Here is a 72,089-nt window from a genome sequence, read left to right as displayed (position 1 = left end):
TCGATATTAGGTTTAAGATCAATAATAAAAGGCAACACAAAATCATTATAGTTCTTAAAATCGTTATAGTTCTTAAATGTTGGCTTTTAATCATCAATATTAAGTTTACCATCGATAATACATAACTCTTAACTTTTATTATTGATTTGATTATTATAATTTGTGAATATAAGAAAAATTGAATTAGGATGTTATTTTTCATAATATTATATTGATTAAAGTTTTTTACATCAATTTTTCATGTTTTGACTTGATTGTTTGTAATTTGTGAATATATGAAAAAATGAATTAAGATGTTATTGGTCATAATTATATATGTATATGTAGGTGGCCTATGCTATGTGAGCATGGTTGAATGTAATAGTAGTATTTTGATTTTTAATGTAATAATAATATTTTGAGTGTAATTATGTAAATGTATGATTTTTTTGTTTATACAATATAATTGTATACATTTTGAAATACAAAATTAAAAATAAATATGATATAGTTAATTAAAAAAATCTCAATATTATATAATAATCATTACAGTTTTTAAAAGTTGGCTCTTAATTATCAATATTAAATTTAAAATCAATAATAATTAACTAATAGTTTTAGTTTTAAGAGATGCTGTTGATCTAATATATTAAGAGGCAATGCAAAATCATTATAGTTCTTAAAAATTGGCTCTTAATCATTAATATTAAGTTTAACATCAATAATAACTAGCTTTTAACTTTTATTATTATTAATAGTTTTAAGAGATGCCGTTGATCTAATATATTAAGAGGGCAACACAAAAAACTTGTAGTTATGTTGGAATGCAAATGGAGATGAATTATGCCTATGTTTTCATCTTTATTTAACCATATGTGTACACAATGGTGAGAATAATTCGAGCATTCAACCTAATGAGCAAGGGAGACCCCAAAGTTTAGAGTCTCAAAAAAGCTAAGTTTTTCACCTAGATTTCAATGCCCATATCTTATGTTTTCTTCTTTCCAATATGGCTTATGTGACAAAGCCACTCAAAACCTTTGGAAAAAATTATATTTAGTGTATTACACAAATAGGAAAATATCCTAGATCTACTATGCTAAATGATGAAGAGGGTAAAGATCAATAACCATTTAATTTCTCATGAGCATGCATCATCACTTCATTAACCTCCTCCAAATATCTAACAATATGTGACAACAAGTGATGGAGAGAGCAAAGATCAATAACCATTTAATTTCTCAGGAGCATGCATCATCACTTCATTAACCTTCTCCAAATATATGGCCACAAGTTTCTAAGAGTCTTCATACATATAAGGTCATTTGGATTCTATACTAGTGAATGGATGATGGATATCAAGACTGACGTAAGATATACTTTTAAATAATGAGAATATCACTTTACTTAATGGAGATAGGATAAATAAAAATTCAGATACTTAAAAATCTTATTTTAAATAACAATAATTGCATAAAATTTACAAATTACTATTATAAATTCAAAATACATTACTACATGCATTTCATTAAGAAAAACTTCCTTATCAAGATGTAACATTATACCATTATTTTTATTGTGGAAGATTTCTTATTTCAACTTAAGGTGGATGGGTATCTGTTGACTTTTATTTTTTATTTTTTCAATTTACTACCTAGATTGATTCTAAGGGAATATGCTCAACATATGCTTAGTTTGAATGCTTATGGTTGTAGTGTGTTATAAAGTTTGTTAGGTTGCATTGGCTTTTAATAAATTAAAAAAATCATATTACTCTCAAGTGGCTCCCGCCCACAAATTTCCTAGGGATTTGAGATTTTTCCAATTCTAATAAATTCCTCCATGATAAGCTTGTCATTATTATTTATAACATTCATTTATATATAAGAAAAAATTATTTAACAAAAAGATCTATTACTTTTAATAAATTTAAAAAATTATATTCATGCCAAGTGGCTCCCTGCACACCAATTTGCTAGGGATTTGAGATTATTCCAATTCTATTAAGTTCCTTCATGATGACTATTATTTATAACATTTTATATATAAGCAAATTTTATTTATAAAAATGGTCTATTTTACAATAAGAAGTATAATTTTTTTTCTCAAGTTAAAGTTGACGCATAATTTTTTTTATACATAGTTAAATATGTGTACTCTTAAATCATTTTTAGTGTTGCATTAGTTTTTCTTGTTATATTTATGAAGCCTTCGGCTATATCAACAACATTAATATTTTTATTGTAGTTATACTAGTTTACACTATTTCATCAATATCTCATGAGAAAATAAATTTAAGAAACAAATTCTCTCTTACACTTTACACTTAATTTACTTGTATTGATTTTAGTAATTCACTAATGCTGGTTTTAATAATTCCATTTTAATAATATGCATGTTATTATAGAGAATCCAACCTTAATAAAAAAAATTAACAGAAAATGGCTTTATCAAATCCCCTTTGATAAGCTTCATTATTCAATATCTCAATAATTTGTTTTTTTTTCCTTTGTGGCCAACAAACTTAAAGAGAATTACAACAAGGTTAGCTTATCGGGAGATTGTTAGTTCGAATGGCTTCTATATAAAGTGATGGTGGGTGAAATCTATCTAGAAGTGGTCAATTCCTTTGAATTTTTTTTGGTTTGGATCGTTGATATTAGAAGTTAATATTTTAACGTGTATAATCTATTAAAAATGGGTTTTGGTGCTCTTAGTATATGTTTTTTTATTAAAAATGGGTTTTGGTGCTCTTAGTATATGTTTTTTATGTAGACAAAATCAGGAAACAATCACACATCTATTTTTCTAATGTTAATTTACTTACATGGTATGTTATATTGGTGAATCTTGAATGTCATTGATGTAGGTCGATGGGAAGTTGACAAACCTATTTACATTAGTGGAAAAAATTTAATGCTTTGTGGAAATCTCTTCCTTTCTTCGTTGCATGGGGAATTTGGAAATTTAGAAATAAGATGGTTTTTGAAGATAAAGTTATTCTCTTGTCTTTGTTGTGTGGTCATATTATTGGTTTTTTGTTTTGTTTTGTTTTTGTTTTTTGTTTTTTGTTTTTTTTTTTCCGAATATTAAAAGATGAAAGGAGTAAAATTTGGAAAAATTCTCCCTTGTTTCTTATTTCCATGAGAAATGTAGTAGGATGTTTTTATGGAGCTCAACAACATGGGTCTGGGGCTAGAGTGATGACCAGATTCATTCATAAAGTCTAGTACTCTATTTGGATAAACAATGGTCAGCGATATAAAGCCAAAGCTGAAGTTTTAGGATGTTGGATACTTCTTTTGCTGGCAACATCTTTGAAGATTGGTGATATGCAGGTATATGGTGATTCTCAAGTAGTAATTGAATGACTAATCGGTAAAAATAGATTGCAGGGGATTGATCTTAAGGGCTGGATGATGAGGATTAATAGGTTGAAGGATAATTTCTAGGTTTTGAGATTTAATCATATCTATAGACAATGGAATGGAAGTGCTGATAAACTCTCAAATAAGGTACTTTCTGAAGCTAATGACTTCATATTTTTAAAAAAATGAGTAAAATTCTGTCACATTTATGTTAAAAAATTTGGGATTCCCTTTGGTTATTGCCTCCTTCCTAAGGTAAATTAATTTCTTTATATTAATGAGAACCTGTTGCGGTCTCAAAAATTTACTCTCGAATAGATGATTTTTGATGTATTATCTAACCAGTCTATGTTGGTAAGGGTGGTCTTAGTTTTTTTAGTACTCTAGTTTTAAAATTATTTTGATAAAAAAAAAAACTATCAATATCCTTGCTTTCTCAGTAACTATATTCTTTTTCATATTTTCAATGAAAAGTGTTTTTTTTCCTAATAAACAAATAAACTTAAAAGGCGTTTCAAATTTATTTACTAGATTTGATTCATAAAGGATTGACCTAATTGTATTTTGTCGTGCTATATTTTTATTTATGTCCTAAGATTTGAACCAAAAATTAGATAGAGAGTGCATACATGTGGAAGTAATATTATGTTAAATGGAAATTCAAAATTTAAACTCTTTTATAAGGATTAGATTGGAAATATGTGAGTGTGAAGATGTTGTAATTATTTAAAAAAGGTGTTATCTATGGAGGCTTCAATTTGATCGAACGACCAATGTATTCAAAAAATCTCATAGTAGGAGCACGTGAAGCATGTGTTTGATGGTGGTGCCATATTGGCTCTGGAAAAAAACAATATGGAGGTGAACATCTAGATTTGGGTTTCTAGGATATTATATTAATTTCTCTTTGAGATAAGTGGTACATATTTTAAGATAATTTATTTGAATAATATTTTAGATTTTATTATAAAAATTAATATTTTAAATATTTAGTTAAATTTTAAATTTTTATATTGAAAATAAATCAATTTTACTCTAACCTTAAAATGATTAAAGTTGAATTATTGTAAATGTTCTTTATTTTTCTTAGAGATAAGTGGTACATATTTTAAGATAATTTATTTAAATAGTATTTTAGATGTTATTATAAGAATTAATATTTTTAAATTTTTGTATTTGAAAAAAATGATTTTGTTTTAACCTTAAAATAATTAAAGTTAAAGTATTATTATTTTATGCGCTCCATTTTAATGTCAAAATTCTTTTTAATAATGTTCCTCCCATTAATACACTCATTTTTTAGGAAAACAATAACGTGTCTATATTCCATAAATATCCTAATTAACTTGTACAAACTCTCCAACTAGTAAAGATGATATGCATCTCCCTAGAGTCAACCTACTCATGCTTAATAGGTGGAGACTCCATTCTTATGTCACATATAGAAGGATTCATGCAAAAATAAGTAGTCTCCTCAAGAAGTGCACCATAGGTAGTTATCAATAGTAATGTCTTCCAAAAAAATTGGTGAATCTTAAGCTAGATTACATGAATGGAATTCTAAATATAGTAGGATTATCTGAAAGGGAGTGCACACTATAAAAATAGAAAGAACATATCATAGAAATAAAATTGATGAAAGACATCAAGTATAATGAATAAGCTCTCCCCTTCCGTTCATCAAGGCTACAAGTCAAGTGAATCAAAGATGAACTCATAGTGTTTTGTACACTAGGTCTTCAAAAATAATAATTTCCTCTAAAAATAGATTAAAAAATTAACAAAGTCTAATTTCCACCAAATCACCAGCGTATTATACTTGAGAGAAATATGATTAATTTTGAACACTGATTTTTTTTTTGTATATCTATGTTTGAATGGGTTTGATCCTCACCCAAACAAAACCCCATTTTGATATCTCCCATGAGTATCAAAATTCATTTCCATATTTCAAGAAAGATAAAATTATGAAGTGGTGGTTTCTATTTAAATAACCAATATTGGGTCTCCAAAACTATCATCCATTGCTCTAAATGGAAATTGTTAAAAATAACATAGTCAAGAATCTTAAGTGTCCATCTCATTCCCTTCATAACCCATGCATATGCTAAAGTCCCAATCTAAATGTGATGCATGGGAAAAGTTTCTAAAAATAGATCTATGGGAATTTGAATTGGAAACTTGCAAAAAAAAATAAATCTCCAAAATCCTAAATTGTATTCTAAACTCTATGTAATGCAAAACCTAGTTCTCATGATTTTTCAACCTTTAATTCTTGGTTTAGCACTACTTCTTGACCTATTGGAAAATCAAGTGTAGGGAATGAAGAATTTTGATCTTCTCTTGATAATTAGAGGAAAAGTAATAGAGATTCAAATTTTGTGATATTGTCCACAAATTTATAGGCTGTGCTAGGTAGAGTGACAGGTCTCTAATTGAAACAAATATGGGTTCCCTCTCATCAATAATAAATCTTATAAACCCTTTGATTAATTTATGAGCCTCAAAATTGTTGGTGAAGGGATTCACGATATACATTCAACAAATTTGACATGGAGACCTCCCATGTATCCTTGTAAAATTTATAAGGTGACCCATTATGCTAAGGGGTCATCATCCATCTGATCTAAGCATGTAGATCGGTCATCTACTTTGTTCTCTACTCTTTTATAGGATTTCATCGAAGTTAGGCCAATTTGGGTGTCCTATTTTCTCTAGATAGAGTGGATTTGGGTTTGAAAGATTATTATATAATAGACTAGAACTTATCTCTCAATTTATTCTTGGTTTGAAGGTTTGAGGGAGGATTTTAGTGTCAAAACATTCTCACCATATTTCTTGGCATCTTAAGCCTTAAATAAAGCTTTTTTTTGATTAGTTCCCAATTTTTAAGTGATGCAACTATGTTACCCATGCTAATGCATGTAGTTGAATACATATTGTGGTGTATTTCAAACCCTAGTCTTCCATGATGTAACTTTCATTAAAAACCTAGAACATATCACATCTCTACTTCAATGCCCTAACAACCTTGGAGAGCATGGAAGGAATTAGTTGAAGGGGTTTGATCAACCAATAATCACCATGAGTCTCTTAATTTCAACCACTAATCAACAAGATTCTCTTCCTTTTTCTAAGTATAGCATTTTCATCTAAGGATTTTTTCAATTTATCTTCTCAAATGTAAAATAAATATACCGAAATACGTTATCACGTGAATTATGTTTCTTAATGAATTGTGTCATCTATATGACGGGGATTGTTCATTTGTTATTTGGATCAGATATTGCAAAATGGACAACTAAGAGAACTAAGAAAGGAAAAAATACATTTCTTGTGATTAATTTGGTCAATGCCCTCGACACATGTTTTTGGACTTTGAGTAAAAAATAAAATATTACAAAATAGAGTGTTGGGAAAGGAAAATATGCATTTTCTATAATGGATTTTGGTTAATGATAAAAAAAATAAAATAAAATAAAATATGTAATTTAAGATTTGGGTAAAAGATTACAAAATGGAGTAGTGGAAAAGGAATATGTAAATTTCCTATCATCAATTTTGGTCAATGAAGTCAAGAAACCTTCTTTGAGACTTAAGTGCATAGTATGATTTTACTATATTTTTAACATTAAACTTGCCTTGTCACGGTGAATGATTTATCGAAAATGAATTACTACCATAATTCAACATTAAACTTTCTTGAATGGTCATGGTTAATGAATTATTGAAATTGAATTATTACTATCCATTTGAAATTGAGTTCTTGAATATCGTACATTTCTTTGATCAATTTTTGTCTAATAACATTAGAAATTGTCTTTAAGATTGACCATAAAAACAATGTTCAAAATAGTTTTAATATTTTTAACATTAATGTGCTTTTCATAAAATATGAATGTTAAGTAAATGGTTTATTAAAATTGAATATTTCAATATATCTATTTTATTTTAATATTATAATGTTATTTGTAAATTATATTATTATAAAGGATATTATATTTTATGGCATGTTTTTAAAATCAAGTTTTGTCTATATATAGGGCGTTCTCTTAAGATATTTTTTGGTCACTTCATGGGAATTAATCGATCGATGCTAAGGGTTGGTGTGGTCTAAGCCAAGTGTGATCGTGGGTGAATTTTATGGCTTAAATGCCCCTAAGTCATGGGTACTCAAGCCACAACTTAGATAAGCCAATCATCTCAGGACTCCCAACTAGAATAATGGGAGTCCTAAGATGATTGACTTGCCTAGGTCGTGGCTTGAGTAGCCATGACTTAGGGTCATATAAGCCATCAAATATATACTCACAAATATTAGATATGTTATTTATTGAAATTGAATGATTGTAATTACTTCTAATATTATTTTATAAACGTATATTATTATGTAGAGGTTATTAGAAATTAAATTAATCTAGTCCATTTCAATAAATAATATACCCCTCGATGGGGGTGTAACTAATGGAAATTGGGAGTCTAGGCGTTCATGCACACTAATCCACATCTAATGAAAATCATGGTCATTAAATTTAGGGGGTGGTAGGGCCACCCACATGCATGCCTCTACACGTGAAACCGTAATTGGCATGATATGAACAAGGAAAATGTTTTATGGACTCTACTACACATTTGGGTTTTACCTTAACTTAGGGGAACTAGTATCCATCATTTTCGGTGACAAGTGAGAGCCAAATGCGATTATTAATTGCTATTAGATTAAGTACTTCCCCACTAGTTAGTTCATTCTTCTCATGAATGGTAGCTTCTGGAGTAGGGAAATGTCCAGGCTGAAAACAAATGCACTAACATTAGAGCTAGGTTTCTTTTCCATGTCGATTTTCGAAAGGCCATTAGACAACCTTTGCATGCAAAATTTGGCCTTTCTCCAGCTCAAGGTAACACTTATACTTCTGAGTTCTCTTCATTGTTATTATTTTATAGTTTAATGTCTAGCATATAATATGGATGCATATTTCCAGTGAAGATAGATTTAATTGATTGGTCACTTGAGATTTCTAGTACTATAGAAGTTTTTGATCTTTGATACATATTTTCATTGTAATTAAGGGGAGGTCTTTATCTTCTGTCGGTGAAGTCAACGAGCAAGTGGGCCCTTTCGTTTAAGGTTACAATATCTTTTGGGACTCATGTAAAGTCGGTCTTTCCTCACTGTTGGTCTCAATATTTCTTTATGGGAGATGTTCTAATTCCTAAGACTTTACCATTGGATTTTCAATTTCTATTCAACCTGTGACACGTGTTATGAACGTGGGATGCAACCAAGTTGTAAAAAATTACGATATACAAATATGTTTATCTAGAGTTATTAATCCTTGTCCCATACAGAGCTAGAAGAATGTGTATGCATTTGGGCCTATAATTCTTAAATAATTTTAGAGGCTTCTGCAATACAACCCCTTCTCTTGCTTTTTATGTCTTGCTGAGAATTAGGTTGATGGGTTCATAGGGCTATTGAAATGCAACATCAGAGGATGCAAAGTCAGAGGTGGGGGAGTTTGATGTGGCCCTAAGGGGTGTAACCAAGACTACTCACAAGCCTAAAAGGAAATGAACCTTTCAAGAGACCACCGTATGGATGTTAGAAATGAACTGTAAAACTTGGAGAACTTGGCTACCAAAGATTACCATGCTATGTTAGAATCATAGCTCCTAGAGGAATTTAGGAGTTTAGTTTTGATCCTTTTTCATACCAAGGGCTGTAGGAAGCAATATTTGCAGAATTTTTTCCTTTACATGAAAATGAAGACTTTAATGGGTAGAATCCTTATGGAGTGACAAGTATACCAATATAACATTTTCTCTAACTTAACAGAGATTAAGAGGGAACACATAATATGAGATTTCACATAGAATAGATGGAACACCGACTAGCCCAGATAAAGCACCACATTCCATCTATTTCTAAGTCATTATCCCCTTCAGGCTCCTGTGTAAGAGATCCAGCTCTAGTTAACTCTTCAGACTCTTAGTTGATTAATGTTCTCTACTGTTCTGTTTTAGTTTGATGTTTTTTTAGAATATCTAGTTAGATTGTATATGGTGCCACTACCATAGTTTTGGACTTGTTACTCAACTAATATATGGTCAAAATACTTGGTTTCCTATTAGGCAAGTTGAGATCATCAAGCGAACAATCTCAATGGAAGAAATGGGTTGAACGATGTACTTTTTTATTTATTTATTATTTATTTTTTTTCCGGTAATGAAACGTAACACACATTAGCTTATTGTGTGTGTGTGTGTGTGTGTGTGTGTGTGTGTGTGTGTGTGTGTGTGTGTCCATCTATTTCATTCTTTTTAATTAGATATATGAAAATAACTGCATGATTATAAATAGATAGAAAATTTCAAATATTACATAGTTGCATGGTATCTATAATTTTAAATCATAAAAAACAGAATTAAAGAAAAATCAATTATGTAATGAATAAATGTACATTTTCATTGACTTTCTAATGAAACTCCTACTATGGCTATAGATGTTATTGAAAACAAAACAAAAATAAGTTGATTTCTAATTTTTAAAAATCAATTATAGTAATACTTTAATGGTTTGTTTTCTAAATTTTTATTACTTTTCCAAACTTTCCCCACATACAAACATAAACCAACTTATATCCATCTTAACTCCGGATCTATCAAGCGCAGAGAGGGATCAAATATCTTGAGGTGTAAACCTCTTTTTTGAGTGCAAAATTATAAGAAAGGTTTGCACCTCGAGAGATCTGATCCCTCTCGGTGCTTGATAGATCCAGAGTTAAGAGGGATGTAGGATGGTTTCAGTGGTGTGCGACCAAGGAAAATCTATTGAAGATATGATTAATTTTATCAATAATATGTAAATACATCTAATATTAATATGATCATTTTAAATATGCTAAATCTATCTATGATTAATCTGTTCATTTTAATTTTAAATTTTCTTAGCTACTTGAGTTTGTTGAGATGATAAATATTGTTAATAAATTTAATGATGAAAAATGATGAAATCAAAATATTAAATGAAAAGTGATAATGTAAACGTTGAATACTAGAAAATGTGAATAATAAGAAATTCTTCATTGTGATCAATCTCAAACTATTTTCTTCTACTATTCTTAGTGTCACCCTTGTTAGTTTTTCCATCTTTTCATATCGATTATATGAAAATGACAATTGAAATCGTAAACCATTTAAATCCTTAGCTTCATACATTGTCTCTTTTGCTCTCCAATATTAATAAGTTGAATTACTATAACACAACAATCAATATACATCGCTAATAATTTTTTGTGCTTATACTGAAATCAATGTACATTGTTAACCCAATCACTTTAAAGTTAATGTACCATCATACATCCAATCACATAAAATCATAAATCAACATCTACATTGAAATCAATGCATCTAATGCAAGAAATCAAATAAGATTAGAAATCAACGTCTACACTCAAATCAATGCATCTAGTGCAAGTAAGAAAATAGGATTAGAAGCCAACATCTACACTGAAATTAATGTATTTAGTGCAAGAAATCAAATAGGATTAGAAATCAACATCTACACTCAAATCAATGCATTTAGTGCAAGCAATATAATAGAATTAGAAAGCATATACATTGAAATTAATGCATCTAGTGCAAGAAATCAGATATAATTAGAAATCAACATCTACATTTAAAACAATGCATCTAGTGAAAGTAATAAAATAGGATTAGAAATCCCCATATACACTGAAATCTATGCATTTAGCGCAAGCAATCAAATATGATTAGAAATCATCTACATTGAAATCAATGCATCTAGTCCAAGAAATCAAATATCATTAGAAATAAAAATCTACAATAAAATCAACGCATCTAGTGCAAGCAATTAGTAGGATTAGAAATCACCATCTACACTATAATCAATGCATCGAGTGCAAGAAATCTTCTTCCCTCTCTCCCGCCTCCATCTATATCTATATCTCCATCCATCTCTCCTTCTTTGTCTCTCTATCTCATCACCCCAAACACACAGCTCACTCCATATTTATCAATCTCTCTGTCCCTCCCTCCCTCTCTCCATCTCTCTCTTCTTCCCTCTCTTCACCTTCCATCATATCTCTATCCCTCTTTGTCTCTCTATATCACCCCCAAAACATACACTCTCTTTCTCCAATATATCTATCTATTCCTCCCTCCTTCTCTCCCTCCCTCTCTCTCTTCCTCTTCTCTCCCTCCCCCCTGCTTCTCTCTCTTTCCTCTTGCTAGCCTCTCTCCCTCTCTCTCTCTCCACCTTTCTCTCCCTATGTCTTTCTTCTTACCTCCCTCTCCCCCCCATACAACTTCATCTCCCTTTCCCTCCCTCTCTCCACTCCCTCACGTCCTCTCTCTTCCTTCCTCTATCTCCCACCTCTCTCTCTCTCTCTCCAACTATGTTACTATATCCATCTTTCTCTCCTTATCTCCCCATCTCTCCTTATTTTCCTCTTTATCTCACCCTCAAACATACACACTCTCCATCTCTCCCTTGTCACTCCCTCTCTCCCTCCACTTCTCACTATCTATGTCTTTCTTCTTCCCTCCCTCCCCCCCCCCCTCCAACTCCATCTCTCTATCCCTCCCTGTCTCCTCCTCTCTTTCGTCGTTCCTCACTCTCACTTTCTCTCTTACCTCCCTCTCTCCTCACCCATCACTTTCTCCCTCTCTCTCTCTCTTTCTTTTCCCTCCAATCCTCTCTCTTCCCTCATCACTCTCCTCCTATCTCTCATCCTTCCTCTCTCTCCGTTTCTCTCCTACCTCCCTCTCTCTCCCCCCATCACTCTCTTACTCCCTCTCTCTCTCTCTCTCCAATTATGTTACTATATCCCTCCCTCTCCCCTTCTCTCCCCCTGTTCTCTCCATCTCTCCTTCTTTGTCTCTTTATCTCACCCCTAAACATACACATTCTTTATATCTCCCTTGTCACTTCCTCTCTCCCTGTTCTGTCCCCATCTCTCCTTCTTTGTCTCTTTATCTCACCCTCAAATATACACATTATCCATCTCTCCCTTCTCACTCCCTCTCTATCTCCACTTCTCACTCTCTATGTTTTTCTTATTCCCTCCCTCTGCCCCCCTCCAACTCCATCTCTCTATACCTCCCTCCATCCTCCTCCCTCTCGTCCTTCCTCTCTCTCACTTTCTCTCTTACCTCCATCTATCCTCACTCATCACTTTCTCCCTCTCTCTCTCTATTTGACCTCCAATCCTCTCTCTTCCACCATCACTCTCCTCCTATCTCTCATTCTTCTTCTCTCTCCCTTTCACTCCTACATCCCTCTCTCTTCCCCCATCACTCTCTATCTCTCTCTACCCTCCAATCCTCTTTCTCTCTCTCTCTCTCTCTCTCTCTCTCTCTCTCTCTCTCTCTCTCTCTCTCTCTCTCTCTCTCTCTCTCTCTCTCTCTCTTCCCTCCAATCCTCTCTCTCCCCCACAGGGGCTTCACTGGGGGAGCAATATCATACCGCTTGGGTTCATATCGGGGGATATATATTGAGGAAAAAACGACATAATATATTGGGGGATATAGAATGGGTAAAGGGTTTCTATATTGGAAAATCTAAAAAATGGAGCTCAAATTTAATGAAAAAATATAAAGGGGTGTAGAAAATGTTAATGAAAACATGGATACCTACAATATCTAGTGAAAGTAGGGGTTTTTAAATTTGGAAACTATATTGGGTTTATATTGGTAGGAGGTTAAATAATGAGATTTTTAGAGGGATTTTATAATATGTAGTCAAATTAAGGGTATTGTTTAATATGCCACAAACACACGTGATATGTGAGAGGTTCACTAAGTGAATCCTCCATGCTCTCCCCCCATCACTCTCTCACTCATTCTCTCTCTCTTTCTCTATGTTACTATATCCCTCCCTATCTCGTTCTCTCCATCTCTCCTTCTTTCCTTGTTTATCTCACCCCTAAAAATACACATTCTCTCTCTCTCTCTCTCCCTTGTCACTTCCTCTCTCCTCCTCCTCTCTCAAGTCGTCTCTCTCGTCCTTCCTCTCAATCTCTCTACCCTCCAATCGTCTCACTAACTCTCTCTCTCTCTCCCCCCTCCATCTTTGTGTCTCCCTCTCCCTACCTTACCCTTCTCTACCTCTCCCTCCCCCTATCTCTCCACCTCTATCAGTCTATGTCTTTGTTCTTCCCTCCCGTATATATCCAGAGTTAATATATATATCATGATGTGTTAATATATATTATAATATAACAAATTTAATATTGTATTCATCCAAAGTTATTAAATTTAATAATATTAATATGGATATTAGATTTAATAATAATATTAATCTTTTAATATTAATATTATGGTTAATAATGTTTCTTTGCATGGAATTAATAATAATTTGGCCCATGGTATTTTTGGTCTAGGTTGGATCTAGGAGTTTAGATGTTGATTTCTAATCCTATTTGATATATTTTTATTAATTTACCATACCTCTTTTATATTTATTTATTTACCATACATCTTTTATAAATATGGTAGTTGGCCCATGGTGTTAAAATGGTATTTGACCCATAGGCTTCACCTAAATAAAACCTTTCATTTACCATACCTCCTCTAGTTTATTTATATTTTTATTTATTTACCATACCTTGAATTTCTTTATATTTTTATTTATTTACCATACCTCTTTTTTTAGTGTTGATAAACCTATTTATATTATAATTTATATTATGTTTATACATGATAATAATAATAATTAGATTAACTTTTAAATAGGTCCAACATTAAATTAAAAATGTTAAAGGTTAAATATTACTTATTAAATATTTAAATTTACATTTATGTTTATATAAATAAACATAATTTTTTACCTACTTTATAATTTTTTTACAAACATTTTATTTAAAGTTAAAACATATATTAAAATGGTTTTTGATTCTATTTATTATAATAATAAAGCATGCTAAAAATTAAAAACCATTTTTTAATTATAAAATATTTTATTTATTTATTTGTATTAATCAAATTTAATTTAATTTAATCTATAATTTTTTTAATATAATTTTTATTTAATATTTTTGTTTATTTTTAATATTTATTATATAATTTATATTAAAAATAATAAAGAATCTCTTTTCTTCAAAATATTAATCATGGGTTGAACAATGCATTATTTTTGTTTTTTTGTAATGAAATGTAACACTCATTATCTTATAATTTATATATATATGAACGATATTATATTTTTATTGTACTTAAAATATTATAATTAAATATATTTTTTAATTAATTAAATATATGAAATATAATTATATGATAATAAATCAATAGAAAAAATCAAAAATTATAGTTACATGGTATCCATAATTTGAAATAATAAAAATTATAAATATCAGTTTAAGTCACACTACGACTGTAAATAAAAATCAATTATAGTATATAAATAAAAATCAAATATAGTATATATTAATGCTTGGTTGGATAGTTTTTTTATTACTATTCAAAAATAAATTAAATTGTATTAATGTAACATCCCTTGTGAAAAGTTAATGTTAGTAAATAGTGAAAGTAATTATTGAACAAAGACTTTATTTGAAAAATATGTATAATCCTGTTATTAATTTTATGTTAATGAAAGACAATTGTGTTGGTACTATTTGAACTGAGTTATGATTAATCATGGTTAGTAACTGAGGAATCAGTTACATTGGAACCCTAACTACCTTGAGGTAGTTGAGACCCCAGAGGAAAAAGGGGGAAAAATGCCAAGTCTGGTTAGGATCAGATGGCAGAGAAGAAATAAAATATTCATGCTATGTCTGGTTAGGATCAGATGGCATAAGAGGAAAAGAATTTTCCTGTGTACACTATGTTTGGTTAGGATCAGATAGCATTTACTGGCGAGACCAGTGTAATTGCGGTCGAGTAGGACCTGCAAGTGCTTGGGGGTGGAAGGACAAAGAAGAATTCTTCCTACGGACGGGTGGATTGACAAGCAATACAAGTAGGTTTGTACAGGAACAGGTATGGCCTACTATGTGTACATTTATTTATTGAGTTATCTCTTGTGTGGTCTTATGCTAAAAGATACACTATTCTGTGCTAGAAAGATTGGTACAGTGTAACCGCTTGACTGTCATTCATAGCTGAAAATAAGAAAGAACAAAAGCTGTTGCATTTTAGATAGAGACCGAGACATTGCAATCTGAATAAACGAATATTAAACCCTTGCATATCTCATTTAGACAAACAACAGTAGAGGAGTTGAATAAATAAGTTTTGTTATTACAGAGACAGCAAGAAATGTGAATAGAGGTGAAACTGTAATAAAACCCTATTTAGATTTACATGCCGCAGAAAAGAAGCAGAATACTTTATTTCATACAAAATCGAAAAGAACAAAACAGACACTATGTGCAAGAAAATATATTATGCTTATAACATTGTGACAATTAGTATATAGGACGGGACTGGTAAGTCTCGCAAAACCGGTATACATATACCCGATAGATATTACCTTATTCAACAGACAAAAGAGTGTATACACACATTAAACCCCAAGGGCTCGCAAGAACCTCCGAGTCGGAGCACTAGAACACTATGACAATATTCACATGCGCAGCTTAACAACAACAGATTATACGCATTCAGAATTTATATGTATAACTTTAAAGAAATAGGTATGCCGATGACTGTATGGTAACCGCGGTTACAAACAGTCTCGGCTAGAGCCTGCTAAGTAAAACCCTCGCTCAGAAGAAGTTAAATGAGCTGGGCTGAAGCCTATTCGAGACGGCCGGAGCGCCATAGTCGAATCTTAGCAAATAAATTTGGGTATCGAATCGTATACCAGGCAAACTAGTTTATAACAGAGCTTAAACCAAATCATGGACCTGTAACTCATAGACGGACTCAATATTGATAAAAAGGAACAATGCTTCTATGCTGAGAACAGGTAATACTGAAGCTTAATCAAATCAAATATTTGCATTATACAAACGAGCTCGAAATGAACATAATCCCAATGGACAGCTTAATAAAAGTCAACACTGTATTTGTATAAGAGTATGCCGTGAGTCGACAACCAAATAAATGATAACTGTGCAAATATACAATTACAGGGTGAACAAAGCGTAGAGGGAGGTCGTCATAACAAGAGTCTTTAAACAGAGCCTGAATACCAAGACTAAGACACAATAATCCAATAGACGAAGGATTGAACCATACAGGTTCGTTATATGAAAACCTTGGTCGTATAGCGGAGGGAGAAATTCGAAAGCAAGGGACTCGGCATCCCTGTTCAGCAGAACAGACAATTAGCCACTGTTCCGAGATGAGAAGACCGAAAACAAACTCTAAGAATGAGGTTGTGCTCATACCTGTGGCAGGATGGACGAGGTCGGGGAATCGGAGCCTCTTCCAAACGCTGTCTGGATGCCAAAGGCCTTCCCTGCAAAAATCATGGAGACCGATGACTGAGAAAACATATTAACCGAAATAAAATCGAAAGCATTTAAATGTAAAAGCTAAACTGTTCTTCGAAGCTCGACTTAACCTGAGCAGTGGGTTGTAGAGGTTCCCTATGCCTTGGTGGAAGGTGGAACCCTGGTGCGGTGAGTATCTGTAAGTCCTCGGCCGAGCACAGAAGAGCCGAAGACTGCAGTAGCCAAGCAATCGACCCCGAATGAAAATAATAACCAACCAATGCAAAATGAACCTTAAATATCCCTTGCAAGACTTTGCCTCGTGGCATAGTCTCGGCCTTTGATCTGGGTAAGACTGCCTCCGCCGTTCGATCATGGAGAAGGATCCAGAAGGGTTTGGGCGTGCGATTGGTAAGACCGAGGAGCCAGCCTCATAACACTTGTTCACGCCACCGCACATGACAGAACATTGTGAGTTGTGGATCATGCCAGGTGGATGAATCACAGTAAGCCAGTGCTGTAAAGGATAGTACCTTACCTGTACGCATATATCTCAAAGAGCAAGTTAACCAGTCTCGAGTTGATCACCTATCAGATCGCAATTATGGTGGAGCCAGCCTTGGTAAACGAGACCTGTCGTGGCAGTAAACCCCATGACCGCCACAACAATGAAACCCATATTTATATATAAGAAAACCTTTGATATCTAGCTAGGAAGTCGAATGTTTATTTGTACATGTAATCGAGTACAGCTAATATTGTAAATCAAATGAGTAATGACTGTGATGATCATGAAGTGCGTGTTATGCAATAGTATATGAGTGTGTCAAGACAACAGGTTTTATGTACATGCTGTAACTTTATTATATAAGTATATGGTGAAACTCTAGAATGATCACATTACGCGTGGATTATACATTGATATAATATGGTCTAGGAAATGAATATTTGCCCATGTCAATTTTTTTTTTATGCATGTATTAGAGCGTGACAACATGGTATCAGAGCCCAAGGTTTACAACTCTGTGACCTTTGGGAAAAATTTTTAAATTACAGTAACATGAATATAAATAGTATCATGATAAAAGCTCAGAAGTACGCCAAGATAAATTAAATCTGTTTAATAAGTTATTCTGAAACAGGTAGTAGCAGAATGAGAAGAGCAAACAGTGCTCCTTATGGAAATCTGGAACCACCAGATAACATGGAACAACCTCAGGGAAATCCTGAGCTTTGGGTACAACTGGGAGCAGTAGGCCGCAATACTGACTCGACGCTATTGAGGACATTGTAGGAGTTAAAGGACGAAATGGCCCGACTGCGTGAGGATAACGCAAGATTGAATGTTGAACAGGAGAGGATCCTGAAAAGCTTATCTGATAAGCAACATCAACAACAGTCACATCCGAGACCTGAACAGCCAAGAATAACAGATGAACAGAGCTATCATACTGAACCAGAAGAAACAGAGGACAGGGCAGAGACGCGAGGAGAGAAGTCTGTCAATGCTTCTGAAATTCAAACCCCAAAAAGACCCCGGATGGAATTACAAGGGGAGTTTCGGAAAATTAAACCACCTCATTTCGACGGGGAATCAAAGGAAGCTACAGAGGCATGGCTAATTAATATGAATAAGTATTTTCAAGTGTATGAATATGATCATCATCTTAAGGCAAGGCTGGCTATATTCCAGCTGCAGGCCAAAGCCACGCTATGGTGGGAGGAGGTCAAAATGGTGCGGGGAGTGAGTGAACAAGATGTGACATGGGAAATGTTTCAAAGATATTTCAAGGAGAAGTATTTGACAAAACGCTTTTATGATGAAAAAGCGTGAGAATTTCACGATCTGCGGCTTGGACAGCAGACCATTGATGAGTTCGTAACTAAGTTCACATCCCTGCTTCGTTACGTACCCTATATTCGTGAAGAGAAGGCTAAGGTACAAAGATTCGTTAGTAGTCTACCTCTGACAATGCGAGAAAGGATAGAGTTTGATAATCCAAAAACCATGGATGAAGCTATTCGAAAAGCAAGACTGTGTTATCAACAGAACAAATCCAAAGGAGAAATTTCTGGAAAGCGTTGGACAGATAAGTGGGGCAGTAAAATGCCTACGGGTAGCAAGGGAGCGCGCAACAGTTTTCAGAAAGGATTTTCGAAGGGAGCCAATACTAAAAATTCAGCTAAAACTCAGAGAAGATTCAAGCCTCCTGCAGAATCCAAATACAGTGAACAACAAGTTAGACTGGACAATGAAGGCTCAGCTTGGCCACCTGTTCAGTGTTGGGGTTGTGGCGGACCCCATTATATTAGAAACTGCCCTCATCGGAAGGACAGCGATCAGTTGTCCCAGATCTATGAAGCTTCAACAGTAGGGGATGTGGCTCGATCTATGCCCAGAATAAATGCAGCACTGGAGGATCGACAAGCTGATTACCAGCCAACAATGATATAGTTTGAAGGTAAGATCTTTGATCGAACTGTTTCTATTTTAGTAGATCCAGGAGCTACTTTAAGCTATATAAGTCCCAAAGTTGTGGAAAGTTGTGGTTTGCAGACCACTAAGTTTAAAAGCCCTTAGCTAGTACAGTTGGCCACTGGGACCAAAAGACGAGTACTAACTAAAGTCAGCGACTGTCCATTAAGGTTAGATGGACAAACAATAACAACTGAATTAAATGTACTCCCTCTTGGTTCCTATGACGTGTTGATAGGAATGGACTGGTTGGAACGACGATGGTCTGTAATTAATTGTAAAACAAAAACAGTCTCTTACCGAGATGAGCTGGGTGTGGGAAAAGAGATTCAAGGCATCCAAAAACCAGTGCAGATTTGGCCAATCACAGCCTCACAGCTGGTTAAGTGTATCCGGAATAAGTGCTAGATTTAGGCAATACAACTGGGGTTTGCAGATTCTGTGGATAAGGTTGCAACTGTTAAAGATATACCAATAGTGCAAGATTTTGCAGATGTATTTCCTGAAGAAATTCCAGGGCTGCCACCCAAAAGGGATTTGGACTTCACCATTGAGCTGATACCCGGAGCAGCCCCAGTGTCCCAAGCACCCTATCGGATGAGTGTGCTGGAGTTAACTGAGTTAAAAATGCAACTGCAAGAGTTGCTGGAAAAGAAGTACATCCGCCCCAGTGTCTCTCCTTGGGGAGCTCCTGTGCTATTTGTGAGGAAAAAGGATGGGACTCTGCGAATGTGCATAGACTATAGACAGCTGAATAAACTGACAGTTAAAAACAAATATCCACTACCCCGCATTGACGAGCTGTTTGATCAGGTGAAGGGGGCCACCATCTTCTCAAAGATCGATTTAAGATCAGGTTACCATCAAATCAGAATCAAAGATGAGGACATAGCCAAGACAACTTTTCGTACTCGTTACGGACATTACGAGTTTGTGGTACTGCCTTTTGGATTAACTAATGCACCTACAACATTCATGTGTTTGATGAATAGTGTATTTCATCAATACTTAGACAAATTTGTATTGATCTTCATTGATGATATACTTATTTACTCCCGGAATAAGAAAGAGCATGAGGAACATTTAAGGATAGTGTTACAGACTTTACGGGAGCATCAGTTATATGGAAAATTCAGCAAATGTGATTTTTATAAAGAACAGATCGAGTATTTGGGTCACATTATTACAAAGGAAGGTATAGCTGTAGATCCCGAAAAGATTAAAACTATAATGGAATGGCCTACACCCAAGGATGTAACAAATATTCGATCTTTCATGGGGCTGGCTGGATATTACCGGTGGTTTGTAGAAGGTTTTTCTAGAGTTGCCTATCCCATTACCTCCTTGCAAAAGAAGGGAAAAGTGTTTACATGGACATCAGACTGTCAACGGAACTTCGAACATCTCAAGAATTTACTTACCACAGCACCTGTGTTGTGTGTGGCAGATCCCGAAAAGGAGTATGTAGTTTGTATAGATGCCAGTAAGGAGGGCGTGGGTGGAGTGTTAATGCAGGAAGGTAAAGTGATTGCCTATGAATCCAGGAAGTTGAAAGAGCATGAGCAGAAATATTCTGCCTATGATCTGGAATTAACCGATGTGATCCATGCTTTGAAGATGTGGCGCCATTATTTAGTAGGGAGGAAATTTTTGCTAATAACAGATCACCACAGCTTGACTAGTTACTTTAGTCAACCCACTCTAAACGCAAGACAAGCAAGATGGGTGGACTTTTTGGGAAATTTCGATTTCGAAATTAAACACCTAAAGGGAAAGGAGAACAGAGTGGCTGATGCACTAAGCCGAAAAGTGCATTGCATTTATGAGATTGGTATCAGTCAAGGATGGTCCACTCTTGACAAAGAGATTGAGGAGGCTGCGGCGCAAGATCAGATTTATTTGCAAAAGAAGCATTTAGTGCAGAATTCAGATACCCGTTCCATACAACAAGGTTACACCTTGAATACAGCCGACATTTTGTGCTATCAGAAGAAGATTTATATACCCAATCAGAGCAGTATTAAAGAAAAGATTCTGGATGAAAATCATAGAAGTCCTTATGCAGGACATCCTGGTTACCAGAAATTAATCACCTCACTAAGGAAGGAGTATTACTCGCCAGACATGAAGAAGGATGTTGTGGAATACCTGGAGCGCTGTTTGGAGTGTCAACAGGTGAAGGCTGAACATCAGCATCCTGCAGGACTACTACAGCCAATACCCATACCAGAATGGAAATGGGAGACCATAACCATGGACTTTATTACCGGTTTGCCGAGATCCAAAAAGAATAATGATTCTATAATGGTGGTAGTGGATAAACTCAGCAAGTCAGCTCACTTTATACCGGTTCAATCCACTTATCGTGCAGCTCAAATCGCAAACATTTTTATGCAAAATATATTTAAACTTCATGGGCTGCTGAAAGTAATAATATCTGATCGTGATGTTAAATTTACTTCAGCTTTCTGGAGGACCTTATTTGAAGGTCTAGGAACACAATTGAGCTTCAGCACCGCATATGATCCGCAAACTGACGGACAGACTGAGCGAGTGAATCAAGTGTTGGAGGACATGTTGCGGTCTTATGTGATGCAACAACCTACGCGATGGGAGGAGTATCTACATCTAGTGGAATTCGCCTATAACAATGGCTACCACTCATCCTTGAAGATGAGCCCATTCGAAGTACTCTACGGCCGGAAATGCCGCACACCCTCCAGTTGGGGTGGACCGAAGGACAAATTCTTGCTGGGTCCTGAGATGTTGGAAGAGATGGAGGTCATGGTGAAAAAAAGTGCGAGCTAATCTAAAGATGGCACAGGACAGGCAGAAGAATTTTGCAGATCGGAAGAGAACATTTAAAGAATACCAAGTGGGTGAACATGTGTACATCAGAATTCGATTTAGGAAAAGTACCCTCCAATGGAATGCCTGTGCCAAATTGGCACCGCGTTTTTGTGGACCATTCCAAATTCTGGCACGAGTAGGGCCGGTAGCTTACCAGCTCACCCTACCCAGCCATATTCGGGTCCATAATGTCTTCCATGTATCAGTTTTAAAGAGATATGTGTATGACCCTAGGCATATAATAAGTTGGCAGGACATTCAGGTAAGGGAAGACTGTTATATAATGTAAACTGAAATAGAATACTAGCAAGCAGCTGATTTAATTGTTATGTGTTTCAGGTGGAACTGGAAGGAGAGTTCCTGGTCGAACCAGTGAACATATTATATCGGAGAAGAGTTGAGCTACGGAAAAGGGTCATCAGCCAGGTTAAAGTGCAGTGGCAGCACTTTGGGCCTGAAGAGGCCACCTGGGAAGATGAACAAATGATGAGGGATACTTATCCCAGACTGTTTTTGGATGAACAGCAACATCGGGACGATGTAGACTTTCAGGAGGGGGAGATGTAACATCCCTTGTGAAAAGTTAATGTTAGTAAATAGTGAAAGTAATTATTGAACAAAGACTTTATTTGAAAAATATGTATAATCCTATTATTAATTTTATGTTAATGAAAGACAATTGTGTTGGTACTATTTGAACTGAGTTATGATTAATCATGGTTAGTAACTGAGGAATCAGTTACATTGGAACCCTAACTACCTTGAGGTAGTTGAGACCCCAGAGGAAAAAGGGGGAAAAATGCCAAGTCTGGTTAGGATCAGATGGCAGAGAAGAAAGAAAATATTCATGCTATGTCTGGTTAGGATCAGATGGCATAAGAGGAAAAGAATTTTCCTGTGTACACTATGTCTGGTTAGGATCAGATAGTGTTTACTGGCGAGACCAGTGTAATTGCGGTCGAGTAGGACCTGCAAGTGCTTGGGGGTGGAAGGACAAAGAAGAATTCTTCCTACGGACGGGTGGATTTACAAGCAATACAAGTAGGTTTGTACAGGAACAGGTATGGCCTACTATGTGTACATTTATTTATTGAGTTATCTCTGGTGTGGTCTTATGCTAAAAGATACACTATTCTGTGCTAGAAAGATTGGTACAGTGTAACCGCTTGACTGTCATTCATAGCTGAAAATAAGAAAGAACAAAAGTTGTTGCATTTTAGATAGAGACCGAGACATTGCAATCTGAATAAACGAATATTAAACCCTTGCATATCTCATTTAGACAAACAACAGTAGAGGAGTTGAATAAATAAGTTTTGTTATTACAGAGACAGCAAGAAATATGAACAGAGGTGAAACTGTAATAAAACCCTATTTAGATTTACATGCCGCGGAAAAGAAGCAGAATACTTTATTTCATACAAAATCGAAAAGAACAAAACAGACACTATGTGCAAGAAAATGTATTATGCTTATAACATTGTGACATTTAGTATATAGGACGGGACTGGTAAGTCTCGCAAAACCGGTATACATATACCCGATAGATATTACCTTATTCAACAGACAAAAGAGTGTATACACACATTAAACCCCAAGGGCTCGCAAGAACCTCCGAGTCGGAGCACTAGAACACTATGACAATATTCACATGCGCAGCTTAACAACAACATATTATACGCATTCAGAATTTATATGTATAACTTTAAAGAAATAGGTATGCCGATGAATGTATGGTAACCGCGGTTACAAACAGTCTCGGCTAGAGCCTGCTAAGTAAAACCCTCGCTCAGAAGAAGTTAAATGAGCTGGGCTGAAGCCTATTCGAGACGGCCGGAGCGCCATAGTCGAAACTTAGCAAATAAATTTGGGTATCGAATCGTATACCAGGCAAACTAGTTTATAACAGAGCTTAAACCAAATCATGGACCTGTAACTCATAGACGGACTCAATATTGATAAAAAGGAACAATGCTTCTATGCTGAGAATAGGTAATACCGAAGCTTAATCAAATCAAATATTTGCATTATACAAACGAGCTCGAAATGAACATAATCCCAATGGACAGCTTAATAAAAGTCAACACTGTATTTGTATAAGAGTATGCCGTGAGTCGACAACCAAATAAATGATAACTGTGCAAATATACAATTACAGGGTGAACAAAGCCTAGACGGAGGTCGTCATAACAAGAGTCTTTAAACAGAGCATGAATACCAAGACTAAGACACAATAATCCAATAGACGAAGGATTGAACCATACAGGTTCGTTATATGAAAACCTTGGTCATATAGCGGAGGGAGAAATTCGAAAGCAAGGGACTCAGCATCCCTATTCAGAAGAACAGAGGATTAGCCACTGTTCCGAGATGAGAAGACCGAAAACAAACTCTAAGAATGAGGTTGTGCTCATACCTGTGGTTGGATGGACGAGGTCGGGGAGTCAGAGCCTCTTCCAAACGCTGTCTGGACGCCAAAGGCCTTCCCTGCAAAAATCATGGAGACCGATGACTGAGAAAACATATTAACCGAAATAAAATAAAAAACATTTAAATGTAAAAGCTAAACTGTTCTTCGAAGCTCGACTTAACCTGAGCAGTGGGTTGTAGAGGTTCCCTATGCCTTGGTGGAAGGTGGAACCCTGGTGCGGTGAGTATCTGTAAGTCCTCGGCCGAGCACAGAAGAGCCGAAGACTGCAGCAGCCAAGCAATCGACCCTGAATGAAAATAATAACCAACCAATGCAAAATGAACCTTAAATATCCCTTGCAAGACTTTGCCTCGTGGCATAGTCTCGGCCTTTGATCTGGGTAAGACTGCCTCCGCCGTTCGATCATGGAGAAGGATCCGGAAGGGTTTGGGCGCGCGATTGGTAAGACCGAGGAGCCAGCCTCGTAACACTTGTTCACGCCACCACACATGACAGAACATTGTGAGCCGTGGATCATGCCAGGTGGATGAATCACAGTAAGCCAGTGCTGTAAAGGATAGTACCTTACCTGTACGCATATATCTCAAAGAGCAAGTTAACCAGTCTCGAGTTGATCACCTATCAGATCGCAATTATGGTGGAGCCAGCCTTGGTAAACGAGACCTGTCGTGGCAGTAAACCCCATGACCGCCACAACAATGAAACCCATATTTATATATAAGAAAACCTTTGATATCTAGCTAGGAAGTCGAATGTTTATTTGTACATGTAATCGAGTACAGCTAATATTGTAAATCAAATGAGTAATGACTGTGATGATCATGAAGTGCGTGTTATGCAATAGTATATGAGTGTGTCAAGACAACAGGTTTTATGTACATGCTGTAACTTTATTACATAAGTATATGGTCAAACTCTAGAATGATCACATTACGCGTGGATTATACATTGATATAATATGGTCTAGGAAATGAATGTTTGCCCATGTCAATTTTTTTTTTTTTTATGCATGTATTAGAGCGTGACAATTAATATATTAATGCTTTGTTTGGTATGCTTTTATTACTATTCAAAACTTGACCCACATACACAAACAGTTATATATATATATATAGATATAAAATTGTGTTTTTCTTCTAAATATATACTTTATATATTTTTTTAAAATATTTTATTTAATATTCTAATTAAAATATAAAATAAATATTTAAAAAATATATTATAATTAAAATATAAGATAAAATTGTTATAAAATTATTTTATTGAGAATGGCAACGATGCATACTAAAAGTTAAAAACCATTTTTATTCAAGTTACCAAATAATTTTATTTATTCTTATTAATCAAGTTAACTTTTATCCATGAATTATAGTTTTCTTAACAAAGATTTTATTTATGATTGTTGTTAAAAAAATATATCAAAATTATTCTTAATAGATTACAAATTGAAACAGTGTGTCTCACAGAAGCAACAAGGTTGGGGAAATTAACCGAGAATAAAGGAAGATTAATCCGCATAAAGGTGAGCTCTACTGATCATAAGCACAACATACTTCGTAAAACCTCAAGTCTAAAAGGAACGGGAATATTCATAAATGAAGATCTCATTCCAGAAGATCAAGCAGAATTAAGAAAAGAGGTTCAAAAGGTAAAAGAAGCTAGAAAGGAAGGAAAATGGGCAATAATCAGAAATAGAAAAGCCATTATTCGAGACAAAAACCAAAAAGATAGTAATCAATAGCAATTAAACATGCTCCAGATCCTTTCTTGGAACTGTCGGGGCTTCCCATGGAACAAAGGCCCCAAGCTAAGTTGGATTTCAAATGATGTTGATATTATTTTGCTTGTTGAATCTTGGGAGCATGAAGAATCTAAGGTCCCTAACATAGATGGCTTTACGCTATGGTCTACGTGGAACAAGCGATCCTCCTGTAGAGGCATTGGGGGAATAGCTTGTTACATTAAAGAGAACATCTCCCCCTATGTTAGGCTTTATAAAAATGACCCCTACAACCAATTTAGTTGGATAGAGATCAGAGACATTAATAATAAAAAGTCCTACATAGCAATATGTTATTTCCCCCCCATTAATTCTAACTTCTATAAGAAGAAGAATCTAGATAAAACTAACCCTTACAATAGTTTAGAGAACGATATTTCTAGCCTAAGGAATGATGGTAATATACTTTTAATAGGTGACTTCAATGCCCGAACTTCAAACAACCAAGCTATTATTTTAAGCAATCGTTCCAACCCTAATCCTCTTTGGTTAGACGAAGACCCTACCCTGACTAGTAGTTACAAAAGGAGCTCTGAAGACCTCGGGGAAAATTTGTTTGGGTCAGAGCTTTTCAAGCTCTGTAGTGCTCAAGATCTCATAATTTACAATGGTCTACAAAAGTGGCCCAATTCCAGCAAGATGACCTGTATCCATGGACTTGGTAGCAGCGTGGTAGACTACGTTATTTCCGATCTTCCATTATACAACGAAATAATAAACTTTGACATCTTAAACGACCACGAGGCTGACTCCGATCATAGGCCTTTACTTATAACCCTCAATTTTGTCATGCATAGAGTTCCCATAGAAAATAATACTTACAACCAAAAGAACTTAATATTTGATAAAAATAAAAAGGACCTCTTTCTAAATGAATTAAAAACTAATTTGCCTCCTTTATCTAGTATAGACAACATAGAAGTCCTATATCATAATTTTACTACAACCCTCTCATATTCTATTAAAAAGTTCTCAATTGAAGTCTCAAATAATAAAAGAAATAGCAAAACCAATCCCTGGTATGACAAAGATTGTAAAAATGCGAGGAGAGCAATTAAGGAAGCTGTTGATGATTCTCTTAAAATGGACAAGATAAGAATATATAAAGCCCTAATTAAAAGGAAAAAGAGGCAGTACATTCGTCAAAGACAGGAGAATCTCTTACACCTCTCTAAGGTAGCTCCTAAGAAATTTTGGAGGCAGATTCTGACTAGGAAGACTAAGGATAATAATAAAATTGCTCTCCCCGATTGGAATTCTTATCTTAAAAAGCTTTATGAATCTCCTAATGTCATGGATAATTTGGAAACCCTGCTCACAACGAAAGAAGTCTTCTCTTTAGAAGACATTAAGTTTGGGGTTAATCGCCTCGCGAATGGGAAAGCTAAGGACATTGAAGGTTACCAGGCAGAAATCTTAAAAATTGGAGGCCCTGTCCTCATCCCCCACATCCACAAGCTTTTCAATCAAGCTGTTAAGCAAGGGTTCCCTAAACCTTGGACTGAGAGCCTCATTATCCCTATTTTTAAAAGTGGAGATACAAATAACCCCTCTAATTATCGGACAATTATGATCAGCCCTCTCTTAGCCAAATTATATGGTAGTATTCTGGAGAAAAAGTTAAGCATATGGCTTGAAAGTGAAGGTAAGCGGGCTAAAGGCCAAGCAGGTTTTAGAATAAATCACTCAACAACAGACCACCTTGTTACGCTAAGAATCATTGCGGAGGAATGTCGTAATGATAAATCCAATTTATTTTGCTGCTTTGTAGACTTCAGAAAGGCTTTCGATACGGTTCCTAGATACAACCTTTGGAATAGGTTAGAAGAGCTAAAGGTTCCTCTTGAGTTAAGGGCTGCTGCTATAAGGCTATACGAGAATGTAATTGCCAAGCTAAAGAACAATGAGGGGTGGTCAAAAGATATTAAGTGTAACATCGGAGTTAAACAAGGGTGCCCCCTCTCCCCTACTCTATTTGGCATTTACATAGATAAGCTCGAAGGTTATTTAGAAGAAGCAGGATGTGGTGGCACAATCTTAGCTGGGATAGTCATTATCCTTCTTCTCTATGCTGACGATATTGTTCTTTTGGCAAGATGCCCTTCTGATCTTGATAAGCAACTCAAGCTTCTTAAGGATTTCTGCTCTACCATGGGTATGACTGTTAACACAGACAAAACAAAAGTTATGATTATCAAATCCAAGAAGGACACTTGCGCTAATTTTATGTATGACAATAATAACTTGGAGGAAGTGTATTCTTACAAGTACCTAGGAATTGATATCCATCCCAAGCTCAACTGGAACCATAGCATTGAGAAAAGGATCAATGGGGGATGGAAAACTTATTTTGGTCTTGAAAATAATTGTAAAACAGCAAACCTCGTAATGTGGGATAAAAAGAAGTTCCTCTTTGAAACTTTAGTCATCCCTGTTATCTTATATGGTTGTTAAGTTTGGGGCTGCAGCATCTCCAGAGAATCATGGAGGAAGATTGAGCAAATCCAAAAGCGTTTTATAACTTATAAACTGGAAATTAAAAGTAATACACCCTATCCAATTCTCCTTATAGAAGCAGGTCTTTCTCCTATTGAGAGCCTAGCTATGCTCAGGTTTCTGTTGTACAAGCACAAGCTCAATAACATAGACAATCATAGACTTCCTAAGCTAGCTTTAAATGCTAGCCAAAACCACCTAAGGCTTAACGGGGGATGGCATAAGGACACAAGGGCATGGTTAAACTATTGGGAGATCAATGAGAATGATGCTTTGCAAAACATAAATAACATTAAAGATATTGTTACTTCTAAGTTCAAAGAAAAATTGTGGTGTGAGAAAGATTTAGCGTCTAAAAGAAAATTAAGTTATTATAAGATGGTCATCAACCCCACCCTTGAAGATCAAAAGTATCTCTCTATTCTAACTAGCTCAAAGAAGAAAATTAATATAGCAAAGGTTAGAACGAATTCTCATGAGCTCCATAGTGAAACTGGCCGCTGGGCAGTTCCTAAAACGCCATGGATGGAAAGGATCTGCCATATTTGTGAGAATAAGAGCATCGAGGATGAAAACCACTTCCTCTTAGAGTGCCCTGCATACAACCACATTAGATCTCAATTTCAAAACCTTTGTTACAATACTGACCTTCCTAGCCTTTTACAATGCCAAAATTATAGTGAACTCGGGAGGCTTCTCTCCAAGCTTTTTGAGCATAGGAATAAAATCTTAAATCAAAATAAATAATTTGTCTTTTTAGGTCCGATAGATCATTATTTGGTCTCAGGGAATGTTAACCATCATCATCATTAAAAATAATAAATTTTTTCTAAGTTTTCTCCGAGTCAACTACATAAGTCAATTACAAAAAAGGTGGAAGTTTATTTTCTCCAAAAATTTGTGTGTAATTGATATGGATTTTTTAAAATATTAACATGCAAGAATTATATTTATTTAATATATAAAATGATTAAAATTTTGGTGATTTTTTAAGAGTAATTATTTAACGTGTGAAATGATTATAATTTTATTTTTAATATGTGAAATGATTATAATAATGATTACTATTGGTTTATGCGAAGTGGTTTTGGGGAAAACCATATCTGAATTCCCAAAGTGGGGTTCATCTTCAGTTACTCTTTTTCATCACTGGAAATTTAGGGAGGCCATTGAAATTGAAAAAAGGCTTAAGAATTTTAATAGAGATGACGGAGGGAAAATTAGTAATCGCTGGATCCCTGCTCTCTCTTCCCAAATGTTTTCCTTCTAAATTAAAAGTTCAGAACCAAATGTTTAAGTGAAATTAATTTGGATTAAACTTACCTAGTAAAGAAACTATATTCTTTCGAAGTTAATTAATTTCCATTTAGGTTGGATTCCTATAATTAATTATTTAACTAATGTAATAAGATATCTATTTTAACTTTTCTTATTTCATTTGAATTTATTCATTTAGATAATATTAAATGTATCTATTAATAGGTTATGGTTCTTGACTATTTAATGAATATAACAAAATAACCCTTAAACTAATAAGCTATCCGTTTGCATATATATATATATATATATATATATATATATATATATATATATATATAGATATATATATATAATAAAATTTTATTAACTTATTAATTTTGCCTTTCTTACCCCTTGGTTCTGTTACTTAGTTAAATGTAGTCGTTACTTAGTAAAAAATGGTCCAATCAAGTTGCCCAGTCAATTTAACCGTTTCCGAGTCATTAAATGCAGCTTTGATCTGGTTCTTCAACTCGTCCTAAGGATGAACCACACTCTTGGTTTGAAACCCATAGGCAATATGAATTTGGATGTGATTTTCATTTGGTTCTTCAACTTGTCGTGACGTTGAACCACACTCGTTGGTTCGAAAAGCGTCCACAATATGAATTTGATTGTGATTTCTGCTAAAAACTCTTTTCTTAAACCTGTTATGGATTAGATAAACCTTAATTTCACAATAATTATTATTATTATTATCATTTAATTTGTGGAATTTTAAAAATAATGTTTATTGTTTTCATATATATATATATATATATATATATATACTAATTAATGTATTTCTAAAATTTAAAAATTCTCAATTTTTATTAAAATGGATCAAAGAAGCCTAAACTCTATAATAAAATAAGAAAATAAATTATCATTTATTTTGTAAAATAAAAAAAATTAAAAAAAAATTGATATAAAATTTTATTTTTTTTATTAATTAATATATTTTTGTATTAAATAATGTATTTTTAAAGTTTAAAAAGTTATGAGTAATATTCTCAATTTTTATTAAAATTAAAATAAGAAAATAAATTACCAGAATATCTCAATTAAAAAACAAAATTACTTTTAAAAAATAAAAAAACCTTTAAATTTCCAAAAAACATAAAACCTTTAAATTTCCAAAAAACATAGGATTATTTTGAATTAATATAATAAGTAAAAATCATAGGATTATTTTGAATTAATATAATAAGTAAAAATACATAAAAATAGATATATAAGTATTGTATAAACTATACAAATATATCATTTAAAATATTTTTTAAAAATATTATAATTAAAATATAAAATAAAATTGTCTTAGATAAAATTGTTATATATAAAATTATTTTACTGAGAATATATTAGTTTAATATTTTATAATATAAACAATGACATACATGTAAATATCAAAAAATATACAAAGTTGTTAATAAATAAAAGTCAACAAACAAAACACAGAAAACATACATTTATAAAGAAAACATAAAAAGAAAACGTATATAAACAAGCAATTATTCTAAAAACCACTAAAGCATACACACTACAATTTCTAAAGTGTTTACACACATTACACAATTTCACATGAATAAACAAACAAAGAAATTTTTAAAAATGTCATTCAAATGCAAATTCAAATGAGTAGTCACATAAATGCAAATTCAACTTAAAAAACATGGTATAGTATTTCAAAATAACATTCAAATTGTCTTCACCATTCACACAAATTCACATTTACAAAAGCAAATATACAATGCAAAAAACCAATCAAGCATTATAGAAATTGAAATCAATAAATTAAAAATTAGACATTTTCAAAGCCACTCGCACACATTTATAATTCAATGGAACACAACTAATATACATTTGTAAATTAAAAAAAAAACACATACAAATTCAAATTAATACAACAATACAAACAAACATTATCAAAATCACAATCACATTCATATATACACAAGCAATTTCAAAACACATACATATACATGAAACAAGAAAATGTAAGATACAAATTTTAAAGATACGTTTTTAAATCAACATGCAAATACACCTAAACATCATGCACACCATGAAGACATGTACACTCAAATAAACTACACCCCCATTTTAAAATTTCAAATAAACCAACACAATCAATTTTAATTAAAATATACATATCTTCAAAACCACGTATACACACACAAATACACAATTTCAAATAAACACACTAAACATCATATCACCATCAACACACATGCATTCAAATAAACAACACCCATTATACAATTTCAAATAAACAAACAAAATATGGCTTTAAATTAGAATATAAACATTGTCAACACCACTTATACACTTACATACACATCTTCAAATAAGAAAACAAAAGGCATAAAGGATACTTTTATATCAATATACAACATATATACACAAACGATTTCAAGTAAACAACACACAACACACAACAATACACAACTTACAAACAAGAAAACATAATATCCACCATCTACATACACACATTCAAATAAACAACACATTATACAATTTCAAGCAAGAAAACACAATGCACACAAGACAAGTTTAAATCAATACACAAAGCTAACACACCTACACAAATGATTTCAAGTAAACAACACACGACATGCAATTTCAAATAAATGACACAACATACAAACACAATCAAACACCATATCCACCATCAACGTACATACCTTAAATAAAAAATAGCAATTATACAATTTCAAATAAAAAAAAAAAATGCAATTTTAAATAAGAATGTAAACATTGCAAAAATCATTTATAGACACATATACACAATTTCAAATAAGAAATGGCAAACCACACAAGACAACTTTAAATCAATATACAAAGTCAACATGCCTACATAAATAATTTCAAGTATACAACACACAACATACAATTTCAAATTAGAATACAAATATTGTAGAAACACCTATATACATATTTTCACAACCTCAAACAAACAAAGAACACATACATCCTGAAATCCACTAACATACATGCATAAACAATCTCAAATAAACAAACAAAATATAATTAAAAAACAAAATATAATTAAAATATAATTTCAAATTAGAATACAAACATTGCCATACAAATACAATTTCAAACAAATAAACACCCATTATTTCAAATCAATATATAAAACTAAACCAGCCATTATTTCAAGTAAATATACTATTATCAAAACCACTAAAACATACATTTACAATCTCAAATAAATAAATACAATACAATCCAAATAAACAAACATACTATCCAATTTCAAATCATAATATAACTATTCTCAAAGCCACCTATAATATACATATACAAATATAATTTTAAAATTCAACAAGTTATATATAATACATTTAATCATCTTATAAAAAAATATAAATTACTTTATTTATCTAATTAAATAAATTATTTAATCATCTTATAAAAAAATATAAATTACTTTATTTATCTAATTAAATAAATTATGAGTAATTTTGTTTATTAAAATTATTGAGTGATAATTTAAATATGTATAAAACTTTCCTTTTTTCTTCGAATTAAAATGTAAGATGAAATATTTTGAATGTTTTTTCATGAATATGATAATAGAAATACATGTTTCATGAACATGATAATAATGGTAACGCACATTTTAAACGTAAATACTAAAAAATAAATGTGTGTCTACTTAAAATGCAGCTTGATATGTGTCAATTTAATAAATAATGGAAATAAAATTATAAAAATAAAAGAGACTACATTTGGAAGAGGTTTACCTTTTTAAAAAATAATTATTAATGACTATGTGTACATCACCTTTTCATAAAATTATGAAAAAAATAAGAAAATGACATTCATGTTTATTTGTAATTAAGATATAATCCAAAATTACTTCTCAAAATAAACTTACAATAACACAACAAAATATATTAAAAATATAAATTATATCTAATTAAAAAAATACAGTAAAATATTACAATATTTTTTATTAAATATAATAATAAAACATTTATTAAATATAATAATAAAACATTTTATTTATTTTTAAATAGATTTAGTTATTATATATATATATATATATATATATATATATATATATATATATAAATAAGTTAATTAATTTATTAATTTTGTCTTTTTACCTCTTGGTCCTTTTACTGAGTCAAATGTAGCCGTTACTTAATAGCAAATGGTCCAATCTAGTTGTCTGGTCAATTTATATTCCTTGGATGAATTGATCTCCCTATTTAACATGCAACTTTGATCTAGTTTTTCAACTCGTCCTCAAGATGAACCACACTTGTTGGTTCGAAACGCTTCAGCAATATGAATTTGGATGTGATTTTCATCTTGTTCTTCAACTCGTCCGGAGGATGAACCACACTTGTTGATTCGAAACACCTAGACAATATAAATTTGGATGCGATTTTCTCTGAAAACTCTTCTCATAAACCTATTACGAACCACACAAACCTTAATTTAACAATGATTATTATTATTATCATTTAATTTGTGGAATTAAAAAAAATGTTTATGGTTTTTTTAATATATTGATATATATATTTTTGTATTAATTAATGTATTTCTAAAATTTAAAAATTCTGGATTCTTATCAAAAATAAAATAGGAAAATAAATTATCATTTATTTTGCCAAATAAAAAAAATTGATATATTATTTTATTTTTTTGTATTAGTTAATGTATTTTTAAAGTTTAAAAAGTTATCATTAATATTTTCAATTTTCATTAAAAATAAAATAAGAAAATAAATTATCAAAATATCTCAATTAAAAAACAATTACTAAAAAAATAAAAAACATTTAAATTTCCAAAAAACATATGATTATTTTCAATTAATATAATAAGTAGAAATACATAAAAAGTATTATATAAATTATACAAATATATGATTTAAAATATTTTTTAAAAATATTATAATTAAAATATAAAATAAAATTGTCATATTTTACTCAGAATATATTAGTTTAATATTTGGTAATATAAACAATGACATACATTTAAATATCAAAAAATATACAAAGTTGATCATAAATAAAACTCAACAAACAAAACATAGAAAACATACAAGAAGAAATATATAAACAAGAAATTATTTTAAGAAACACTAAATCATACATACTACAATTTCAAAAGTGTCTACACACGTTACACATGAATAAACAAACAAAGAAATTGTCAAAAAATCACACATTCAAATGCAATTTCAAACAAGTAGTCACATAAATACAAATTCAAATTAAAAAACATGGTATAGTATTTCAAAACAACATTCAAATTGTCTTCACCATTCACACAAATTCAAGTTTACAAAAACAAATATACAATGCAAAAAACCAATCAAGCATTATCGAAATTGAAATCAAATTTTCAAAGCCACTCACACACATTTATAATTCAATGAAACACAACTAATATATATTTGTAAATTAAGAAAACACATACAATTTCAAATTAATACAACAATACAAACAAACACTATCAAAATCACAATCATAGTCCTATATACACAAGCAATTTTGAAGACACACATACATATACATGAAACAAGAAAATGTAAGGTACAAATTTTAAAGATACTTTTTAAATCAACATATAAATACACCTAAACATCATACACACCATGAAGACATGTACACTCAAATAAACTACACCCCCATTTTACAATTCCAAATAAACCAACACAATACAATTTTAATTAAAATATACATATAGTCAAAACCACTTATACACACAGATACATAATTTCAAATAAACACACTACTTATGAACCTAAGTAAACATCATATCACCATCAACACACATGCATTCAAATAAACAACACCCATTATACAATTTCAAATAAGCAAACAAAATATGATTTTAAATCAGAATATAGACATTGTCAACACCACTTATACACTTACATACACATCTTCATCTTCAAATAAGAAAATAAAAGGCATAGAGGACAGTTTTAAATCAATATACAACATACATACACAAACGATTTCAATTAAACAACACACAACTTACAAACAAGCAAACATAATATCCACCTTCTAAATACATACATTCAAATAAACAACACATTATACAATTTCAAACAAGAAAACACAATGCACACAAGACAATTTTAAATCAATACACAAATCTAACATACCTACACAAATGATTTCAAGTAAACAACACACAACGTGCAATTTCAAATAAATAACACACAACATACAAACACAAGCAAACACCATATCCACCATCAACATACATACCTTTAAATAAAAAATAGCGATTATACAATTTCAAATAAAAAAATAAAATGCAATTTTAAATTAAAATATAAACATTGCAAAAATCACTTATGCACACATATGCAAAATTTCAAATAAAAAATCACAAACCACACAAGACAATTTTAAATCAATATACAAAGTCAACATACCTGGATATATGGTTTCAAGTATACAACACATAACATACAATTTCAAATTAAAATACAAATATGGTAGAAACACACACATATTTTCACAACCTCAAACAAACAAAAGAACGCACATGCATCGTGAAATCCACTAACGTATATGCATAAACATTCTCAAATAAACAAACAAAATATAATTTCAAATTAGAACACAAACATTGCCAAAACTACTTATACAAATACAATTTCAAACAAATAAACACACATTATTTCAAATCAAATATATAAAACTAAACAAACCATTATTTCAAGTAAATATACTATTATCAAAACCACTAAAACACACATTTACAATCTCAAACAAATAAATACAATACAATCCAAATAAACAAACCATTATTTCAAGTAAATATACTATTATCAAAACCACTAAAACACACATTTACAATCTCAAACAAATAAATACAATACAATCCAAATAAACAAACATATTATTAGATTTCAAATTCTAATACAACTCTCGCCAAAGCCACCTATAATATAAATGTACAAATATAATTTTAAAATTCGACGAATTATATAAATTACTTTATTTATCTAATTAAATAGATTATGAGTAATTTTGTTTATTAAAATTACAGAGGGATAATTTAAATGTGTATAAAACGTTCCTTTTATCTTCAAATTAAAATGTAAGATGAAATATTTTGAATACTGTTTCATGAATGTGTTAATAATTGAAATACATGTTTCATGAACATGATAATAATGGTATAGCAGATTATTAATGTAAATACTAAAAAATAAATGTGTGTCTACTTAAAATGCATCTTGATATGTGTAAATTTAATAAATAATGGAAATAAAATCATAAAAATAAAAGAGACTACATTTGGAAGAGGTTTACCTTTTTAAAAAATATATTAATAACTATGTGTAGATAACCTTTTCATAAAATTAGGGAAAAAAGAAGAAAAGGAAATGACATTTATATTTATTTGTAATTAAGATATAATCCAAAACTATTCCTCAAAATAAACTTGAAATAACACAAATATATATATATATATATATATATATATAAAAAAAAAATATAAATTATATTTATTAAAAAAATACAGTGAAATATGACCATATTTCTGATTAAATATAACAATAAAACATTAATAATACATATGAATTCTATTTTTTTTAATAGATTTAGTTATTCTATTAGAAAATATAAGAAAATACAAACATATCAGGTTATTCACATGTTGTAAAATAAAATGAAAATGATCTTACCAAATTGTTGCGGCTAAAGCTCTCGGCGAAGCACATTGTGAAAGGATAAGTTTACTTGGTTTGTTGCTCACAGGCAGGCGTACGCCAAGAGCCTAACTGAGGCAACTATACGCAAAGTCATTCTATTTATTCCCTTCGAATGCTACCAAGTACCCATAGCACAGGGAATACTAACATTAAATAGAGACTCCCTGAAAACTAGAGAGCGCGCTAAAACAGGTAAGTAGATAAGTAGAGACAAAGACTAGATTAGATTAGACTTGACTTGACTTATGAAGGTGAGACTGGAAACTCTAGGATGGAATTTGATTGGTAAATTGTTTGTGATACGATGATTTTTATAGAATTTGTCAAGCAAATTACTTGTGATATGGTGATTGTTTTGTCACAATGTAATTTAAAATTGTAAAAATTGATTAAAAAGTGTGAAAACCTTCAGATTTAACATAATTTTATATTTGAATTCCTACCCACAATAATGAAGCAACTCAAAAACAAAATTCAATTAATGTGGGAAAAGCGCGGCAATATAAAAATACCATATCAATAAAAGTAATATTGAATGATATGATGCTGGAAAATTATGAAAATTTAACCGATGAAATTTAAATTTCTGATTTGTTTAGCATCGTAATGCGCTAAAAACAGATAAATAGAGAATGGAAGCCCCAGGATAGAATTTGTCAAGCAAATTACTTGTGATATGGTGATTTCTTTGTCACAATGTAATTTGAAATTGTAAAAATTGATTAAGAAGTGTGAAAACCTTTAAATTTAACATAATTTTATATTTGAATTCCAACCCAACAATAATGAAGCAACTCAAAAACAAATTCAATTAATGTGGGAAAAGCGCGGCAATATAAAAATACCATATCAATAAAAGTAATATTGAATGATATGATGCTGGAAAATTATGAAAATTTAACCGATGAAATTTAAATTTCTGATTTGTTTAACATCGTAATATTTTATATAATTAATAAAAGATAATAATAATCCATATTATTCTCAATATTTCAAATCATAATATTTTAATTCATATTTTTTTTTCAAATATTTTATATAATTAAAATATTTTAGTGGGCAATCAAATAGATTACCATTAGAAGCATTCTGGACAGGTTTTCGATTGGCAACAGGCATGGATCCACATTACAGTTGACCTACCCAAACCTGGTTCTTTGCTATGATTATATAACCTTTCACCCCTTGGATTCACACTTAAGCGGAGCGTGATCAAGGGACAGAATTCGAATTCTCTAAATTGATATAGTCAATTTAGCTAGCTGGGCGAAATAAAACATAATTACTATTTCCAATTCTTTCCAATTCTTTCTGTTTTTTTAAGGAAAAAACCATCATAGATTTATATTAAGAAAATATATAAATCTTTAATAAATAAGCTGTTGGGTTGAACCAAATGCCCAGCAGCCTTTGCAAAAATTGGATACAAATAGTCCGAATGTTCCCATTCTGTCTTCTGCTTGCAACAGTTTCGTACCTCCAGCTAGTAACTTCTCAACACCAGGTTCCTATGATTAGTGCACACTACAATCAATAGTATATAATTATTAGGTTTAGATAAGGAAATGACTGTTATCCAAAGAAACAGAATTACAGTAAATTCATATGCATAATCCTCCGTAATATTAGAAACACAGATATTACTGTAATTTCAAGTGAGGAAGAACCCTGATGTTACCGCAAACCATAATCTATAATTCCAAAAAAAGCTACTCTTACCCTGACAATAATAGATCTATACGTTTAATTTTATTGTGTGGACTTGGCCAAAATTTTCACAATGCCCAGTTAAGATGGTTTTAGCCTAAATTTTTCTATTGGAATGTAGATTAGTGTGGTTTTAGCGCACGAACTAACCGAGAGAGATGCAGGTAATAGATGTCAATTAAATAATGCAGTGAATTTTTTTTGGCTAATCTACTTATTGAATTCACAGCGAGCTAGCCTGCTATACGAGGTAGAGTAAACCTGGGCTAATGATAGAGTACATATTACCAGCAAGGCTAAAATAAACTAAATTAATGTGAGACCTAGAGCCACCAGTACAAGGTCACTTAAACCTACCAGGGCCAGCGGCACAAGGCAGAGTAAACAAGAAAACTCAACAGATAGATATCCAATCCACGGACTATACCATGTAGGGCTAAACTAAATTAATGTGAAACCCAGAGCCAACGATATAAGGCCGAGTAAAGCTGGGCTGATATGAGAGACCCAGAGCCCCGCGACACAAGGTAGAGTAAACCTAGATAAGAGTGATTAAATGAAAAACCATGATCTAATAAACCATGCAGGAGTAAATAAAATTAATGTGAGAGAGCCAGTGAAGGGATAGTAAAGCTAGGTTATAGTGATTAAATAAAAAACACAGCAGATGCATGTTAAAGTGGAGCCACTGTCATCCATACACACGGGTTTAAATCACAATTAATGAGAATTTAAAATTAATAATCTCCGCGGAGAATCAGAAGACAAATCCATGTTACATACCTAGATTTCATGGTTTCCACGATTGAGGGTTTCCGTTGTTCAATGAATTAGGATCTAACATCCACATACCTTAAACAACCAGCGATCCATGTCAGGGCAAACCTTGGTTAATGGCAGAGTAAACACAACAAATACATATTGAATCCAGAGCTATCTCATGCAGGGCTAAAACCTAACGTGATGTGAGAGACCTAGATCCCGCGATACAAGGCCTAGTAAACCTGGGTTAGGGTGAGCGAGCCAGAGCCAACCATAGCAGGCAGAAGAAACCGGGGTTACAGTGATTAATGGGCAAAAACAGCAGATGCATATTCAATCCACGAACTATACCATGCAGGGCTAAACTAAATTAATGTGAGAGACGCAAAGACAACGATACAAGGCCGAGAAAACGAAGGTAAGAGTGATAAAAGGAAAAACACAGCACATACATATTGAATCCAGGAGCTAAACCCTACAGGGCTAAACTACACTAATGTGAGGTGAGAGACCCAGAGCGAGCGGTAAAGGCAGAGTAAACCCTGCACGGCTAAACTAAACTAATGTGAGAGACCCAGCGCCAGCGGTAAAGGCAGAGTAAACCTGGGTTACAGTGATTAAATGAAAAACACACCACATAGGTTAAAGTGGAGCCACAGCCACCCATAAATACACGGGGAATTTAGGTTTTTTTCCTTTTATTCATTTTATCTAAATTAGAATTATTCAAAGTTGATGATCTCCCTTCTTTTTAGACTATTTGTCGTAATTAATTATTCAAAGGTTTTTGATAAGTTTAGATGGTTGAGATTTTTTCTCTTAATATTTATATAAATCTCTACCAACTAACTATAAAATATAGTTTAATTTAAAGCTTTATCGAGACATTCAATATAACGTGTATTAACATTTTATTGATATAAAATGTGTTAAAGTTTTAATGTTTTTTATCACGACTTTGTGTCTAAGGATGTAGTAATCCTTGGGACTTCTGCATCATTCAAACCATTGTATAAGTATGACTAGCATTTGCACCTAATGTTGCAAAGGAAACGCCATAAGGCATAGAGTGGGGAAGAATAGCGGACATGTAAATGGAAATTATTGAAAGCAAGGGTGGATGATCAGAAACCAAGTGACTAGTGCGTGTTTAATCAGAAGATTGGGCAAGCGTTCTTTGGATTGGTGATCATTAGTAAAATTGCAAGGAGGAATATATATATCAATAAAAGCTCATTGTCGGGAGAGCAATGAGTGTAGTTTGACTGCAATATCTTTTCCTTCTGGCACTTTTATTGCTATATCTTTTCCTTCTGCCATGCTCCTGCTCTCTAGAAAGTCCCAGAGAGGAGTTTCCCTTGAATATCTGTCATGCTCAACTGTGTAGATTTTGATTTCAATTAGAGCTAGAGAAAGCAATGTAAGAATGTCATTCTTGATCACAATAAAACAAGTCGTTGGAGGATATCAAAAACGAAGTGACCAATACATGTTTAGTCAGAAGACCAGGCAAGTTCTCTATGAATTGGCGATCATGGGTAAAATTGCAAGGAGGAGAAGATATCGCAGTGTAAGTTCAGTGTTTAGAGAACATTGAGCACACTTTGACCGCTATATCTTTTCCTTTTAGAACTTCTACCACTATAGCTTTTCTTTCTGTCATGCTCCTACTCCGATATACTATATTCTCATTCCATTTTCATTAGCAAACATAGTACAACTATAGTCCTGAGCACACCTCTCTCTCCATGAAGTCCAACTAATCTTATTCCTTCCGTGATGACAAGTTCTGGATTTCATTCCAAAAAGGTGCATATGTCTGACAAGTTTGATATGAAAATCAAGTTTATATCTAGAAAGTTTGTAGATACTAGGCACAGTCACTGCCTACCATGTAATCACATCCTTTGCATTCGTTCCTTCACTCAATAAAATGTAGTTTAGTTTCTCACACTAACATCTATCGATCTATCTACATATATGACTAGCAGTCTCCACAAAAAACAGAGCTCGTAGGTAGCTAAGTCATTAAAATTAACAGTTGGATTGATTTTCCTTTCATTGGTGAGTTCACCCTGATAGGTGCTGCAATTTTAAATGGCCAAAGAAGATGCTTCAGCCCTATCACTTATGATTACAACTATCAAACCATGTAATGGCACCCACCCTGATAAGTGCTGCTATTTTAAATGGCCAAAGAGGATGCTTCAGCCATATCACTTATGATTACAACTATGAAGTTGAAGAACAGGACAACCATATGTCTAAAAATAACTTAAGTCAAAAGATAGACACTGAATATATTTGTTCTTTTGAAACAGGGCTATTCATTACAAAGATGTAATATAACTCTTCACAACAAGAAGCTTCTCCATGCATGTCTTTAGGTGCCAACAAAACCACTTATTATGGTATTTTGGCAACACCAACAAGGTGGAAACAAACAAAGGTTGCACTTTCCACTATTCCCTACATGATCCATCCTTCTCATTAAAGTTCGAGCCACTGGTCTATCCTTTACTTTTTCTCTGAGAAGAAACCCACTGATTTATTATTCAAAATGCTTGATTGATTTTCCCTGGTAAATTATCTTAATTCAAAAGAGACTATAATTGGTTTTCACCTGTGTTCATCTGGAAAGAAACATACAAGAATAAAAGGTAAAGAACGACGTCTCATTCAAAATTAGTGAGCCTCCTAATAACATTTCCAAACCTGCTTTCACTCACTCCCCACGAATTTAGATAAAAACACATTCCAAAGAAGAAATAAATATTTTTTCTATAATCTAGATCTATCTCCATAAGCACTAGGCCCTAGCAGAGCAGTTTCCCTTGAATATCTGTCATGCTTAATTGTGTAGATTGTGTATTATTCATGATTTTCTCTTAAACGTCACCCTTAAGAATGCCCTGGATCTTCCTTGAGGGGAATCGATTTTCTCAATGCTTCTTATTTTCTTAATGCTTCTTATCACATAATGGTATCCCAAAAGTATCATAAATCGAATCCAATGGAGAGGTATGACTGTAGGGGCTAAATGTCAAAACATACATTTTGCATGCATGAGGCTTCACTGATGCTGTAAGGCTGCCTTTATGATTAGCTTCCGGAGTTCTGTGCTGTAATATCCACACAGAGAAGACTATCAGTGAAATAACAAAAAATGTCATCTGCAACTGAGAATTAAGTATAACGGACACGCCACTTATAACCATCCTAAAATGTTTATGTGCAACTCTGGACATGTAGATGAAATTTACCTTCCATAAGTTCCTGACTTTGGCAGAAAAAGAAGAGTGAAGTCCAATGTCTTTCCAACCATTTTTCAAGCAATCCCACAAATACTAATTCAAATTCTATTCTGAAAGGAAGGAGTTATGGTGGGTTTCACAATAATCTTGCAATTCTACTTGAGCTTACCATGCTTTCTTAATTGTACTCCAGTATTGAATAGTGTTAACAATTAGCTGACCTCATCTTTGATACTATTAGCCAACCTGTTTAAATGAATTATCCTGATAAAATTATAATGGAAATGTTTATATATTTACCCGTTAAACCTTGAAGCAAGTCTCAAAATCATTCTATCATATAGTCTTGGAGATAGGACTGCAAGTTTATGGTCTGAAGCATTGTCCAAAGTGAAAAGAATGCAGCCTATCCAGAAAACATGGGTACAATTTCAGAACAAGTCAAGAAACATTATTTCCAAAAATGATGTTTTGAACAATTCAAAGAGTTCATTTCAACTTCGATTGTACTAGAGCAATATATAAATTCTGTTATTCTCTGGTTGCTGATCATGTTAGAGAATAACTCTCCATACATAAATGTAATAGGCTATTTAGGGATTCTGTTTTAGAGTACAAACAGATCATGTATAAGTGCTGTTAAGGATGATTAGCTGTAGGTTAATGAGTTAAAATAGGGAGGTTAGTTGCTGTTGAAGCTGGAATCTTTCCGCAGGACTCCACTACTGTGTTTGTGTATAAATAGAGGTACCAGTGAATAAAGAATTAGTGAAGTATCTTTGTGTGCACATTTTATATTGCTGCAATATGTATGTTTCTCATTATTTATCAAGTCACAATCCCAGCTGTAGAATCCAGATGATTAACATGTTGGTCTCCTTGTTGGACAGTAAGTAAATAACTGTGGAGATCAAGTCATCAGTCAATCGATGTTAACTGTGGTGTAGTTAGTGGAGTTGGAAAGATATTTGACTAATGTAGTCAAGTCTGGTCTCGTGCTAGCTGAATAAGCTATGTAATTTGCTCATATAATTGAATATTGAGACTTTACCTTCTGTTTATATGTATTTATGTTTAAATTTGAAGCCGCAATGTGACTTTAGGAAATTTTTTGACCTATATAACTCTAGGATGATTTTTGGGTTCAACTGAGTTCCACAAAATTCCAATGCAAGAGGGAAGAAATAAAAGGAGCAAGAGAATACCTTGAGGATGCAGTTATCACTCTAAAAATTGTTTTCAATTTCTATGGTGAAATGATATATACACAATTTTGTGTGATGGTATGGTTCATATAGGCAAAAGACAGAGTTTCATCTTGTTCTACCGCTTGTACTCTCTGAGAATGAACATTTTTCTTGTAAATTCGGCACAACACCCAATCATCAAGCTGGAGAACAGAAGTGCCATCAAAATCAACAATACCAATTTTAGTTGAATGAATCAATTCCTATTCATAAAGAATCAAAACACAAGAACTGTGAAAGGAAAATCATTCATATTGATCAATATTCAAGAAAAAATCACTTTGTAGGGTGTGTTATTTGTATTTACACAATTGATTTTTTTATTCAATCAACTATGCTATTCTCTGTGCTTTTGCTGGTTCCTTCATCACCACCATCATTGGGAAATTCATTTCCATCTTGAAGCATGAAACGAGTAGCAATTCCCAATTGATCTCACACTACCACCACAAAGAAGCTAGCAATCCTGATATACAAATCGAACCAACCATCCTATCAAGAAATCCATATAGTTCTCAATCTATAGCTTTGATAACCCAAAACTCAAATCTTTTATATTCAATATGCACAGAAATTTTCACATTAATATGTCTGGATCTCATTCTAAGATCTTTACAGATATGATACAGAGGTAAACCAGATTTTTCATACTATGACAAGCGATATTAGCAAGTCTTGGAGTCTCTCTTATGTAATGTCTTCTCCTTATTCGATAGAGTTGATGCTGTATGAGCATCGACTGCACTGAAGGGATCATCCAATAGATAAATGTCAGCATCGTTATATACTGCTCTAGCCAACTGAATCCTCTGGTTTTGTCCTCCACTCATATTCAATCCTCTCTCCCCAATCTCTGTCATATATCCATGAGCAAAACTCCCTATATCCTTGTCTAACGCACAAGCTTTTATTGCCTTCTTGTATTGAATTTTGTCCATTGGTTTCTCATAGAGTATGTTATCTCTGACAATACCACTCTAAATCCAAGTTGTTTGTGCCACGTAGGCAACATTGCCATGTACTTCAACCTACACGTAGTCCAATCAAAAAGTTTATGGAAGAATTTATGTACATAGAAAGCAAAAAAGTTGCATCTATAATCTTGTTGAACTATGAAATGGTTACTTTTGCTCAAGAAGAGTAGTTAATGTTCAACTTACATCTCCTGAAATTTTTGGGATTTCTCCAAGAATGTATATATCATAGCAGATTTCCCTGATCCCACTGAGCCACAAATTGCTACCTTTTCTCCAGTTTTAATGTGCAGATGATGTGACTTTGACGTTTGGACAGTGGATTGGGATCATCTATGGCAAGTCAATCTATTCACTTTGACTAATGTATCATTGTACTTATGGATTTATCTCTCTTTGAACATTTGATATTATCAAGAAGAAAAGATCTGTGGGTTTTCCACCTTGTGGGGTTTTGCCCTGGCTTTAAGCCTTTGAACTTTGATGTTCTTTCATTAGTTACTGTCATATGATAATGGTTAATGTGATTGCTAATGAATTAATGGAATTAATAATGAGCTAATGGATTAATGAAGTAACTGACCGAAGCAAAGAACACGTTAACTCAAAAATTAACAGCAATTCATTTATGGCGTTTGCCTATAAAAAGACATTTAACAAGTTCTTGGCTTCCCACTCAATAACTGAATTATAACATGAGGCAGAAATTGTTTCAGCTATGAAATGTGAATGTTGTGTGATCCTGCATGGTCATGCCATTACTTCAAGCTTCAAATTGGATCCATAGACATTGTCTCCTAATACTTTGACAACAATACTAGTCTTTTTGGTATGTGTTGTATTGGATATTCAAAGCTCTACAATCCACCTGATGTAGAGAAGTAACAACCTGCGAAGGAAAATGCAACAACCGATATTACATTAGAGGCTCTATAGCCAACATTCAGCTACACTTTCATGTGCCAGATAGCTAAAAAACAGATAAGCTCTAATTTAGCAGTCCTATATTACCTTGGGGAAATGGAGCAAAAGATTTTCCACATCCTTCTTTCAGGACATTTGGCTCATCAGATAGTACAAGGTAATCATCAGCTGCAGTGCCCCAAAAGAAAGGCACTGAATCATCATTATCCTAGCAAAACAAATAGTTATTGGTCAAAAGTCAAGAAACCCACAATTTCAAGGAATGCTTAATATTTTATATGGGAACAAAATATGTTCAAATAAATACTCAGGGCACCATTCTGTTATTGGGAAATTGGAAGTGCAGCCTATGATAGATCATATGAGCAGAATTTTCGGGGTAACAGGTGCCAGTAGCCCATATGATTATAAATAACTAATCTTCCCCCTTCCCTCTCCCAAAACAAATAATTAGAGAAACGTTATGGGAAAAGAACTTAAATTTATTTCAACGAAGTAGGAATCTGGGAAAATCTTGGGAAATTGCTTTAGCACGTTTGCAAAGGAATACAAACTATCAGACTGGAATCTTAAAAGTTTTCGGCAAAGAGATATATTTACAAGCCAAACTCCTATATCATGTACCCTATTAGAAAAGCAAGTTGAAAATTATTTCCAAGACTCAAGACCAGATCTCAAGAATTTAGAGCAATCCATTAAAACAGAAGGTCGGGCTGAAAGATTGGGATCCGATTTAAATCACTGTTCTGTTTCAAGTAAGTGGTAGTCTTATTTTCCTGCATCAGTGGGACAGCTTGCGTCGATTCAGCTAATTCTTCTGCTCAATATCTATCTATGAACATTTAATGACTAGGAGAAACCTGAAAGAGTGATAACGAGAAAACATTACGCAATGTAGAATGACTTAAAAAAATTGTTGTTATTATTAATCTGTATTCTACAAGCAAGCAATTAACACGTATTACTTGAGCTCGAACCATAGTTGACATGTCTTTATCCCGACATCTGAGTTAATGTTAAACGGGGTAATTTCTAACTACAAGAAAACATGAGAATGATACACAGGAACTAGAGTATCAAATTTTTTAATATATAAAATTTTTAAAAATAAATGTTATAAAATAAAAAACTAATTATCATTTTTCAAAATAAATTTGAAATTAAATTGTACCATTAGATCTCCTCACACTTTGAACATAGTGTTCCATAACAAAAGGTTTAATATCATAATCAATAGCAACCCAATTTTATCGAGTATCTAGAAATGTATTTGGATCTACCTTGGTTGACAAAATTATTCAAAAGACAAAATACGTACTGCCATACATTAATTATTTTATATATGTCTGTGCTCTCTGGCCCATGCAGGTTAAAAAAAAGACAAATATATTGAGTTTGCAACCTGGATTTCTATTTTCCCAAATAATTAACTCATTTTTATCATAAATTTTATACTTAAAGACATGGCACCAACTGTTTCTATGGTCATAAATCTGGGGTGCATTATCAAAACCTTCTGAAATTGAATTAAGCAAGTCAGAAGCTTACACAGGCCACTGGCGTTGAGGAGAAAATCCAAGTAGCTAAACTTAAAAACTGAAAACAGAATCAGCAAAAAGGCACCTATCTGCTATCTCTGAAGTATATCTAATGACTCCACATCTCTGGCGTATTAACAGTCGCAGCCACCTGCTTCACCAGATCTTTCAGGTATCTATGCACAAAACTTATTCTAAGAGTAGTTTGTCCATCTGCTGGTCAGATGATCCAGATCTGCAATAATTTTACAAGATACCAGCAATGACACTCTCATTTTCAACCTGAAAACCACGTACGCACGTCAGAGACTGTACACAAACAAAGAAAGGCAGAGGAAGGAATCAAGGAGATTTAGTTTGCAGATACCTTAAATGTTGTGCCGCAGAGCTCCTCCTCCATGGCTGGAACGACTGTCACTTTATTTTTAGGATGCTCGTAGCTTCGCAGACTCAGAGCGCTCGAGAAGAAACAACCTGATTAAAAAAAGAGGAGTGAGGGGAGTATTTACACAGGATATGGATGATCTTTCTTCTCTGCGATCTGGTCTGGTTGTGCCGCTGCGGCCAACCACTAGAAAGGGCTTGCGCTAATCTAAAGTTCGAAATTGTGCTGTTATGATCACGGAGTGTCTCTTTGTGATGCAGTTACATGAAGGGAAAGCAACGGGCGCAGCGAGTCCCAACCGGTCACCAACCCATTCAAATCAACGGCTGAGGATAATCTAGTCGTCTAACAAAGATCTAACGGCGTAAAGTGATGACAGAGAGGCAGTTGGGAGAATTGATCTCAAAGGGAAACGCCTTACGGCGTAAAAATTAGATATGATGATGAAGGAGGAGATAATTTCATTGAAGATGCTAGGAATACAGAAGAATGAAAAAAAGGGAACATGATGCATTAGTGGATACCAAAAGGACCCTAGAATCTAGTGATGAAGTAGTCTATCTATAGCTTTATAGCTTTGTGAGCTTCGAGTTTCTTCTTTGGATTGTGAGCCTCAATATTTTTACTATAATCATTGCAAGAAAGTATTCTACAACTCACGGGTCTTATGGGTACACTTGAATTCTCACAAGTGAGAATGCAGAGGGTAAATAATTGTGGATTATGCACATGGGTAGATGACTGTGGCATAATTATTATTATAATATATCCCATCTATCACATGAGAAGCTCCTAATTTATATCCCATCATCCCTATCTAATTGATTATCAAGCTCATTATATTTTTTCTCTCATACCCCACTATTTGAAGCATAAACAGATGTTTTCTTGTGCACTCCCGTGATTCCATGCGACGGAGTATTGTTATGAATAGGTCAATTTGAATAAATAACAAATTAATGGCTAAAAATCTATTTTCTTTCAAAATAAAAAGCTTATATAACTCTGTCCTTATCTTCATTCATAACAATAAGAATGAGCAGTTGGTGGAATTTTAGCTTCAATTTGTAATAAGAAAACTCTAATATTGATGCACTAGAACATGACATTTGCATTTTCCATGAAGATAAATGCAAATGTTGAGCATGTCATCACGTACTGATACTAAAGATGAATGTAGCATTATGTATCAAAAAATTCATACAACCACTTCTTATCAATAGTAATGAATGTGCTCAAATATCCACAATGTACTCTTATTTTCTATAACAAAAAGATTTGTTTTCTATAGTAGGTTTATCAAGGCCCCACCTCTTGAAAGAATGAAAATTGGTAAGACAGTAGAGCACTTCGATAACTTTAGAGATGTCAAAGCACCTTGTAAGAAAGGTTTAATGATCTATACCCTATATGACATTTATTGTTACATATAATTCATTAAGCTTTAATATGCTAATAAAATGAATTCTCTAATTTGAACAAGATTTTTATTTTCTCATTTGTGATGGTCAACCTCTATTCCATTAAAATCTTACTTTAATAAACATTTGCCTCCATCCTTTGATTGGATTTTCATGGTGACTAAATAGACATGACAAACTAATGATAGCACCCTAAAGGTTGGGATTTGAAGATTCATGTAATAATCTAGGGTTATGCTCCCCACTTTATTGAGCATTGTAAATTTACTTACATGGATGGGCTAAGTTGAGGACACAAAATCTAGAGCTGAGTCGGAGGCAGAAGATTGCTTAGGATGTGACTTGCTTGGTGGTATCCATGGACGTTGACAAATGGCAAGTAAATGACATGGACCAAGTGGCACATTAGTGATTGGAGTACAAGATTAGCAGGTGAAGCAAGGATGACAAGGAAAGGAAGAAAAAACAACAGAAAAATTAAGGGGTAGGTAGACAGTGGAGTATAGTTGATTAGCTCACAAGAGTTGGGCGAGACTTGCAATAGGGAAGTAGAGTCATGGAGTGTTGGGAGGAAGCAGAGACCTTATCCCTTCAATTTAGGAGTTCTAGTTATTTGCATAATATTTTTTAACAGAAAGAACCTCAAAAACATGTTCAGAAGGCAACATTGGATAGTGATTTTGTCTCTGAACGATGTGGGTGAGCTTAAGAATTTATTTGATTAGATATGAATAGAAAGAGACTTGCCAGACAATTTTCGAACTACATTGGAGGGTTCTGAAACACCTAACACTCGAAGTGATTTGGAGCAGTTTTCAGTCTGGTGACTTAGTTAAAGGAGGAAATTTTTTTTGTTTGGGAGTTACATCCAACAAGCAATCCCCTCACTCATTCTCTCGAATCTAGCTTGGGGGTGACACTTGTAATGGAATCTAGCTGTAGCTCATCAATGGTGGGGTGGAAAATCAGACTCGTTAACTTAGTTTCCAATTGCAACATAAAAGATAAGTATTACTTTTGTCTCATATACCATTTCTTGCTATGATGCATGTTAATAATACAAGTAATTGTCTGGCGGTATTGAGTTATAAATCTACCCCTATCTATTGAAGCCATAACATCTCCATGCGCATGTGCACTCTCACTCTTGAGTCTATAATGGGATGTTTGATTTTTATAGCAAACTTTTTGAATAGTTTTCCCATCTCAATTACAAAATATTCCACTTAACCTTATGGCACTGTTGGGTCCAATTTTTGTACGAAAATTAGGCTAGATGTTAATAACTTTACTATTCTTCCACATCTTTGAGTAAGCATTAGCTATGATCATCCATGGAGCATCCGGAGTAAATCTAACTTTGATTTCTAAGGTGCATACAAATAATGTTTCATTGAGTTTCCTCCATAGTCTGTTTTTATAATTTCTCGGTAGAATCCTGCAATATTACACATATGCAATATAAATATGTTTGGGTTTACAGTTAGAATGGTGATATATGTCCTACTATTATTAAAGAAAAAATGCCTAGTGTTGTGGTCTACTATGAATTACTAATGGTGAGGGTATGATACTTTGATCCAAATATGATGTTTACCTAGTAAAACCTACTAGTGTGCTATATGTGGGGTTTATATCATAAAAAATATATTATATTTCTTTCAACGATTCAATATTTGTTCAAAGTTGTCGTTGCAATTTTATGGATTGCACATGGGAACACTACCGAACTAGTTTATGTATAAACTTCATTGTTAGCTTGTAATGTTATATGATATTGCCTCTATGTAAACGAAATATTATACATGGCCCTTTTTTAGTTTTTTGTGGGTTTAAGTATTATGAAAGTGCTCATTGTTGAATGTGATGAATTTTCCCATATTTAAGTCAAGCTCTAGGCCTTTTGCTTGATTATGTTTTCACAGTTTGAGTTTAGTGTAACTTCTTTTTTCCATGAGGAAAATACCATTGAACTTCGAAATGGTTAGCAGGCGACATGAGTGTCACTTAAGCCCCAATTTAACATAAAATGTTGGATGGAATGAGTTGGGGACACAAATTCCAGAGCTGAGGTGGAGGGGGAAGACTGCTTTGGATGTGAATTTCTTGGTGGCATCCATGGAGGCTTGTAGGTGGCAAGAAAAGGATAGGTACCAAGTGTCACATTAGTGATTGGATTACAAAATTAGTAGGAATACCAAGGATAGCAAAGAAAAGAAAACCAATAGAAAAATTAAGGGGAAGGTTGATAGGTGGAGTACGATTGATTGGCTCACAAAATTTGTGGCAGATTGACAATAGGGGAGGAGAGGCATGGAGTTTCGGGAGGAAGAAGATACCTTGCACTTTCAATTTAGGAGTTCTAATTATGTACACAAAATGTTTTAATAGGAAGAAACTCAACAACACACTCAGAAGGGAACTATGGATAGTGATTTCATCTCTGAGTGATGTGGGTGAGCTTAATAATTTATTTTATTAGATATAAATAGAAAGAGACTTTCCAGATAGTTTCTGAAGTGCATAGGAGGGTTCAAAAACTCTTAATACTAGAGGTGAGTTAGAGCAGGTTTTAGTTTGGTGACTTAGTTGAAGCTAGAGAAGATTTTCTTTTGGATTTGTGTCCCACAAGCAAGCCCCTCACTCACACTCTAGAAACTATCTTAGTGGTGACAACTGTAAGGGAATGTGGCTACAACTCATCTACAGCTGGGTAAAAAATTAGAGTCTCCATCTCAGTTTCTAGTTCCAGCATAAAAGATAAATATTAATCATGTCTCATACGCCATTGCATTGTTGTGATGCCTATTAATAATAGGAGTAATTGTCTAGTTGTATGGAGTAATAACTATGACCCTGTTTATTGCAGCCATAATGTCTCCATGATCCTTTGCACTCTTGCTCATGTGTTTATAAGGCGAAGTCGGATTTGTATAGAAAATGTTTCAAATAGTTTTCCTATTTGGATTGCAGAATATTCTACAAAACCCCGTGGCATTATTGGGTCCAATTGTTGTACAACAATTAGGCTAGATGTTAACAAGAATGTTATTCTTCCACATCTTAGAGTAAGCATTGACTATGATCATTCATGGAGCATCTAGAGTAAATCTAACCTTGATTTCTATGGTGCCTGCTATGGAATGTTTCATCAAGTTTCCTCCATAGTCAATTTTTATAATTTCTTAATATAATCTTGGATGATTACACATATGATCTGAAAATGTGTTTGGATTTAGAGTTAGATTAATGATAGCAATTGCTATTGTTATTAAACAAGGAATTCCTAGTGTTGTGGTCTACTATGAATTACTGATGTTGAGAGTATGGTACTGTGATTTGAATATGATGTTTACCCAATAAAACCTGCGAGCATGTTGAGTGCAAGGTTCAAATTATAAACAAGCTATTAGATTTATTTAAGTGACTTAATATTTATTCAAGGTTGTCCTTGCAATTTTATGGAATGGGTACAAGAACATTACTGAACTAGTTTATCTATAAACTTCATTGTTAGCTTGTAGTGTTATGATACTGCTTCTATTTAAATGGACTATTTTGTCTCACCCTTTTGTAGTTTTATGTGGGTCTAAGTATTATGAAAGTGTTCATTTTTTAATGTAATGAATTTGTCCATATTTAAGTCAATCTCTGGGCCTTTTGCCTCATTAAATTTTCACATCTCGAGTTTAGCATAACTTATTTTTCCCCATGAGGAAAATAGCATTGAACTTCAAAAAGGTTAATAGGTGATAGGAGTGTCACTTAAGTCCCAATTTAACATATAATTATTTATTTAAATTTTGTGGCATTATATTTAACCTAGAATCATGCCTAACCCTTATTGTCTATCAATGCAGTAAGTATATCTATTATATCTAGCTTATCATTCAGTGTTCTTTGTATTTGATGATATATTGAAGGCTCGGTGAAGTCCTTAAATGTGTCTTTCTATACCATGTGTGTCTTCCTTTGGTAAATTCATTACTTTATTTAATGCCATGTTTTTCTCCCTAAATCAAATAGCATTTCCCGATCCTTCATTGTCTTTTAGGACAAGATATCTCCCACTAAAATTAAATAATATTATTTTAAAAGAGATGTTATATTGAATTCTTGCGAAGTCTTTGTATGTTGCATATATGTTGTAACCAAAATCACATACAATGGTTACAAATAGCATAATTGTGATGGGAATATAATAAATTGATAGAGTTAAATGAAACTAGAATTGTGTACTCCTCAATGGCTTTGAGTTGTTGCATGGAAGGTGAGAGGAGATGCATGGTTCCTCTCATATATGGTGTGAAACGTGTTCAAGGCCCTTGCATGCAACTTGTTGTGAGTGGAATCATTGACAACATGGAAAAATCTTGTAACATATCTTGTAGAATCAATTGTAGGAAGTCCTTATAGTATCTATCTCATTTGCAAATTTTACTCTTGTAAAAGAAATTCAAGCTTCTCTAATCTAGACATTTTTTAAAAGAAAAAGTTGAGGGATCCTTGAGATTCTTAAAGTAATAATACTTAGTTTAGAAAATAAGACCATCCATTAATCGCATGGAATGTTCTAGATAGAAATACATTGTAGGGCTAAGACCCTGGGGGGGCATCCATTGGTTGGCACTAAATATCTTGAGTGTACTATTGAATCACTAGAAATATATAATCAACTGGTTGAACCTAGTTTGGGAGATAGGAGATGACTATCATCATTGTGAGTATATCAGGAAGGGTGGAAGTTGTTGCAACGCCCAAGGATAATCAACTTGAGCACTAGTTAATGATACCTCATGGGTAGGTTGGGATGAATTTTGTGTAAGTCATTTGTAAATTCTCGTGTCTTATATCAGTAATGGATTTTTTTTTAGTTAATGGATCTTATTTTAATTGGTTGTATTATTTTATGAGTTAATGGAAAATCAGTAGTTATGTATATAAAGTGGAACACTTAAAGAACCCAAGTGGAACATTACATATAAATAAAGTTTTAGGTTATAAAAGAAAAGGTGACCTAGTGATAGGGGTCATGTGGTCTATCCAAGTTCAACATTATTCCTTTTAATACATAATGAATGACATCCTCCAAAAATTCACTAAACTCATCATTTGTTATAAAAATACATTTGTACATATTATGTGAAATACATTAAGAAGTGAAATACAAAGATGCAAATTGATGTCAATAAGTTTTTCTCTTTTAGAAAAGCTTAGCTTGTGATATGTTGACAATGTTTTACCGACCAACATTTAAGGGGATCTCCCTGGTAAGAAATCCCAATTACACCTCAGACCGTTTGGTGTAGGAGTCCCAGCAGTGATTCGTATGGTAATTCCTTGATCGCGATTTTGCACAGAGGCAAGATGTCCCTGTTGGTAGCAAGGGTGTGACAACTACAGTAAGTCAAGGAAGGTGTGTGAGAGGTTCCAACATACTAAGGGTGAGGTGAGTGCGCCCCTTGGAAACCCATGACATCGCGCAGTTGAGAAGGGAAAACACGAGCGAAGATGCATCACAACATGGAAGGCAAGTTAGCAAGAAATCCAAAGTGATGGTTAAACCAACAACACATTTCAAAAAGATTCATACATACTTATACAGAATAGTCCATACATGCATGCGTAAGAAAACAAATACATATATCATTTACAGTAAACCAGATAACATAGAATATAATACAACATATGCATGAAACATGTAAGTTCCAGTCATATAATACATCCATGTCTAACCACTAGTTCCGATAGCGGAACATTACATCCACAACCGCCTGCTCCTCCAAAGAGATGTACTAGCTCTTCGCAGTGGAGAAGCCAAGGCTCGTTACAATACTATCCAATCTCTTCCCATGATAGTCTTATCAGAAGCTTGGCTGACCAAAAAGCCTTTACAATGAGTTACGAGGTTGTATTTATAGCAAAGGGTGGGGTGATGCTTGACATTCCCTTTTGTGACAATTCATTTACCCTCACGAATCTTCGTCTACTCTATGACTGTTACATCCAACTATTGACACTTGACTTGAAATTGACATGAAGTTACATTATAATGCATATGTGCGCATGTGAGACAAAATGGCTTGAGCAAGCCATGCAAGAAATCATTGACACTCGGTCCGTTGTGGTGAGACCAACTCTTTCACATGCTTGTGATGGTGAAGGTGGTGAGCTTATGCGAAGCTTGGTAGTCCATGATGGTGTGCATGCGCATCATGGTGACATCTTGCTAAAGCAAACTCTTGCCTCTGTTGCATCCAGGTGCATTGGTATGGCTCCTCCATCCAACTCGCCTGCTAACATGTGCATGTTCTTCTTGTTGTGGTCGAACTGGCAGCACGCTGATCCATAGTGTCCTTATTGATATGCCAGTGTGTTCTAGTGGTCATGTGCATCAACTGTCAACTACATGTTCAGCTCTAGTTGGACTGGCTTCTTGTCATTGCCTCTATGAGTGTGCTGAATGAGTGGGATCGCATGTGTGCGCACAATGACATGCATGCTACTGAATTCCCTTGCATGCGATCAACAACACCGCTCACAATGTCTGCTCCATGCCAGCTGCTAGAATGGATCTTTAACTTGTACGGGTGTTGGGTATGGAATTTCCCCATAGCATGTTTTGGGGCTCAAAACCCAAGTTCTAGTCAAATAATGTTGTAAGACTCTGCGAATTGCAGGCATGGAGCACGAAATGTATGTTGATTCATAGGGTTGTCTGCCCTAAGTTTTGTAATGTAATATCAGCCTACCCATGGTCCACGAACCATGGGATTGTATAAATAGAGTGAGGCTCTAAGTTGTAAAGAGAATAAGAGATACATAGAGGAATGAATGGAGTCTAGAAGATAGCGACCATAGAGTAAAGGTCTAAGTGCTTTGGGTCATAGTAATAGTAAGAGGCTCTGCAGCTGAGTGCGCAGAGGCCTAGTAGAGTCTGCAGTTGAGTACGCAAGGCGGAGTCGAGTCTGTAACCAAGAAAGAAGAATAATAAAGAGAATTTTGATTCGAAATCTTGTGCATCTATTCTTGTGTTATTTCCTATTTAATTATACAATTTTCTTTATCGCGCACACTTATATGAATGTTGAACACTATTAAATATGACTAGACACATACTGATAAGCTAAGTGATCGACTAATATCGGGTTAATAGTAAGCAATTGGGTGACAACACAGATCGGAAGGATGTGCGAAGGCAGCATCACAGGCTGCGAAGTATTGATAGATGCACATAGTAATGTGTGCGCAGGGTAAATCTGTGGACCACTAACAATCATCCAACATCTCTAGGGTGCGAAAACCTGGTTCTAGCACCATCCCATACTACTTCGGGTGAGATCTCAGTCCGCGCTCCGTGGGATGTTTCCGAAAGGGCCAGTAGTACTAGGATTTGTTTGGCTAAATCATCTCTGAACTTGGGTCAGGCCCCTATAAGGCAACAAATGGTTCCGTTGTCGGGACCAAGATCTACATAAGGGATGTCTAATGTCATTTCACTGGAATCCAACCAAGAAAGAAATTGAAGGGTGGTTGGACAAGAAGATTCACGAGTTCATGGTGCAGAGAAACAAGAATCCATGAGTATCTAAGGAGTAGTGGTTGGAGTGCTACTTATATACAGAAATCCATGAAATTTTCCTTGCATCCTTTCCTTCTGAGCTATATGAGTGGATCGTGAAGCTAGCAGACAGTCAAGGAAGGTGTAGGCTCGACAAACCCATTGTTTGGACACCGGAATTAGTACGCAGACTAGAAGCATCAGGAGATAAGATCGCGTGAGCTATGGACAACTGGCTCGATCGAATTATAGGAGGATTTATCATTGAGTTCGTGGTAGATATGATCGTCAGCTACAGTGAGGCAGAATGATACTTCCTCAAAGGACTGTGAGGTATGTATATTAAATCTTTTAATACTTGGATTAAGATGCTATTTTGTGAAAAGCGGGATATGCGAATAAATTAATGTTTGGGACTATGCGAAGTGGGAAGATCTATAGAAACGGAGGTAGTGAAGAATTAGAAACTAGTCCCTTAATTTCATGCTCGCAGGAAAGCGAGGAAGAGCTTGCGAAAGTTTCTCTGAGAAGCGTGGTCAGTCTGATAAGGCAATGAATTCTGCGCTTACCACCTCCACCTACATTGCCACCCATCTCACCTTCTTCACCTCCATCTCCACCCACCCTACCTTCGTCACCACCATAGTTCAGTATGGCGAGTGTGATCAAACTGTCGGTATTCAGAGGAGTAAAAAATGAAGATCCAAACTAATTTTGGTTTGTGGTAAGGGCAGTATGGGAAGCACAAGGAGTCATGGATGACAATATAAAGAAGGTTATGTTGGTAAGTGCATTTTAGGATCATGCATTAACATGGTACATTAAGCATTCTAATGACCATTCAAATGTAGGAATCGCAGAAACCCAAGCCACGTTGAACAGGGAATTTAGCAGGCCAAAGTTGGAGAAACAATCAATTATCAAGTTTAAGGAGATCGTGATGCTCCCGGGTGATACCCCCTGGGATCTGGACCAGAGACTGAATAGTATGATTCGCGAAACCAACATGACTTTGATGGATGGGCAACATCGGGCATGGTTTGTAACGTCACTAACACGGCATTTAAGGACGGTGCTATCACAACAAAAGCTTTCCACCTAGGCCGAAGCTTTGGAGATGGCAATGAGATTGCATGAGACCCTTATACAAGATCATGGTCTGGGAGTCCAATAAATCCAAATGCAACTGAAAAATTTGTGTCAGGAAATACAGAGTTTGAAACAGGACAGGACACCTCGGCCAGAGGTGCACGAGGAGGTATGGTGCCTAAAATGCAAAGGACAGGGGCATGACAAAGACCACTATCCAGTTTTTGCGAATTACTTGGGGGGAGGAGGGCTGATGCCATTAAGACCTGAGGCACAAGCAGGACCAAGCACGGTGCCTGCACTATGGTGTGCGATCTATTAGATAGGAGGAAAACACACTACAAATAATTGTCATCTATTTCAGAAGTATACGCAAACGTCCAATCAATTGTTTTGTAATTTCTGCAGGTTGGTAGGCCATGATGAACGCACCTGTAGAAGCTACAAACTAATGATGGATTGGACTCCTGCCTACAGGGTACAGAATGAAATGCGAACCCTCGACCCAAATGCAAGAATGGTGCACGCCGGATTTCAAGGGTGCAGACAAGGTCGAGGTGGAATGGGACCAGGAAGGGGTCGCAGACAACTAATTTGTTACAATTGTGGAGGGCCAGGACACTATGCCCACGATTATACAAATCCGACGAGGACATCATGTTTGTACTATACTCAGTTTGATCATGAGGCAGAAGACTACCCTACATTGATAGCGAGGTTGCACGAAAAAGGGGTACTCCAGCCTCCTTTGACTCAGAATTTGCAAATGATGAGGTCTGAGCCATGCGAAGAAGACCCGAATGTAAACATAGTGCTCAGAAGTGGTATCACCACTGGCGATGATAAAGGTAAGTAGTTAGAAGAAAGTGCGTGGGTTCGCAAGGCTCCTACAAAGGAACCTGAATTTGATTTAGAATACGTGAAGGAGACATTCATGGAAGCTAAGAAGAGCTTCATAAAGGCCTCCACTTCAGGTATTAAGGATCAACTAGAACCAGGGATGGATCCTTCAATGCTCACTACCTTTCTGGAGACATGCATGAAACTGTTGCGCAACAACAAGGCAATGAAAGGACTACAGGAACTTATCACTAGGTGCGCGGGGTCAGGAGAACTGCACGTGGTCCGGAAACTTGGAAAGCATGCATTGTGCACAGGAAGGGAAATGAGATTGACTGCACAAATTGGAGAGTATGAAATGGATCAGGTAATTCTAGATCTCGGATCGGACGCGAATGTACTGCTGAAACAAACATGGGAAAACATGGGCAGACCCACACTACAATAGTCTCCTATTCAATTATGAATGGTGGACCAGTAGAGGATCTTACCTATGGGAAGATTGTGAGTAATGGTGGATATTGAAGGTGCGAGTGCACTGGCAGATTTTGAAGTGATAGAGATTTTCGATGACAACAATCCCTATCTCGCACTACTAGGAATAGATTGGGCCACCAATATGAATGGAGTCGTAAATTTGAAGAAGTGCAAAATGATTTTTGAGAAAAAGTCACTACATGTAGTAGTACCACTAGATCCAGTCGAAGGAGCGTGATACAATGAACTATTGTGTGAAAATGATAGTGATGACGATCTCGATTGCATCTACAAGATAATCCCGCATGAATAGGATTGGGTGAATCTGATTGTAGATGGAAGGATTTCATGGGCGCACAAAAGCTCCTACACTTCGGATTCGGACGAAGAAATAAAATGCTGGCAGAATCGACTGCACGGAGTAACAATGCTTAATTGCAAGATGATGGTTAGATCATTGCGCTGCGTGACAATAGAGGTAAGGGATCTGCCTATGTATGACGAGTTAACAGCGGTGGATGAATTCCTGGACAAATTTGAAAGCGCAGTGCTAGAACAACAGTGGTTCGATGCTCTGAAATGGGCACTATGCGCAATGCTCGCAAGGTGGTGGGGTACACATCAGGGAAGTTTTGAGGACTGGCATGGATGCAGAAGGATGATGTGCCTATGATTTGGGAAACCGCAAATGTAGCTAGTAGACAAGTATGATGAACGGGATGATCCACGTACACACCTCGCGAAATGGACCAAGGTCTAAAGGGAAAAGCCACAGCCTGAATGGGTACATTTATTCTATCATACCCGGAATGTCATACCCATGAATTGGTATAGTGAGACGAAGCTCTGCCATGGTACGAGCAAATGGGATATCTTGCGTGAGGAATTTCTATTAACTTTCACATTTGAAGGTCGTTGGTGGGATATTGTTGACGATGTGCTATAGGCAGTAAAAGAAGCTATCTTCAAAATAACCTAGGAGCCAATGGAGATACTTCAGCCAGAATGGGCGACACAGCTGAGTTTCGTGTTGGAGTGTTACAATGTAACTGTTGAGGAGGATGATGAGGACCCATGAAATATTAACATTCCAGAAACGGAAGGCTATTGCAAGGTTTGAGGACCATCGATTGAGGACCCCGACATCACCGTGCCACTAAAAACAAAGTAGGTAAACATTGGAACGGAGGCGGAGCCAAAGTATGCAACGCTTGGGGACTATTGGGATGATGCCACAGTGGATAAGGTCGCTGAGTTACTCCATGAATACCAAGACTTGTTCCCGACCAAAATTACAGATTTAAAAGGGATCATTAGCAACTTAGGGATGATGAAGATCACCCTAAAACCCGATGCGAAGCTGGTTAAGCAGCGACCTTACCGCTTGAATCCGAAATATAAGGAAAAGGTCCGTGAAGAATTAGAAAAAATGCTCGCAGCTGGAATTATTGAGCTAGTGGAAGAATCTGATTGGGTGAGTCCTATGGTAGTACAGGAGAAAAAGCAAAAGGGTGAAATAAGAATATGTGTGGACCTTAGGAAGTTGAATGATGCCTGTGTACATGATCCATTCCCAACACCATTCACAGATGAAGTACTAGAGAATGTTGGTGGTTAGGAGGCATACTCATTCACGGATGGGTTCTCAGGGTACCATCAGATCAAGATCACGCCGGAAGACAGGAGCCAAATGACATTCGCAACAGAATGGGGCTCCTTTCAATACACCATTATGCCGTTTGAACTGAACAACACACCAGCCACCTTTTCACGCATCGTTGTGGCTGCGTTCAAAGAATACATCCACAAGTTCTTGGAGGTCTATCTGGATTATTGGACTGTCTTTGGATTAGTTAAGCACCATGTAGCAAGCTTATGCTTGATGTTGGATACTTGTTGTCGACACCAGATTGTGATAAACCTTAATAAGTGCACATTCCTCGTTCCCTTTGGAAACCTGCTAGGACATGTGGTCTGCAAATAAGGACTGATGGTGGACCCTGCAAAGATTGTTGTTATTCTAAATTTGGAAGCACCGCGGAGTGTTAAACAATTGCAGCTACCTTGGGACACACCAGATACTATAGGAAGTTCATCAAAAGTTATGCCCAAATAATAGCGCCGATGGAAAAGCTATTCAAAAGGATGTTATATATTGCTGGAATGATGATTGCATGAAGTGTTTGGATGTCCTGAAGGGGAAACTAGCCTCCACTCCAATCCTGGTCTTCCCAAAATGGGATGTGGAATTTCATGTACATGTTGATGCGTCGTGTATTGTGTTGGGAGCAGTACTCACACAGGAGGGTGTTGAGGGCGTGGATCACCCGATCGCTTTTGGAAGTCAGAGATTGTCAAAGTTGAAAAGAACTATTCCACCACTGATCGCAAGGGGTTAGAAATGGTGTACGTGCTCCAAAAATACAGATTGTCAAAGCAACTACCAGCTTCATTTGAAATCAAAGGGCAGCCTAAAACTCAGGGTACAAACAGTAGTAATGGCATCCAAAGTTTCATCAGAATATGAGGAGGAGACCCACAGTGATACAACTTCAGGAGAACAGGCCCCCAGGAGACATCACTGGAGTGGCAGACATCTTAGAGATGAGCCAAACACCCTCACCGAGTTGCAGGCATGCCCTCTTGCTATGTCTTGTTTCCAGCACTTAGCATGTTTTGAATTTTGTTAGAGGGTGGAAAATGTCAAAGTTCATCACGAGTTGGCCTGTCTTTTTGCACTTCACCTGCATGGAGGACAGTCTATCTTGGCTGGGGTCACTTTCACATTGACACCCGAAACCATATCAGTGGCAACAGGCATACCAAACATTGGAGAGCAGTGGCATAAGAAGAAGAAGGTAGAGAGGCATCATTATGAGCCTTACATTAAGGACAACTGTTTGAGCCATCTCACGAGAGTTTTTCCATTCAGATTTTTGAGAGATGAGTATGCTCCACTCATGAAATTGATCATGAAGTACTTCAGTTGTGAGGGGAGGTTTTCTCGCCTTTATGCCTACCACATCAGGTTGCTCATGCACTTTGCCAGGGTACGAATGATGAACCTCCCATTTTTCATTTACGGGAACATAGAGAGGATGAAGAATTTCATGCAGCGCAAGACCCCTCGACAGCAGCTCAACAACGTTTATCACTTTTCCCTTATCCGGATTTTGGTGGACCATTAATTGGGATTGCAGGGTATTTCTTGGGAGGACTTCATCTCCCGTGACTTCTTTAGCGCTCTACAGGTAGTATCAAAGGCAGAGCATGAGATAGGTGGCCCATCTCATCAGTATGAGCGACATGAGACTGCTACTATACCAGTATACATCACCTATCAGAGAGGCAGTAGACCCTTATTTGCAGCAGCAAAGCGAGTGTTATCCACTCCCGGGGTGGAAGGGGCCTCGCTTCCGACATCAGCATCACATGAGTAGGGAAAGGGTAAGGAGCCAATGCAGGAGGAAGGGCCATCAGGTGAGCGAGAGACAGAGTTTGTTCCCCTCCATGATGATGAGACAGATGCAGAACCAACAAATGAGGAGCTTACAGAGATCATCAAGGAGCAGCAGTCAGTGATTGAGTCCTTATCCCTTGACTTGGATAGGGCCAAGTGGAAAATGAAGTACCTGGAGCAGAGAAACAAGTAGCTTGTGGACCAATAGACGATCATGGAGCTACAAAACATTCGTGAGCATCGCCAAGCTGCTCAAAGAAGAAGGGTTTCACTCACATCTTTGGAGCAAGAAATCAATGAGGATCGAGAGGCCAACCTTGAGAGGGTCAACATGCATTTGGAGAGGTGTTGGACAAGGCTGATCAAGACCTTGCTCTACTGATACATATGGCTTTCCGTTACAGGGTGTGAAACATGAGTGCACAGGCCTGGATAAGGAACTTGAAGGCAAAATTGAGGAAAGGAACGAGAAGAGAAAAAAGGGCAAAAGACCAAGATCAGGTTCGAATCTTGGCTGAGGCTTCCTTGGCCCATCATAACACCCCATAGAGATCCACCAGCCCAAATTTCAAAAAATTTGGGGAATTTTTGGTCACATGGTAATTTTTTGGGCAAAAAATAGGGATTTTCTCCCTGTTCGTCGCGGCACCGGCGCGACACTAAAATTCTAGAGCTCCAAATTAGGAATGTCTTGTCGTTTTGTATTCAACATGGAAAATTATGACTACTGGTGTCCGGGCAAGAAATTTGGGCAAGATCTGAGTCTCCTAAAGGTCAAAAAAACCCAAAAATGGCCTCTCTGTCACTTTTTTGACACACGGAAAGTAGTCTTGGGAGAATGGAGATTTGGAGGAGCAAATGAGCACCAAATATGAAAATTCAATTTGGGTTAGAAAGTAGACAGGACAGGCTTTCCAAAAAGCCCACTTGGGCACATTTTGGACACTTGCAAGTGCCTCAAAATAGGCCCCAAAGTATCATGACGCACAGAGAAAATGGTGCGGCGCACAGAGGAAAATTTGCCAATTTGCTTTCGTTTCGCGACTTCTCCAAGTGGGCCCGCTCATCTACACTTCGGTTTTTTGGCACCAAAGGCGGCATTTAAAGAGTTTTTTCTCCAGATTGGCTTCTATCCAAGTGGCGAAGGAAGGCAAATGGTCACCCAAAGCCAAATGTCATGTTTGTAGCGCTGCACCTGTTGTTGATGGTTGGCTCTCCATCTCCATTTTGTAATTATTCGAGTAACTCCCCAACCCTTGGGCGTTCCATCTCTTCCTCACACATTCTATATATTGTTTGCAAGTTATTTGCAAAGGGTTGATTGGCTTGTAACTTCTGGGAGACTGTGGGAAAGAAACTTTGTTTCTTCACTATGTATTTTTGACAGAGAATTAATGAAAGGCAACAGCTCTGTTTCATGAGATTATTTTCATTGTGAGTGTAGCAAATGTGTCTCTTATGTTTTCATATTTATTTCGTTATGTTTCATAATTCAATTCATGTTCATTTCCAGTGAAATTTTCTGAGTCAGATTAGGTAGAATTCAATTTTATTGCTCTGCCTGTGGGAAAATTTCATGTTCAGTGTTATTCTTCTGTTGAAAAGGATTCATGTCACTATGCCCTTTTCACTTTCTTCAACAATCTATTCATGCCGCGGTACCTCAAACTAAATTGTTACATTTTCTGCCTACCTTGCCTCACAGAATAATCTGTGCCTTTTTACTAAATTCTCTGTTCTTTGCTGAGCACTGGACCCATAACATCCGAGAAGCTCGGTCATTCATGAAAATTGTTTCCCGAATCCCTATTCACTTACTAGCCTAAGGTAAATATTGCATTGTAAGTCATCTTAGACCATTTTTGATCAACTATTCTCTGAGCGTGACTCGGAGAGAGCCCTCTCCTGCTCTGGTAGCGCTAGCTACTAGACTAAGTGTGGTTTGTGGTTACCCTAATTTTTTAATTCCTTCAGCCTAAGGTATATTTAGGTGCTAACACAACATTCCCTTTAGTGAGTTTTTCCAACTCTACTGCCCTTCTATTAACTCCATAGCCCAATGGTCTAAAGACATCTTTCTATCCATCTGTTTCAAGGATTCCACCATCCATTCTTGAATACAAATCAAAAACCCCAAGAACATTCATAACTAGCCTAAAATCCCAGCAAACAAAGCTAAATCATATAGAGAGAGCCCTCTTTGAGCCTAGGTTGGCTAGAGCCTATGCTCCAAAGTTGGTTTGTGGTTACCTCAATCATTTTCTTTCTTCTAATAACTTCTAGAGAAATTTCTGAGTGATAAAAAAACCTAAGAATGAAAAATGTATTTTTGTTGGATATTCTGAAGATGTCAAAGGATATAGACTTATTCCACTTAAGTCCAAAAATGTTATGATTAGTAGAGATGTAAATTTTTCTGAAAATATATCGGCATACGAGCCTAGATCAGCGGATGTGCCACCTCTCTCTATCCCTTCTACTTTTGAAAATATTTCTTCTTTAGATGATGAAAATGAGGATGACAATCCTCCCCTACCTTCTCAACATCCTCCTTTAGCTCCTTCGCTTCCAGAATGGGTTTGTGCTACTCGGGATGTAGCAGGTGCTCTTGCAAGTGATCCTACAAATCAACAATGTACAAGTTCTCGGTTCGATAGAGCCACTTCTTTGTTGGCTCAAGCTTCAACGAATTGTGATACTGACACCTTTGCAAAAGATTCAGGCCATCCAGATTGGGATGCAGCTATGAATGAACAATACCATTCATTATTGGCCAATGATACATGGGATCTTATTCCTCTTCCAAAGGGATGAAGACTTGTTATATGCAAATGGGTTTACAGAACCAAGTTTGGACCAGACGGAAAAGTTGACAAACATAAAGCTTGTCTTGTTGCTAAGGGTTTTTCACAAGTTGAAGGCATTAACTATACTGAAACCTTCTCCCATGTTGCCAAAATGAACTCTATCCACCTTGTTCTTTCCCTTGCTACCTCTTTCAAATGGGAAGTCCATCAGATGGATGTTAAATCCGCCTTCTTACATGGGGACTTGCATGAAGAAATATATATGGAAAAACCTCCTGGATTTATACAAACAGCTCCAGCCTTGTATGCCGGCTTAAGAAATCCCTTTATGGTCTCAAGCAAGCCCCTTAGGCTTGGTATGCAAAAATGGATAATTTTCTTTTAGATACTGGCTTTTGTAGGTGTCATTCTGATAATACTTTCTACACCAAGAAAGTGGGAAAGTCTCTTATCATTCGTGTTCTTTACATTGATGATCTATCCTTACTAGTAGTTATCCCAACCTTATAAAACATGTGAAGTCCAGCCTTAAAAATAGGTTTGAAATGACAAACTTAGGACACTTGCATTATTTTCTTGGTCTTCAAGTCTTGCAATCCAAGGAAGGTATTTCCCTTTCCCCTTTCACATGGAAGACTATAAGCCAACCCCTTCTCCCTTTCAGTTTGGAGCCAAACTTTCTGTCACTTGTACTTCCCCTGATGTTGATGCTACCTTATATTGTTAGCTTGTAGGAAAACTTGTAGGAAAACTTTTGTAACTGACCCATACTCGTCCTAACCTTTCCTTTGTTGTTGGCCTTATTTCTTGGTTTATGAAAAACCCACATGAAAGTCATTGGAAAGAAACTAAAAGAATAATTTGTTATGTTCGAGGTACAGTTCAGTTTTGGATTCATTACAGTGCAGAATCATATCCTCTATTGGTTGGACTCACTAATTCTGATTGGGTTGGTGACCCTGATGATCAGAAGTCTACTGTAGGTTATGTCTTCACTTTTGGTTCTGGACCTATTACATGGGCTTGCAGGAACCAAAGTGTCATATCTCTTTCTTCAGCAGAAGTAGAGTATCATGGCATCATAGAAGCTAGTAAGGAAGCCCTATGGCTTCATCAGATCCTGTCAGAGTTTGGATTTCAGCAAAATCATTCGACTACACTTTGGTGTGATAATAAAAGTGCCATTCAACTATGAAAAGATCCAGTCCTACATCAGCATAGAAAAGACATTGAACTACACATTGACTTCATCAAAAAGCTCATTCATGAGTATGTCCTTGAAGTGCAATATTGTTGAACCGATGATCAAGTTGCAGACATCTTTACAAAGGCTCTCACAGAGGCGAAGTTTACTAAACTTTGATTTATGTTTGGAGTTTAGGAAGTTGTCACTAAGGGGGGATAGGATCTAATGCCTCCTTCCCTATCCTATTGTGTCATATTTGTACATCTTTCAATCCTATCCCAAGTTGTTCTTAAGGGGGCATGTTAGGATATTCCGACAAATAGGAAATAGTTAAGTATAACTTGGTCTAGTATAGAGTTAGGTAAAGTGTGTTTCTTTACTATGTACTTTTGTAACTTACAATCCGATAGTCACAATATGTTCTAGACATGACGTGATCTAGTGGTTCATTCTCCCCTTGGTATTACCAACACTTGATCCATTGCTTCACACTCAATTGGTCTATGATCTCTATTTAAAGAGCATGGAGGGTCATTTGTAGGGTGGCCATTCATGAGAGAAGCTTATGTAAATTTTCATTCTTTTATTAATAAATTTCCCGAAGTGGTCACATTGGCTCAAGTCATGGACTGTTTCCCTCTTTTAGGATTTTAACCACGTCAAGAATACTGATGTATTGATCTATGATCTGTCTGTGAGTGGTGTCCTTTGGTATTCTATCTGAGGAACTCACCCTGTAAATTCCTACACTATCTGGTTTACTCTAAATGATATATGTATTTGTTTTCTTATGCATGCATGTATGGATTATTCTATATAAGTATGTATGAACCTTTCTTAAATATGTTGTTGGCTTAACCACCACTTTGGATTGCTTGCTAACTTGCCTTCCATGTTGTGATGAATCTTCGCTTGTTTGTTCCCTTCTTAACTACATGCTATGACAGGCTTCCAAGGGGTGCACTCACCTCACCCTCAATGTGTTGGAACCTCTCATGCACCTTCCTTGACTTACTGCAGCTGTCACACCCTTGCTACCAACAAGGACATCTTACTTGCCTCTGTGCGAAATCGCGGTCAAGGAATTACGATACGAAGCATTGCTGGGACTCCTACACCAAATGGCCTAAGATCTAATTGGGACTTCTTACCAGGGAGATCCCCTTACATGTTGGAGGGTCCAACACCGTCAACATTTTGGCACTAGAAGGAGGGCCAAATGAAAAGTTGAGTCCTCACATCTGTTTTATGTCTCTACATATCTATCATGACTAACTACCGAGTTGCTCTTTTGGAGTGTATGTCTTATGGAAACTATTTCATTATCATATAAAATATCTCGAATAACTTGTCTCATAAAAGATATGATGGTGGAGGCCACGTATCCTTGGTTAGGCACACAGTTGGCATTGTAGGCTCATGTGAAAGGCATGGAATCTTTGAAGAATACATGACCTGCGCGTTGTTCATCTACATGCTTTGAGAGAACCCAATGCACTAGTGTGCCACGCTACCAAAAAAATCTATTCATTATCTTTCTCATCTGGTCATGAAGATAGACCGTGCTTTCAATCACTTTGACCATAAGCACTCAACAAAGAAATTCTGAAATTACAAAAAGCACCCGATGAATCCTTTGATCAGTTTTACACGTTTTTTTGTAATATTTCATACCAATTCCCCGAAGATGATATTGATTGGGAATTTATCGATGGAAGATTTGAGTATTTTATTCACATAACCAAACCCCACTCAGCACACTTCAGTGATGGAGCTGCATAATCACAGGCAGGCATAGTTTTTGTCACAAGTGATTGTCCGCCTTCACCTCATCAAACATCTCAACCACCGTGGAGTGATGTGGGAGATCATGCACACAACTCTGTTGAACTGTCACATCCTCCCACCCCACCTGCTCTTGATATTGAGATAGATTTGGCTTACAATTTGATTGGTTGTCACGTGGATCCATTCCCTCGACCTTCATCCTCATCTTCTGTTGATCCCTTGTGTTATCTCATTCCAAACTCCTCACTTGCCATGAACGAGGATCAAGCAGTAGATGTTGTTGGTGTTGTGTAGCCAACCTACGCCATCATTCATGATGAGTGTGTGTGAGAATCTAAAGAAGAACCTATGGTGAAGGATGACTCCCTTATAGCCGCACCTCATCCACTTTATCCTGACATCCCTTGTGATTATGTCACTACTGATTTCCCCTATGAAAACTCATTTATGGATGTTTCTACTTCTGATCATTCACTGGACATGTCGGATGTCAGTCTATCATTATAGTGCAGAGAGGACACATATTCCTTGGAAAATTTGTCCAATCTGTCATCTATCTTTCCTGAAAACACAGAGGGTGAACATATTTACTTCCTATCTACCCCTCTCCCTGATTCATCAAATCATGCAGACGCCTAAAAACATCCTGAATTTTCTGAACTTGGTTGTCATGATCTATCCACTTCCTCATCGGATCACGATGTTTATTAAATAGTTGTTATCTTGTCCAAGGCACTGGTCAATGATGATCTATCTATCAACGAAGTCGAAACCCCGTAGGCTGTCGAGGCACTTCAGCCCGAGATGATGGTTATGTCAGGCCCTCACTATCCTGAGGTTGGTTTCACTTCCGATCAGGAAATTGTTGAAACACTCAAGGCTCCTCATCACTCTCTGCTTTGCATTGAAGATCAACCAAACACCCAGATTTCTCTTCCTCCACTCGAACTACATGATCCCATCGCTCATGCATTGGAGGAATCTTACACAAAAAGCACACATGCACATCATAAGTGGTCTACTTATTTCATATTTTCTTGCATGCCACAGTCAAGAGAATGTATGCAGTCAACATATGCACATAGTGTAGCACAACACCATGGCAGCTCCATAGAGTGCATGCCATGTGTTTTCACTCATTTTTCTTTTATGGTCACTTGTAAGCTCGAAGTGTGTTTGTCTTCACTGTTACATCTTTCATGCTTGCTGGTTTGCACAACTGTCTTTTTCGCAAACCATGCCTTCACCAACATGGGTCAGCCAATGCACTGGTGGCTACATTGGAAGTATCATTTCATGTGAGATCGCCCATGCACCGTTGGCTTAGGAGTAGGAGTAGTGCTTGCTTTTAGTCTGTTTTCTTGCATGATTGTTTTCTTACATGATTTGTTGGTTTACTTGTTTTCTTTCTTGTTTTATTACTCACTTTTCTTTCACTTTTGCTTCTTATTCTACTTTGCTATATGGTTTGTTTTCTTGTTTTGTTCATAGGTTAGTTTCACATGAAACCATGTATGATTCTTGAAACAAGCTGGGTAAAGTACAAGAGGACTTGTACAACTATCAACATTTGGTTATCTATTGTCCGCTATCTTATGTAAGAACTTGTTCTCTTCAGTCCATGATACATCAATGGAAAATACATACTATTCGAAGTAAACCTTGGTGAGAACACAACGCTTGCACACTAACTAGTATCACCTACTCTAGTCAGTTGTTTTTGGGTTAACCCTTGTCAGCCCAGTTAAGTAGAGTAAGGTGAGGGGGGAAACCTTAACAGGCACGTCATAGGTATACATAAACTACTTCTTTGAAGGAACAACCTCTTTTGCTCTCAATAAGTTAGGATCCCTCTTCCACCTTTGAAATGAAAAAGTGTTATGCACAGTTATGAAGATGAAAAATGAAAAAAATGTAAAAGTGAAAATTTAAAAAAAATGAAAATGAAAAAGGCAAAAGAAGAGAAAGGGTTCTTGCACTAAGAGATGATTTAAGTAACTCTGTCGGGGTACTGACTAGGCTCGCTAGCAGTGGATCCATTCTTGTGTTCCTGTGTGACTCTGTCGGGGTACTATCCAGGCCTCTTGGCAGCACAACAACATCAAAGATGAAACTAAGACTCTGACGATTATACTACTTGTGCACCAATATACCCTTAAACTCCAATCGAAACAATTATGTTTCCTTGGCTTGGAACGTGTGTAAATCATCTAAGATCTTGGAAGATGCTACATCTTACAATCAAGCTAGTGTGAAACCAAGATGAACTAGGAACTGAACAATATTTCCAGAGGTGTTAGACTTGATTTTCATGAAAAAGGTTCATTCAGAGAGATGGATTTCTACCAGTGTCTCGCCAAGTGTTGTAGCGGCTACAACCACCCTCTAAAATTTTACCTTAGCTCTGTTTTGGAGCCTCCCTACCAAACTTTCACAGCATCACGTCTTGCTTCGCCAAATACACAAACTTCAATGATTTTCTTATAGAAAGACAGCTTGTCTATCAAAGCTTGATGCATTCCCCTCATAGGTTGTTCGTCCAAAATTGGTCCAACTACAGGCTAAGCAGCTCCCTCAAGAAATTGCGCAATTCTAGAGGGAAACCAACCTTCCCTCGTGAAATTGTGCAATTTTTTCAGGCAACCTACTGGGCTCCAGAATTGCACAAATCTGCCAGCCAAGCTTCATCTAGAAAATTGCGCAATTCCTCCCAGCAGGGCTGCTCAACCCAGGAATTGCACAATATTGGGCAGTAGTCAACTGCTTTGCCCAGAAATTGCATAAATCTCCTGGGCAGGCAACCCAGCTCCCTTCCAGAAATGTGCATTTTCTCCCAATAGTTGAGCAGCCTCTTACATGTGTAGCTAGGTTGACCAGATTCCTCTAGGACAAAGAAAAACTTATTTTCA

At 35.2% G+C, this 72,089-nt stretch overlaps 1 long non-coding RNA gene across 1 annotated transcript; it reads right to left on the bottom strand.

Annotated features, from left to right (window-relative positions):
* Positions 1-48,345: 48,345 nt before the first annotated feature.
* Positions 48,346-48,752, bottom strand: LOC149236958 (uncharacterized). The gene is made up of 2 exons (XR_016268452.1): positions 48,534-48,752; positions 48,346-48,448 (listed from the first exon to the last, which is right to left on the bottom strand). It is a non-coding gene; the product is annotated as an uncharacterized LOC149236958 (long non-coding RNA).
* Between the last annotated feature and the right edge of the window lie 23,337 nt (positions 48,753-72,089).

Source organism: Pinus tabuliformis, chromosome 8 (assembly GCF_031772625.1).
Source record: "Pinus tabuliformis cultivar Carrire ecotype Pingquan chromosome 8, CPIR1, whole genome shotgun sequence".
NCBI classification, from domain to species: Eukaryota; Viridiplantae; Streptophyta; class Pinopsida; order Pinales; family Pinaceae; genus Pinus; species Pinus tabuliformis.
This window is presented reverse-complemented; position numbering and strand designations above follow the sequence as displayed.